Source organism: Phyllobates terribilis, unplaced genomic scaffold, assembly GCF_046119375.1.
Source record: "Phyllobates terribilis strain yellow unplaced genomic scaffold, ASM4611937v1 Scaffold_8__6_contigs__length_399053987, whole genome shotgun sequence".
Lineage (NCBI taxonomy): Eukaryota > Metazoa > Chordata > Amphibia > Anura > Dendrobatidae > Phyllobates > Phyllobates terribilis.
The window spans coordinates 168,836,241-168,908,329 of record NW_027362768.1 but is presented as its reverse complement, the minus strand read 5'-3'; positions in this window follow the sequence as shown (position 1 = coordinate 168,908,329).

Genomic DNA, 72,089 nt, shown 5'->3' with positions numbered 1-72,089 from the left:
TGGCTCAGTGATGGTCGGCGTTCAGGCAGGCAAGTTACTCACTGAAACGGCTCACCATTCTGCTTGCACCGCAGCCATCAACCCATGTAGTCAGATTCTGAAAGTCAGAGCCCCCCTTTCATCATTGCTGCTTCTCCAGTTTTCTGGAGTAATTTTGCTCCTTTTTAGTGGCTTTAGTGTTTGTGCTTTATTCTCTACACGTTTTGTGTTGCCTTTCTTTATTAAGTCTTTTTTATTTTCCTTTACAACTTTGCTTATCCGGACATTTCAGACAGATTCAAAAGAATGCAACTTTTAACAAATGTCACATTTTTTGTTGCACCTCACGCCAACTCCCTGCCTGGAGTAAGGTTTCTGGAGGAGTTTTCAATTTGGAAGGTTTTTGTGACTTTTTAAAGGATTCACAACTTTTGCTGCTAAAAAATTATACTGGATAGAAGCTAATGTGGAGCCATTATACAGTATAGGAGCTAATGTGGGGTCCATTACACAGTAAAGGAGCTAATGTGGGACCCATATACAGTATAGGAGCTAATGTGGGGCCCATATACAGTATAGGAGCTAATGTGGGGCCCATATACAGTATAGGAGCTAATGTGGGACCATTATACAGTTTGGACCTTACTTTGGGACCCATTGTACCGTTTGAGGGGATAATGTGGGTTCATCATACAGTTTGTGGACTATTGTGAGGCCAATATACAGTTTGGGGGCTAATGTGGGGAGCATTATACAGTTTTCCGGCCAATATGAAGCCAAAATGCAGTTTGGGGACTAATGTAGGGACCATTACACAGCGTGAAAGCTAATGTGAGGGCCATTATACCGTTTGGGGGCTAATGTGAGGGCCATTATACAGCATGGAAGCTAATGTGGGGGCATTTTACAGTGTGGGAGCTAATTCGGGGGCCATTATACAGTTTGAGAGCTAGTGTGGGGGCCATTATACAGTGTGGGGGCCATTATACGGTGTGGGGGGCATTATACAGTGTGGGTTCTATTGTGGGGGCCATTAAACAGTGTGAGCGCTTCTTTGGGGGTTATTATACTGTGTTTTGGGGGAACAATGGGGACATCATACTATGTATAGAGGAGCTGTGGGGGTATCATATTGTGTATAGAGGAGCTGTGGGCCAACCAAACTGTGTATAGAGGATTTGTACATTAGGTGACTCAGTGGACAAATGTTAAATGGGCACTTAAGTATTATTGTTATAGGGGCACTCAGAGTATTTTGTCCGTCAAAGGGGCAAAATGTGGACATTGTTTTCTAGGGAGCAATTTGACCATCTATAAGGCACAAAGGAGGCATTATTACTATGTAAGGGACACACTGGTGGGTATTATTATGTGGGGGTACAGTGGTGGGCATTATTATGTGGGGGTACAGTGGTGGGTATTAATATGTGGGGCAGTAAGAGCTGCCGTTATTGTACCACACAGCAGGTGCAGTAATAGGGACACGGCTGCAGCGGCTCAGTATTGGGGTATCAGCAGGATGAGGAGTTTGTGCAGGTTGGGAATAGATGTGGACGGGGCTGGAAATGTGAGAAGTCAGATGTGTCTGTGCTGTAATCTCTGAAACCGAGTCCTGCTGGAGAAGTTGTCATGTCGGTCTGGGCCAGATGGACAAGAGAGGAAAGTGAACGACTCCATCAGAAAAAACTATAAAAACACTGACTGTCACTTCCAAAACAGAAAACTGGTGTGTACAGGTGCTTACTTAGAGTAGCCATCTCCAGTTACACTCTGTATTATTATTATTATTATTTATTTACATAGCGCCATTGATTCCATGGCGCTGTACATAAGAAGGGGTTACATACCAAGTAAAAATATCACTTACAGTGAACAAACTAACAATGATAGACTGGTACGGAGGGAAGAGGACCCTGCCCTTGCGGGCTTACATTCTACAGGAGTGGGGAGGAGACAGTAGGTCGGGGGGTTGCAGTAGCTTCGGTGTTGTTGAGGAGGCAGCAGGGACATTGCAGGCTGTAAGCTTGTTTGAAGAGATGGGTTTTCAGGTTCCGTCTGAAGGATCCGGATGTGGTGGATGATCGGACGTGTTGAGGCACAGAATTCCATAGGACGGGGGATATTCGGGAGAAATCTTGGAGGCGATTGCGTGAGGAACGAATAAGTGTGGAGAAGAGAAGGAGGTCTTGGGAGGACCGGAGGTTACGTGAAGGAATATATCGGGAGATTAATTCAGAGATGTACGGAGGAGAGAGGTTATGGATGGCTTTGTAGGTCAGTGTTAGTAGTTTGAACTGGATACACTGGGGGAATGGGAGCAAGTGAAGCGTTTTGCAAAGGGGGGTAGCAGAGGAGTAGCGAGGAGAGAGATGAACAAGTCGTGCAGCAGAGTTGAGGATAGACTGGAGGGGTGCGAGAGTGTTAGCAGGTAGACCACAGAGGAGGATGTTGCAGTAGTCGAGGCGGGAGATGATGAGGGCATGCACAAGCAGTTTAGTAGAGTTAGGGTTGAGGAAAGGACGGATTCTGGAAATATTTTTGAGCTGGAGGCGACAGGAGGTGGTGAGAGCTTGGATGTGGGGTTTGAAGGACAGGGCGGAGTCAAGGGTTACTCCGAGGCAGAGGATTGTCGGTACAGCGGAAAGAGTGATGTCGTTTATTGTGATAGAATGATCAGGTGGGAAGGATATGCGAGATGGTGGAAAGATAATGAGTTCAGTTTTGTCCAAATTGAGCTTGAGGTAGCGGGAGGAGAAGAAGGAGGAAAGCCTATGGATTCACATTAGGCAGGTTCCCAGCAACGAGAGTCGCCTTACCGTGGCTACCAGGTACACATGAATTGGCCAATTTATGCTATAAGAATTCTCATTTATTTCTATTTTCTAGAGCAGCAATGCAATTCAAACTATATATATTTCATGTTTGCATACTATAGCGCTACAGAGTGCTACTTTATTTGTTGGTCCATCAGAAAGAACGTCAGCTGTGAGTTACTATATATAACTGTACTGTAATCACGTATACATTCTGCAGGACTGATATCTACTACTACATGATCACCATATGGTGGTAGTATCAGTGTGCCCCCATAGTTGTAATCAGGGTTACCAGTTAGGGGCCCTGTTAGATGCTAGCCCTAGCTACACCTCTGGCCGGAGGGATACAATGATGATGACACAATCTGTATGTTGTTGTTGTGCTGACAGTTTTTGTTTTGTGTCCCGCTGATAAGATTCGGGGGGTGATCATATTGTTATTACATTATATTTATAGCACAATGTCACAATATCTGCAAAGCATTTCCACATGTTAGCAGCATCCCCTCCCAGTGCACCCGCTCCAGCCTGGACCCGATGGGCGAAGCTGTTCACTATCTGAATTTCTACAGGTAAACAGTTTTGTCAGACAGAATTTCCTTCCTCCAGGGTGGGAACCTCATACGGATCACTGACGTCCACCCTTCCTGCTCCTGCCCCGACATTCCTGTCCTATATCAAGCAGGCATTAATAAGATGTGATGGGAAGGAGGTTAGGAGGACGAGCAAACTGCAGGCAAAGAAAATGCAAATCATAAGACTACAGTGACGCCTTGTAAAGACGATGAACAGAGGAAATTCTGGGTCACCGGGGCAGAGGGAAACTAAAGGGGAACTCCGGTGCAAGCTGGGGTTACCATATTGTAATTATTTATTAGGGTAATTGTCATCAACATGCACTGATTGCTACTGGGCTATGAGGATTTTTGGGAGTTGTAGTTGTGCAATAGACAGAGAGACCACTGTAGGGGACGCAATCTCCTATGTGTCACTATGATTGATACAAGCTAAAGGTCCATTGTGATGCCCATCTAGTCCAGTGCGAGGGAACGGACAGGTTTACAGGAGCAGCAATTATATTTCTGAAAATAAACTCATGAACTAGAAAGCTTAGGGTGAATAGAATTACAATTTCCTTCCAATATCAAGTGGCATTTGGACACTAGAAAACAAATCAGGAGAGAAGAAAATGCATAAATACAGTGATATTTCAATTCAGAACTAGACAATGAATGTCATTGTATCAGCACGAGACCCCTGCAGGAAAGAAGCTCTGACACCGAGACATAATACAAAAATGCACCGATGTCTACAAAGAACACAGAGCAAGCCAAAACACCGGCCAAACTATCCAGACAACACATGTGGAGTGTGCTACACACCAGACTGATCTAAACCAACACAAACCAAGCACAAAGTGTCTGCTGCTAGCAACTGAGGCAGTATTATATAAGTACACCACTTATATGTATTCTTGTACATAGGGGCATTATTATAGTAGTTATATTCTTGTACATAGGAGCAGTATTATAGTAGTTATATTCATGTACATAGGGGCAGTATTATAGTAGTTATATTCTTGTACATAGGGACAGTATTATAGTAGTTATATTCTTGTACATAGGGGCAGTATTATAGTAGTTATATTCTTGTACATAGGGAGCAGTATTATAGTAGTTATATTCTTGTACATAGGGAGCAGTATTATAGTAGTTATATTCTTGTACATAGGGACAGTATTATAGTAGTTATATTCTTGTACATAGGGGCAGTATTATAGTAGTTATATTCTTGTACATAGGGGCAGTATTATAGTAGTTATATTCTTGTACATAGGAGCAGCATTATAGTAGTTATATTCTTGTACATAGGAGCAGTATTATAGTAGTTATATTCTTGTACATAGGAGCAGTATTATAGTAGTTATATTCTTGTACATAGGGGCAGTATTATAGTAGTTATATTCTTGTACATAGGAGCAGTATTATAGTAGTTATATTCTTGTACATAGGGGCAGTATTATAGTAGTTATATTCTTGTACATAGGGAGCAGTATTATAGTAGTTATATTCTTATACATAGGGAGCAGTATTATAGTAGTTATATTCTTGTACATAGGGAGCAGTATTATAGTAGTTATATTCTTGTACATAGGGAGCAGTATTATAGTAGTTATATTCTTGTACATAGGGAGCAGTATTATAGTAGTTATATTCTTGTATATAGGGACAGTATTATAGTAGTTATATTCTTGTACATAGGAGCAGTATTATAGTAGTTATATTCTTGTACATAGGGGCAGTATTATAGTAGTTATATTCTTGTACATAGGGGGCAGTATTACAGTAGTTATATTCTTGTACATAGGGGTAGTATTATAGTAGTTATATTCTTGTACATAGGGGGCAGTATTATAGTAGTTATATTCATGTACATAGGGGCAGTATTATAGTAGTTATATTCTTGTACATAGGGAGCAGTATTATAGTAGTTATATTCTTGTACATAGGGAGCAGTATTACAGTAGTTATATTCTTGTACATAGGGGCAGTATTATAGTAGTTATATTCTTGTACATAGGAGCAGTATTATAGTAGTTATATTCTTGTACATAGGAGCAGTATTATAGTAGTGATATTCTTGTACATAGGAGCAGTATTATAGTAGTTATATTGTAGTATATATGAGCAGTATTATAGTAGTTATCTTCTTGTACATAGGGGCAGTATTATAGTAGTTATATTCTTGTATATAGGAGCAGTATTATAGTAGTTATATTCTTATACATAGGAGCAGTAATATAGTAGTTATATTCTTGTACATAGGGGGCAGTATTATAGTAGTTATATTCTTGTACATAGGAGCAGTACTATAGTAGTTATATTCTTGTACATAGGGGGCAGTATTATAGTAGTTATATTCTTGTACATAGGGGCAGTATTATAGTAGTTATATTCTTATACATAGGAGCAGTATTCTAGTAGTTATATTCTTGTACATAGGGGGCAGTATTATAGTAGTTATATTCTTGTGCATAGGAGCAGTATTATAGTAGTTATATTCTTGTACGTAGGGGGCAGTATTATAGTAGTTATATTCTTGTACATAGGGGGCAGTATTATAGTAGTTATATTCTTGTACATAGGAGCAGTATTATACTAGTTATATTCTTATACATAGGAGCAGTATTCTAGTAGTTATATTCTTGTACATAGGGGGCAGTATTATAGTAGTTATATTCTTGTGCATAGGAGCAGTATTATAGTAGTTATATTCTTGTACATAGGGGGCAGTATTATAGTAGTTATATTCTTGTACATAGGGGGCAGTATTATAGTAGTTATATTCTTGTACATAGGGGCAGTATTATAGTAGTTATATTCTTATACATAGGAGCAGTATTCTAGTAGTTATATTCTTGTACATAGGGGGCAGTATTATAGTAGTTATATTCTTATACATAGGAGCAGTATTCTAGTAGTTATATTCTTGTACATAGGGGGCAGTATTATAGCAGTTATATTCTTATACATAGGAGCAGTATTCTAGTAGTTATATTCTTGTACATAGGGGGCAGTATTATAGTAGTTATATTCTTGTGCATAGGATCAGTATTATAGTAGTTATATTCTTGTACGTAGGGGGCAGTATTATAGTAGTTATATTCTTGTACATAGGGGGCAGTATTATAGTAGTTATATTCTTGTACATAGTGGGCAGTATTATGGTAGTTATATTCTTGTACATAGGAGCAGTATTATAGTAATTATATTCTTGTACATAGGAGCAGTATTATAATAGTTATATTCTTGTACATAGGGGCAGTATTATAGTAGTTATATTCTTGTACATAGGAGCAGTATTATAATAGTTATATTCTTGTACATAGGGGCAGTATTACAGTAGTTATATTCTTGTACATAAGAGCAGTATTATAGTAGTTCTATTCTTGTACATAGGGGGCAGTATTATAGTATTTATATTCTTTTACATAGGGGGCAGTATTATAGTAGTTATATTCTTGTACATAGTGGGCAGCATTATGGTAGTTATATTCTTGTACATAGGGGCAGTATTATAGTAGTTATATTCTTGTACATAGGAGCAGTATTATAATAGTTATATTCTTGTACATAGGGGCAGTATTATAGTAGTTATATTCTTTTACATAGGGGGCAGTATTATAGTAGTTCTATTCTTGTACATAGGGGGCAGTATTATAGTATTTATATTCTTTTACATAGGGGCAGTATTATAGTAGTTATATTCTTGTACATAGGGGGCAGTATTATAGTAGTTATATACTTGTACATAGGGGCAGTATTATAGTAGTTATATACTTGTACATAGGGGGCAGTATTATAGTAGTTATATTCTTGTACATATGGGCAGTATTATAGTAGTTATATTCTTGTACATAGGGAGCAGTATTATAGTAGTTATATTCTTGTACATAGGGGCAATATTACAGTAGTTATATTCTTGTACATAGGTGCAGTATTATAGTAGTTATATTCTTGTACATAAGAGCAGTATTATAGTAGTTATATTCTTGTACATAGGTGCAGTATTATAGTAGTTATATTCTTGTACATAGGGGCAGTATTATAGTAGTTATATTCTTGTACATAGGGGCAGTATTATAGTAGTTATATTCTTGTACATAGGAGCAGTATTATAGTAGTTATATTCTTGTACATAAGAGCAGTATTATAGTAGTTATATTCTTGTACATAGGGAGCAGTATTATAGTAGTTATATTCTTGTACATAAGAGCAGTATTATAGTAGTTATATTCTTGTACATAGGTGCAGTATTATAGTAGTTATATTCTTGTACATAGGGGCAGTATTATAGTAGTTATATTCTTGTACATAGGAGCAGTATTATAGTAGTTATATTCTTGTACATAGGGGGCAGTATTATAGCAGTTATATTCTTGTACATAGGGAGCAGTATTATAGTAGTTATATTCTTGTACATAGGAGCAGTATTATAGTAGTTATATTCTTGTACATAGGGGCAGTATTATAGTAGTTATATTCTTGTACATAGGAGCAGTATTATAGTAGCTATATTCTAGTACATAGGGGCAATATTACAGTAGTTATATTCTTGTACATAAGAGCAGTATTATAGTAGTTATATTCTTGTACATAGGTGCAGTATTATAGTAGTTATATTCTTGTACATAGGGGCAGTATTATAGTAGTTATATTCTTGTACATAGGAGCAGTATTATAGTAGTTATATTCTTGTACATAGGTGCAGTATTATAGTAGTTATATTCTTGTACATAGGGGCAGTATTATAGTAGTTATATTCTTGTACATAGGAGCAGTATTATAGTAGTTATATTCTTGTACATAGGGGGCAGTATTATAGCAGTTATATTCTTGTACATAGGGAGCAGTATTATAGTAGTTATATTCTTGTACATAGGAGCAGTATTATAGTAGTTATATTCTTGTACATAGGGGCAGTATTATAGTAGTTATATTCTTGTACATAGGAGCAGTATTATAGTAGCTATATTCTAGTACATAGGGGCAATATTACAGTAGTTATATTCTTGTACATAAGAGCAGTATTATAGTAGTTATATTCTTGTACATAGGTGCAGTATTATAGTAGTTATATTCTTGTACATAGGGGCAGTATTATAGTAGTTATATTCTTGTACATAGGAGCAGTATTATAGTAGTTATATTCTTGTACATAGGGGGCAGTATTATAGCAGTTATATTCTTGTACATAGGGAGCAGTATTATAGTAGTTATATTCTTGTACATAGGAGCAGTATTATAGTAGTTATATTCTTGTACATAGGGGCAGTATTATAGTAGTTATATTCTTGTACATAGGGGCAGTATTATAGTAGTTATATTGTTGTATGTATGCACAGTATTGTAGTACTTATTTGTATACCTACTTTAAATGAAATCTGAAATTACCTTGATTCCTTTCTGTCATGAAATAGTCACAATGTATTTCAGACTTCAGAGATTGCAAGAAATAGATATTAGAAAGAATGCAGAATTTCCACATAATTCCATTTGTTTTTCTAATTAAACCATTAGATCCTATGTAAACATTCCATTTTCAAACCAGAAAATATTTTTTCTGGAAGACTCTGATGCTCATTTCTTACAGTTTTATTGCATTTCCAGCTCTGATGGAATTATTATAACCAATAATAGATCTGCATCCTGGTGGAGCACCTAAAACCAGACAATAGATCTGTGTGTAAAAGTTATGTGAACTCTGTGGGTTCAAAGTTTTATCAGTCATTGTTAGGGTAGGGCAAGAAAATAAAAAAGTTAGAAACATTTTGTATTTTATTTTAATTTTGCAGCACTAAATAAAGCTGTAGACAATATCAGAAGAATTCTTTGAAAGTGAACTTGAAAAGATACGCTATATACTGTACATGGAGTTATGGAGTTACATGATACAATTATTTTTGTTTGAAGCCACCAACGGGGGAGCTCACTGCATAATAAAGGTACAATCGCCGCCCCCTAGAGGTGGCAGTAATGAGACAGAAGTTTATTATTTAACCACTTTGTGACATCGCGTAAAATTACAGCACATGGTTACACAGCCAGCATCTGCCTGTAACATCAGTGCCCGGGGCTACCTCTGATTGCTGCTGTTTGACCGTTTAAATGCTGCTGTCAATCATTGATAGCCACAATTAAATGTCTAAGTTAGTGATGCACGCACGCAACAGTGCCCATTGTTGCCTCGCCATACTCCATGTAGTGTGATCCCAGGGTGCTGATGATTTATCATTGCAGCTGGGGGTTTGCTGAAGTCCCAATGACTGTCATGTTTTTCTTCCTATGAAGCTTAGTCTGTGACATTATTAGGCGAACTGCAATTAAAGTATACAAATATACTCTGCAATACTGTGGTATTGCAGTGTATAACATAAGCAATTAAGTGATTACAGGTTTAAGTCCCTTAGGCTATGTGCCCACGATGCAGAAATGAAGCAGAAAATTTCTGCAGCATTTCTGCATCTCCCTTGCCAGAAAAAACGCATGCAGATTGTACATGCGTTTTTCCTGCAGAATACATGCGGATTCACATGCGGATTCACATGCGTTTTCGCATGCAGATTGACAAGCGCTTTCCAGGCGATAGCATCACTTGGAAAGTGCTTGACAACTAGGTCACACTCTATAAATCCAATGCAAACAGCATGGATTTATACAGTGTGAACCGTAAAAATTAAAACAAATAAAGCTATACTCACCCCCGAGGCCCCGGCGTGGCTGCAGCGCTCGTTCCTGTCTGGTTCCCGGCTGCCGGCATATCGCGAGACACAGCGGTGAAGGGCCTGCGGTCACATGACTGTAACGTCACCGCAGGTCCTCAAGCGATGCCGGCATTCAGAGAGAAGCCGCCGGACAGGTGAATATAACTTTATTTGTTATTTTATTCTTTTTTTACAGGTAGAATGGTACCCAGGTCTGGAAGAGAGTCTCCTCTCCTCCAGAACTGGGTACCATCCGCACATAGAGACGCATAGAAGCCGCTTGTAGAAATGTACAGTCGCGGTTTCTATGCGTTTCAATGCAAGTCAATGGCGGGAGTTATGCTGCGCAACCGCAAAATTAAATGACATGCTGCGGATTTTTGTACGCAGCATAAATGCTGCGGAAAAATCTGCAGCATGTGCATAAAACATGCGGAATCCCCTTGGGGACCATGGGGTGCGGATTACCTAGCGTTTAACAAGCGTTTACGCTGCGGAAATTCCGCAGCATAAATGCTTGAAAAACGCTACGTGGGCACCCAGCCTTAAGAATACTAACAAAGTAAAAATTAAGAAAAAAAAAGTTTTGAAAAATATAAAAGTTTAAATCACCCTCTTTTCTATTTAAATAAAAAATATATATATATATTTATATATACAGTTAGGTCCATATATATTTGGACAGAGACAACATTTTTCTAATTTTGGTTCTAGACATTACCACAATGAATTTTAAACAAAACAATTCAGATGCAGTTGAAGTTCAGACTTTCAGCTTTCATTTGAGGGTATCCACATTAACATTGGATGAAGGGTTTAGGAGTTTCAGCTCCTTAACATGTGCCACCCTGTTTTTAAAGGGACCAAAAGTAATTGGACAATTGACTCCAAGGCTGTTTCGTGGACAGGTGTTATCCCTTCGTTATGTCATTCTCAATTAAGCAGATAAAAGGCCTGGAGTTGATTTGAGGTGTGGTGCTTGCATTTGGAAGGTTTTGCTGTGAAGTAAACATGCGGTCAAAGGAGCTCTCCATGCAGGTGAAACAAGCCATCCTTAAGCTGCAAAAACAGAAAAAACCCATCCGAGAATTTGCTACAATATTAGGAGTGGCAAAATCTACAGTTTGGTACATCCTGAGAAAGAAAGAAAGCACTGGTGAACTCATCAATGCAAAAAGACCTGGGCGCCCACGGAAGACAACAGTGGTGGATGATTGCAGAATAATCTCCATGGTGAAGAGAAACCCCGTCACAACAGCCAACCAAGTGAACGACACTCTCCAGGAGGTAGGCGTACCAATATCCAAATCTACCATAAAGAGAAGACTGCATGAAAGTAAATACAGAGGGTTCACTGCACGGTGCAAGCCACTCATAAGCATCAAGAATAAAAAGGCTAGACTGGACTTTGCTAAAAAACATCTAAAAAAGCCAGCACAGTTCTGGAAGAACATTCTTTGGACAGATGAAACCAAGATCAACCTCTACCAGAATGATGGAAAGAGAAAAGTATGGCGAAGGCGAGGTACAGCTCATGATCCAAAGCATACCGCATCATCTGTAAAACACGGCGGAGGCAGTGTGATGGCTTGGGCATGCATGGCTGCCAGTGGCACTGGGTCACTAGTGTTTATTGATGATGTGACACAGGACAGAAGCAGCCGAATGAATTCTGATGTATTCAGAGCCATACTGTGTGCTCAGATCCAGCCAAATGCAGCCAAACCGATTGGTCGTCGTTTCATACTACAGATGGACAATGACCCAAAACATAAAGCCAAAGCAACCCAGGAGTTTATTAAAGCAAAGAAGTGGAATATTCTTGAATGGCCAAGTCAGTCACCTTATCTCAACCCAATTGAGCATGCATTTCACTTGTTAAAGACTAAACTTCAGACAGAAAGGCCCACAAACAAACAGCAACTGAAAACCACCGCAGTGAAGGCCTGGCAGAGCATCAAAAAGGAGGAAACACAGCGTCTGGTGATGTCCATGAGTTCAAGACTTCAGGCAGTCATTGCCAACAAAGGGTTTTCAACCAAGTACTAAAAATGAACATTTTATTTACAATTATTTAATCTGTCCAATTACTTTTGGTCCCTTTAAAAACAGGGTGGCACATGTTAAGGAGCTGAAACTCTTAAACCCTTCATCCAATTTTAACGTGGATACCCTCAAATGAAAGCTGAAAGTCTGAACTTCAACTGCATCTGAATTGTTTTGTTTATAATTCATTGTGGTAATGTCTAGAACCAAAATTAGAAAAATGTTGTCTCTGTCCAAATATATATGGACCTAACTGTATATATATATATATATATATATATATATATATATATATATATATATATATATATTGGTATTTAAAATAGTCTGATCTTTCTAGATTTAAAAGTATTTTGACACAGACATTAAAAGCCAAAGAAGAAGGAGTCAAAATACAATATTTGCTTTTTTTGTGGGGGAGGGATGGGGGGGTTCAATGAATGATATAATAGAGCTGGAACAGTGATGAATGGTGTAACACAGCAGGAACAGCAATGATTGATGTATTAGAGCAAAAACAACAATGACTGATGTAACAGAGCAGGGACAGCGATGACTGATATTGCAGTGCTGGAACAGCGATGATTGATGTAACAGAGCTGGAACAGCGATGATTGATGTATTAGAGCAGAAACAGCGATAATTGATGTAACAGAGCAGGGACAGCAATGACTGATATTGCAGTGCTGGAATAGCGATGATTGATGTAACAGAGCTGGAGCAGCAATGACTGATATTGCAGTGCTGGAACAGCAATGATTGATGTAACAGAGCAGGAACAGCGATGACTGATATTGCAGTGCTTGAACAGCAATGACTGGTATTGCAGTGCTGGAACAGCAATGATTGATGTAACAGAGGAGGAACAGCGATGATTAATGTAACAGAGCTTGAACAGCAATGACTGATATAACAGAGCCAGAACAGCAATGACTGATATTGCAGTGCTGGAACAGCGATGATTGAGGTAACAGAGCTGGAACAGCGATGACTGATATTGCAGTGCTTGAACAGCAATGACTGGTATTGCAGTGCTGGAACAGCAATGATTGATATAACAGAGGAGGAACAGCGATGATTAATGTAACAGAGCTTGAACAGCAATGACTGATATAACAGAGCCAGAACAGCAATGACTGATATTGCAGTGCTGGAACAGCGATGATTGATGTAACAGAGCTGGAACAGCAATGACTGGAAAAGCAGAGTTGTTGCAACAGTGGCTGATAAAGCAGTGCTGTCACTATGCCCATTAAAGCATAGTAGTAGCAATGGAGAAGCAGTGCTGATTAATCAATCTAGCAGTGTTGAAGCAATGTCCTTAACACTGTGTAGTGTCTGTAGTGTCAGTATCTAGGGTCCTTATGCCTTAACTGGGTTAAATTATCCAGTGAGAGGACATCACTGGTGCACATCAGGCTACCAAAGCAACCTGATGCACAGAGGAGTAGGAAGTCGGGACAAGATGGAAGTTGGATGCAACACTCGGCGCAGAAGCCAGGACTGGTCGGTACTCTATCATTTTTTGATCCAAGGGATTGATTTTTGAGAACCCTACTGATAATTAAAATGAAGAGAAAACAGCAATGGTTTAGTGCTCTGTTCCCATCTATGTTTTTCCCCAAGGTGTGATCCCATCAAAGGGATTTGTAAAAAATTTGAAGGTTCTCAGTATCTGCAGAATTGATGGAAGTCTCAGAAGTCAGACTCTTACCATTAAAAAAAATCAGGGCATATCTTCGTCATCATTTTATAATAATTCCTTGAGTCCCTCTAGTGGCCTGATTCACATTCACTTCAGTAGGTTCACACTAAGAATCCTCACCCCCTGCTGGATCATCTGCTGCATGATTATGGAGTTAATGTTACCATGAAACAAACATTCTCTTTCAAGTTTCCTTTTCGATGTAATCTCAGATTTTCATGTCAGTAAAATTGACGAACTTTAGTCACAAGGGTTGAAACTTTTTTATCTTATATAATACTTTTTTTCTTGGATTTATTTATTTTTTATAATTGACGTTTCAACTTTTACATTTGACATGAAAAATTATATTTCCCAGTCATTTAGCAAAAAGGGTCTGTGGACGTTTCAACCAAAATGGAGCGTAACCTTGTTGGATACTAAGAGGTCAAACCACGAATAACTTTGACTCCCCCAGCCCAAAGCCATAAAGCTAAGCCTCGATTAAATCCGCCAACACAATCCACAATCTTCCGAGAAGCAAGAAGTTTGGACTGAAATCTACAAAACGTTTTTTAATATTACTCCAAAAATACTTGCAATCAAATGTATGGGAATTTTTCTACTCCGCTGCCTTCTTTCTTGACCTTGCCAGCATCTGTTCTACATTTCCTGAAATAAAATCAAAAAACAAAATGTAAAAAATGAAACAAAAATGACCGTAATTAATTTTTGTGAGATGAGCAAATGTTATAAAAGTAGAAGAAATGTTACACAGTTGACTAGAAGTCTAAACAACAAAGAAAAGAAAAACTATAAAAAGCCGAGATCTCGGGGGACACACACCTACAATACACACAAACATTTTCCAAGGTTTTGTTCCTAATTTTTAAAACAGCAAGATCCCTCGTGCGGAATGCTGGGACGGAGGGTTCCGTGGAATAAGAACGCGTTACACCGTTTGTAGTGAGATAGAAGGTAACAAACAATACAAGGAAGTGAAAGAAAATGACTGTAAAAGATGTGAAAACCTCAAATCTGGCACAAAAAGAAGCTCATCTAAAACTCTCATGAGGAGCCGGGATTGTAAAAACAAATGAGGATTCCTTGTGTTGTGTTTTTATTTTCTCTGATACTTAAAGGGACTCTGTCTGTAGGATCAACCGATCTAAGCCATCTGTATGGGCATGTGACTTGCCCCCTGGGCCGCGTGGGGGACCCGGAACCGGGCCTCTGGTGGGATGCTGGGGGTGGTAGTCTCAGTGTGGCTCAGGGTGGTCAAACCAGTGGCAGTCTTAGTGTAATAACAAATGTCCGACTACGCCACCCGTGGATTGCGGTCAGTGGGGACCGCCGCTGCGCTGCAGACCACTGAGGCTGATGTTGTTTTTGCAGCCAAGTATGGGATAACTCCCCACGGGAGGAGTATAGCCTCAGGGCAGCTAGTATGGATGATGGGAGTGATGGTGTGAGCGTCCCAGTACTGATGGTGCTGGTGCGGCGATGAAACACAGAGATGTGGGGTTGCAGTTTCCAATGCTTTACTCACAGTTGTTATTCGTGTCAATCTTGCAGGCGATGACCGCCCAAGCCGTGCTGCGTCCACCAGGCAGGGGACTCGACCAACTCCCAGGCAATTCCAGAGCGTGGCACAGGGCTCCCTTCTCTTCCCTACTCTGGCCGTCCTCACCAGTGACCCACCTTTGTCCAGCTTCCTCGGGCCTTCTATTGGCGAAACCTCTCTCCAGTTTCCCTGACCCTACGTGGTATGCTTTCCTGGTGGATGTAGTGAGGGGTCGCACCAAGATGTGGTCACAACCTCCGGTCTTTGGCTGAGGAATCTGCTGCCTCCACCAATTTGGGTCCCGGTACCCTGCTCTGCCAACCCTTCACCCGCAATCTCCTGGGCCTTTGGGGTTCCTTCTGCCTTCGTGTCTCTGGGCCTTTCTCTGTGTTCCAGTTCCTTGTTTCCTTTCTCACTTCCTTTGCTCTTCCTTCTCCTCTCTCTCTCAGGCCCCGGCCTCCTGACAAGGCCTGCCTGGGGAGCAGAGCCCATGCAGCAGCTCTGCTCCTTGTCACTTCTCCTCTCTGAACTCACCGAACTCAACCCTGTCCTAAGATGCTGCCCACCTTATATACCTCCCTCTAGCACCCGAGCCCAGGTGACTAGCAACCAATGGGCTCCTACCTATGCCCAGAGACCCACCCCTATCTGCTCCTACACCACTGGGTTTTCCTCCCCCTCCCCACTCCAGCCAGAGACAGAAGCTGTCGTGCCTGCACTTCTGTGGGAGCACAGTTGAGCTGTCCCTCGGAAATGGGGTGTGTGTGGAGCATGCAGCCTAACGAGCCCTAGTCCACACTCCATCCTTACCCGGGAGTGGAATATCACACCTCTGGTTTGAGGTGCAATACCCCTGTAGCAGCCGAGCCCTCGGGGTGCTACACATGTCGGTCATAGGACGCTGAATAAAATGACACCTTGATATCTGCGATCCAATGTCTTTCTCCAGAGTAAGCCACGTTTTTCTTAATATGTAAATGAGCTGTTAAGATCTATGGGCCGGACATAGATCTCACTGAGACTCCGCCTCCAGAGCTTATTGTAAATTAAAGGGGTGCTGCTGTGGTTCAACACCATACAGGTTTTTATGGATTTGTAGATTTGTTTCAATAAACTTTAAGTTTTTATGAATCTCCTCCCTTTGTTGGATTTTTTTCTTCTTTTTGTAGTATTATAGTAGTTATATTCTTTTACAACAGAGGAAGTAATATATAAGTTATTTTCTTATACATTATGGGAGTTTTATTATCAAGTTTACGGGGAAGATGATGTGACAAATGCAAAATAATCTCATTATATGTAAATCAGAGTATTTTGTCACTATCAAAATTAATTGGAATTATATAGAAAGAAATCATATAACACCCCTGTGAAAAAGTTAACGCGAAACGCGCGTCGGGGCGGTCCCCTTGGGAGTTTATCGTGCACGCTGCACTAAGCACTTTCTCTATGGATACGTTTTTTTTTACCACTAACATTATACAGTCGTGACCTTCTTTTGGGATATTTTCCCTATTTCCGAGATAATATAATGTTGGAAATGATAGGACATGAGTCTTTTGTATTGCACACACACTTTATATAGTTTTTTCTATGGTTGAACACAGTTCCTTCTAGACATGTCAATGAGACCATTAAAGCCTTTTGAAATCTTTGCAAATTCTCATGACCTATATGAAAGACATACTTAATTGTTATAGCCTAAAGCCAGAAATTCTCCCTTGGTGATTCTTGTTGTTCTCTTTCACATCACCTCTATTTGAATGTACTTACTTATGAAATATAGTTTTTGTTATCATATTTTCGAAGTCAGCACTCCATTGTTCTGGCTTAATGGTATCATAATAAGAGTTTTGGTACAGTAAATTCTTATCCATAGGGAAAGAAAGTTTTACCCTAACACAAATTAGAATTAACCATTTTGCATGATTATGTAAAGTAAAGGTCAATCATATCATTTCTGAATTATTTGCGTTTCTGTTTTTATTCCATCGCTTGGGACTGTTTGTTATCCTCCCTTACTGACCATACAGAATCAACGCTCCTCCTGAGCTCAGTTCTTGGCTCTATTACTTGGCATTATCTCAGCCTTCGAAGTCCAAGCAGAACAGATAGTAAAATAAGAAGCAGATGAAACTTAAATGCCTTAAAATGGACATTTGCCCTGATTCTTTGTTCTATATATGGATCTCTTCGCTTTGCAGCCTCTTATGTAGTTATTATAACGTGTTTATATTTTACACGATTCCTTGGCAGGAGGAATGTAGGTGAATGGAACAGAACTGAGTCTAAGGTGATTGGAACAATGTCTCCTGGCTCTGAGCTCTGCTATTGTTCACATTTCTGATTTTAGGAGAGATAAGTTCAACACAGAATTGATGAAAACCTCACTCTGAAAATGTCAACCAGAAGACAGAATATTCCAGATAGACAAGTATGGGAGAATGTATCAAAGCTTTTTGCAGCAATTTTCTTGTGTTAAAAAGTTGTAATGTGTGTAGCATGCTGTTTCTTCACAAAGAGTTGTAACTTTTTATAAGTTTACACTGGGCTTATTGGAAAGTGGTCATGGCTGAATTGCAACTTTTTAAAAGGTCATAGAAAAAGTCACAATTCTGACTGAAAAAGTGGAAGAACATTTCTAGACAAAAATCTTATATCTAAAGGTCTTGCAAAACTTTGATAAAATTGGTGCAAACAAATTTATCTGGTGACAAAAAGTTGCAAATTATGTCGCAATCCATTTTTGGGCAATAATGTGTGATTTTTTTATTTTTATTTTACACCACTATTGCCACTTTTGAAATATGAGTGGGATATCAGGCATTTTTAGGTATGTAAATAAGTCTAAGCCAGATTTATGTCTGATCTTCTTAAAAAGTTGCAGATCTCACTCCAGTAGAGGGTCGAGATTAAAAGCTAAAGAATCAGTTGTACTCAGAAGTGTTATATGTAGACATGGGCCAAATTTATCAAATATGTTAATTATCTCTTCACAGAGGAAGAGGACTTGAACTTTAGATCCCACCTATTGGAAGCAGCAATCCTAAAAGTCAATATTGACCCTTTAAAAGCATTGTAATATGACTTAGGATAAAAGCCAAATCAGAATTTGCAGACACTGTGTTTCAGGGTGTTACCCCTCATCAGTGCAAAGTATGAGATCTGATTTGGCTGGGTGAGAGGCTAAGACTGGGATCTAAGGGGTAACATTTCTCCTTGTGGAGAGTGACAAGCCAGGTCTGGCATATCAGAGTGAGGAGACTTGTATGCCATGCATGCTTATCTGGGAAGGCTCGTTTTTTTGATAAATTTACCCCATAAATTTATCAAAAAAAGAGAATAGCGAGTGCAGCTCTAGAGTATAATATACAATGTAACTCAGGATCAGTACAGGATCACTAATGTAATGTATGTACACAGTGACTACACCAGCAGAATAGTGAGTGCAGCTCTGGTGTATAATACAGGATGTAACTCAGGATCAGTACAGGATCAGTAATGTAATGTATGTACACAGTGCCTGCACCAGCAGAATAGTGAGTGCAGCTCTGGAGTATAATACAGGATGTAACTCAGGATCAGTACAGGATAAGTAATGTAATGTATGTACACAGTGACTGCATCAGCAGAATAGTGAGTGCAGCTCTGGAGTATAATACAGGATGTAACTCAGGATGAGTACAGGATAAGTAATGTAATGTATGTACACAGTGACTCTACCGGCAGAATAGTGAGTGCAGCTCTGGAGTATAATACAACACGACTGCGCCGGACCTGAAGGAAGAGGACACCGTGCGGCGCCAAGAGTGTAGGCAGGTAAGCAGAATCTTTTTTTTTTCCTTTCTTCTTCTGCGGATGCGGCATGATGCGGCCCAGAATAAGGGGAATATATATAGAGGGCCCATCCCAGGATAAGGGGAATATACTGTATATATGGGGCCCAGCCCAGGACAAGGGGAATATATATATGGGGCCCAGTCCAGGACAAGGGGAATATATATATGGGGCTCAGTCCAGGACAAGGGGAATATATATATGGGGCCCAGGACAAGGGGGATGTATATATGAGGCCCAGCCCAGGACAAGGGGAATATATATTTATATACATTGGGCCCAAGACAAGGGGAATATATACAGTATATATATATATATATATATATATATATATATATATATATATATATATATATACAGTGCCTACAAGTAGTATTCAACCCCCTGCAGATTTAGCTGGTTTGATAAGATGCAAATAAGTTAGAGCCTTCAAACTGCAAACGAGAGTAGGTTTTATGAACAGAAGCATAAATCTTACAAACCAAAAAGTTATGTTGCTCAGATGAATTCTATTAAATTTTAAACATAAAAGTGTGGGTCAATTATTATTCAACCCCTATGTTTAATATTTTGTGGAATAACCCTTGTTTGCAATTACAGCTAATAATCGTCTTTTATAAGACCTGATCAGGCCGGCACAGGTCTGTGGAGTTATCTTGGCCCACTCCTCCATGCAGATCTTCTCCAGGTTATCTAGGTTCTTTGGGTGTCTCATGTGGACTTTATTCTTGAGCTCCTTCCACAAGTTTTCAATTGGGTTAAGGTCAGGAGACTGACTAGGCCACTCCAACACCTTGACTTTTTCCCTCTTGAACCAGGCCTTGGTTTTCTTGGCTGTGTGCTTTGGGTCGTTGTCTTGTTGGAAGATGAAATTACGACCCATCTTAAGATCCTTGATGGAGGAGCGGAGGTTCTTGGCCAAAATCTCCAGGTAGGCCGTGCTATCCATCTTCCCATGGATGCGGACCAGATGGCCAGGCCCCTTGGCAGAGAAACAGCCCCACAGCATGATGCTGCCACCACCATGCTTGACTGTAGGGATGGTATTCTTGGGGTCGTATGCAGTGCCATCCAGTCTCCAAACGTCACGTGTGTGGTTGGCACCAAAGATCTCGATCTTGGTCTCATCAGACCATAGAACCTTGAACCAGTCTGTCTCAGAGTCCTCCAAGTGATCATGAGCAAACTGTAGACGAGCCTTGACATGACGCTTTGAAAGTAAAGGTACCTTACGGGCTCGTCTGGAACGGAGACCATTGCGGTGGAGTACGTTACTTATGGTATTGACTGAAACCAATGTCCCCACTGCCATGAGATCTTCCCGGAGCTCCTTCCTTGTTGTCCTTGGGTTAGCCTTGACTCTTCGGACAAGCCTGGCCTCGGCACGGGAGGACACTTTCAAAGGCTGTCCTGGCCGTGGAAGGCTAACAGTAGTTCCATAAGCCTTCCACTTACGGATGATGCTCCCAACAGTGGAGACAGGTAGGCCCAACTCCTTGGAAAGGGTTTTGTACCCCTTGCCAGCCTTGTGACCCTCCACGATCTTGTCTCTGATGGCCTTGGAATGCTCCTTTGTCTTTCCCATGTTGACCATGTCTGAGTGCTGTTCACAAGTTTGGGGAGGGTCTTAAATAGTCAGAAAAGGCTGGCAAAAGAGATCTTTAATCCACACATGTGAAGCTCATTATTCTTGGTGCCTGAACTACTTCTTAATACTTTTGGGGGAGTAAACAGAATTCTTGTGGTTTGAGGGGTTGAATAATAAATGACACTCTGAATTAACTTTTAATGTTTTAAAAAAAAAAAAAAAAAAAAAAAATTTGCTGCAGTGCATTTCCCACTTCCAGGCTGATCTACAGTACAAATGTCACAATGCCAAGTTAATTCCGCATGTGTCAACCAGCTAAATCTGCAGGGGGTTGAATACTACTTGTAGGCACTGTATATATATATATATATATATATATATATATATATATATATATATGGGGCCCAGGACAAAGGTACATAGAGGCCCAAGATGGGGGAACATTGGGTCACTAGATGGTGGACATAGTGGCCAGGATGGGGAACATAGGGCTCAAGATGGGGCAACATAGGGTCCCAGTATGGGGAACACTATTGATTAAAGGGGCCAGGTTGAGGGACTTTATTACTATATGGAGGCCAAAATGAGGAACATGCATTAGTTTATGGTGGCAAGTGGGGAACATCATTACTGCTGTAATATAATTTACTTTATAGAATACTATTTTCCATCGGGGTACAAAAGTGGTGTCCTGTTATTGTACAGGGTGGCACTATGTTGCTTTTTTTTCTTCATCTGGCATAGTGTATAAGTCAGGGAATGTGCTCTAGAAGTGATCAGCTATTGATAAATGTGTGTTATTTTTTTGCAGAGACGAGTCCCAGATGGTAGAAGTGATGACGGTCTGTACCAAATGAAGAAGAAAAGCGAAGATGAAGGACTTCAACTACAGACTTCACTGGTAAGTCAGTGTGTTACCTGAACACTGACACTATACACTACATGCTATATACAGAGCTCCTGTGTATAATGTCACTGGTGATCACTGTATTACCTGTACACTATATACTATATACAGAGATCCTGTGTATAATGTCAGTGGTGATGCCTGTACACTGACACTATATACAGAGCTCCTGTGTATAATGTCACTGCAGATCCCTTGTATTACCTGTACAATATACACTATATACAGAGCTCCTGTGTATAATGTCACTAGTGATCACTGTATTACCTGTACACTATACATTATATACAAAGCTCTTGGGTATAATTTCACTGTATTACCTATACACTATATATAGTATATACAGAGCGCCTGTGTATAATCTCACTGGTAATCACTGTGGTACCTGTACACTAACACTATATACAGAGCTCCTGTGTATAATGTAACCGGTGGTAGTAACAGTGTTGTTTGTATTGTCGTTTTTATTATTGATCAGTACTGTAATATTCAATCACTAGGTCGTAATATGTGGTCCAGTCATGGTGTGGCGTTTTTTATCCCTGTATGTGGTATTATTCTGTTCCTATGTGGTCTGGTCATGGTGTGACGGTATTTGTCCCGTGTATGTGGTATTATTCGGTCACTATGTGGTGGTAATATGTGGACTGTTCATGGTGTGTTGGTATTTCTCCCTTGCTCCCTTGTATGTGCTATTAGTCAGTCACTATGTGATCTGGTCATGGTGTGGTGGTATTTTTACCTTGTATGTGGAATAATTTGGTTGCTATTTGCTAGTAATATGTGGTCTGGTTATGGTATGGCAGTATTTATCCTTTATACAGTATGTAGTATTATTCTGTCACTATGCGGTGATAATATGTAGTCCAGTCATGGTGTGGCGGTATTTCTCCCTTGTATGTGGTATTATTCAGTCACTATGTGGTCTGGTCATGGTGTGGCGGTATTTCTCCCTTATACAGTATATGGTATTTTTCAATCACTATGTGGTCTGGTCACGGTGTGGTGGTATTTCTCCCTTGAACAGTATGTGGTATTATTCGGTCACTATGTGGTGGTAATATGTGGTCTGATCATGGGTGTTACTGTATTTCTCCCTTGTATGTGGTATTATTCGGTCACTATGTGGTGGTAATATGTGGACTGGTCATGGTGTGTTGGTATTTCTCCCTTGCTCCCTTGTATGTGGTATTAGTCAGTCACTATGTGATCTGGTCATGGTGTGGTGGTATTTTTACCTTGTATGTGGAATTATTTGGTCGCTATATGCTGGTAATATGTGGTCTGGTTATGGTATGGCGGTATTTATCCTTTATACAGTATATAGTATTATTCTGTCACTATGCTGTGATAATATGTAGTCCAGTCATGGTGTGGCAGTATTTCTCCCTTGTATGTGGCATTATTCAGTCGCTATGTGGTCTGGTCATGGTATGGCGGTATTTCTCTCTTATACAGTATATGGTATTTTTCAATCACTATGTGGTCTGGTCACGGTGTGGTGGTATTTCTCCCTTGAACAGTATGTGGTATTATTTGGTCACTATGTGTTGGTGATATGTGGTCTGGTCATGGTGTGGTGGTATTTCTCCCTTGTATGTGGTACTATTCAGTCACTATGTGGTGGTAACACGTGGTCTGGTCATGGTGTGGTGGTATTTCTCCCTTGTATGTAGTATTATTCGGTCACTATGTGGTGGTAATATGTGGTCTGGTCATGGTGTGGTTGTATTTCTCTCTTGTATGTGGTATTATTTGGTCACTATGTGGTGGTGATATGTGGTCTGGTCATGATGTGGTGGTATTTCTCCCTTGTATGTGGTATTATTTGGTCACTATGTGGTGGTAACATGTGGTCTGGTCATGGTGTGACCGTATTTCTCCCTTGTATGGGGTACTATTGGTGTTGGTATAGTGGATTGTGTTGTGTATGGCAGTCATTTGTTCTCTCTGATATTAATTAGGAGATGATTCTTTATTTCCATTAGTGATTAAATACTTGGAGCAAGATGCACTTACAGGGGTTCTTCGGTGAAAACAATAACCTCTCCACAGGATAAGTGATAAGTTATTGATTGGTGCAGATCTGACTGCTGGGACCCAATTGGTAGAATGTGGAGCTTTTATCTCCATTAGACTGGAACTCATGTGTGACTCGGCCACTGATCCATTCATTCCCTAAGTGGCTGCAAACTCTGCTCTTGTTTTTATCTTGAAGCCCCCAAGAGAGTGAATGAGCCTATGATCAGACATCCCACCTGCCACTGCATTTTAAAATGGGGATAAAAGTGACCTGTCAGGGATTAAACATCCCCATTATTTCGATCGGTGCGGTTTCCAATGGTCGGACCCAAACAATCAATAAGTTATCACTTATCCTGTAGAGCCCATGGATCGGTGTGTTTGAACCAAAGAAGCCCTTTAATGTAAACTACCGTAATTGTACATCCCAGTTATAGTATGTGCACAGTACATGTGCAGGAGCCGCCTGTGATTTACAGTCGTCACGCCACTATAAAGGGGATAACGGCTATCAGGTATTTGCATATAGCTGTAGGCTGGGCCCCGAGGGTCAATTCCTCCCAGACATCACCAGTCTGACACTGATTATATATACGCTCACATGATAACAATTGAGGATATTTTATTATTCATAATAATATTACGATATTTGAGGTTAAAGACCATACTCCTCCCACTGAGATCAGATTATCATGAAGTTGAAGAGAATGAGTAATTCTGTTTTCCGGAACATAATGCGGGGTATAAACATAATATGGAAGATTTACTTTTTTTGACCTTCACCCCAGTTGGTCTGGGATTATTGCTTGTTCTATGGTAATTAGGAACATTTCAGCTAGATTACCAGGAACCATATATGATAGAAAAGAGAAAACCCCACTGGGTATTTCAAAAGCAAAATTCATCGCTGAAACAAATTGTCTTTTCCCGATCCAAGCCTGATACATAGAGTCGCTGATAAGTCTGTTTGTGTTATGGGGTAATGTTATTTTGTACTTAAAACGAGTATCACAGAAGACAGATGAAGTCGAGGATGTAACCTGCCAATATCCAAATGTGTTAATCTTTTTATCAGTGTTATTCATCCCCGGGGTCAGGATGAGGGTAAAATGTCAATATCAACAATTGTAGATGTTAAATTCATCAAAATGACACAAAAGGATAAAAAGATCATATTGTCATATTGTGGAAAAACAAAGAATTGTCTGAAAAATTGTCTGTTATCTGTAGATAGATAGATAGGCTCTTCTCACTGTGATGTCACATCAGTGCTAAGATAGATAGGCTCTTCTCACTGTGATGTCACAGCGGTGCTAAGATAGATAGGCTCTTCTCACTGTGATGTCACAGCGGTGCTAAGATAGATAGGCTCTTCTTACTGTGATGTCATAGCGGTGCTAAGATAGATAGGCTCTTCTCACTGTGATGTCACATCAGTGCTAAGATAGATAGGCTCTTCTCACTGTGATGTCACAGCGGTGCTAAGATAGATAGGCTCTTCTCACTGTGATGACACAGCGGTGCTAAGATAGATAGGCTCTTCTCACTGTGATGTCACAGCAGTGCTAAGATAGGCTCTTCTCACTGTGATGTCATAGCGGTGCTAAGATAGATAGGCTCTTCTTACTGTGATGTCACAGCGGTGCTAAGATAGATAGGCTCTTCTCACTGTGATGGCACAGCGGTGCTAAGATAGGCTCTTCTCACTGTGATGTCATAGCGGTGCTAAGATAGATAGGCTCTTCTCACTGTGATGTCACAGCGGTGCTAAGATAGGCTCTTCTCACTGTGATGTCATAGCGGTGCTAAGATAGATAGGCTCTTCTTACTGTGATGTCACAGCGGTGCTAAGATAGATAGGCTCTTCTCACTGTGATGTCACAGTGGTGCTAAGATAGATAGGCTCTTCTCACTGTGATGTCACAGCGGTGCTAAGATAGGCTCTTCTCCCTGTGATGTCACAGCGGTGCTAGGATAGCTAGGCTCTTCTCACTGTGATGTCACAGCGGTGCTAAGATAGCTAGGCTCTTCTCACTGTGATGTCACAGCGGTGCTAAGATAGCTAGGCTCTTCTCACTGTGATGTCACAGCGGTGCTAAGATAGGCTCTTCTCACTGTGATGTCACAGCGGTGCTAAGATAGCTAGGCTCTTCTCACTGTGATGTCACAGCAGTGCTAAGATAGATAGGCTCGTCTTACTGTGATGTCACAGCGGTGCTAAGAAAGGCTCTTCTCACTGTGATGTCACAGCGGTGCTAGGATAGCTAGGCTCTTCTCACTGTGATGTCACAGCTGTGCTAGGATAGCTAGGCTCTTCTCACTGTGATGTCACAGCGGTGCTAAGATAGCTAGGCTCTTCTCACTGTGATGTCACAGCGGTGCTAAGATAGATAGGCTCTTCTCACTGTGATGTCACAGCGGTGCTAAGATAGATAGGCTCTTCTTACTGTGATGTCACAGCGGTGCTAAGATAGATAGGCTCTTCTTACTGTGATGTCACAGCGGTGCTATGTGCTCTGAGCCAATCAGATGTCTTCCCACTGCTACTCCCTCTTTCCACTCCCATTTTGCGGTGTAAAAGGGTAAACTGCAGCTGAAGCTTCCCCTTCCCCTCCTTCTACGCTCCCTTTGCTGTATTACTCTAGGTGAAGGTTCTAGAATCTTGGGAGTTTTGTGAAAGTTTATAAAGACCCTACCGGCAATGGAAGGTGAATTACATGTCCCTGTAAGGAAAGGAAGATGACACTTGTGCATAAACAAAGTTTTAAATATTTATCCATTTTCTTTTTCTTAATTATTTATCATCCAGTCTTTGAAAAATAAGTATGGAAGATGAATATATTGTACATCAAATTCCTGGCTCATGTTTTTCGACATGTGCGACTGTGATAGAAAAAGTGAGCACAGAGGCTTAAAGGGGTATTCCCCTAAGAAGAAGTTATCACCCATCCACCTATCTATCTAAATTAGTGGGGGTCCAACCATTGATTGTGCTATAATCCATTATATCTTCAGTCCCATAGAAAACAAAAAAGAAGAGGTCAATCTTGAGGCTCCAGTCAAACAGAGAACTGAAGTCCCCTGTTCCAGCAATGGGAGTTCGTTGGGATCTCAGCAGTCGGATCCACGCCAGTCTAGAACTCATCACCTATCCTTTGTACCCGAATATCTGTTTAGATGGAATCTGTTAGCATTATTTCACACCCAAAATATTTACAGTTGAAACCAGAAGTTTACATTCTCTATGTAAAAAGACACATATGCAGGTTTTTCTCAATATCTGACATGAAATCAGAATAAACCTTTCCCGTTTTAGGTCAATTAGGATTACCATAATTTTTAATATTTGCCTAATGGCAGAATAATGAGAGAGAGAGAATGTTTTAAGGCATTTTATTACTTACTGCAAAGTCAAAAGTTTACATGCACTACGATTACTATGCCTTTAAACAATTCTGGACTGCCCATATGATGATGTCATGTGTTTGGAAGCTTCTGATAATTTTTTTGGCATCTGAGTTAACTAAAGACACACCTGTGGATGTATTTTAATGCAGACCTGAAACACACTACTTCTTTGTGTAGCATCATGGGAAAATCTAAATGTGACATGCAGAAGTAGTGTTGTTGCTTCAAAAGCATCCAGCAAATAGAGGGGTTAACACAGTCACAGGAGACAGGGAGTGTTTCAGCAGAGCCTCAGGTGGATTGTGGGGAACTTGTTATTGTGATCTGGCTGAAGCCAAAGAGAAAGGAGGTGTGTTATCTGGATCTGACAGAAGGCAACAGAACAGGATTCTGATCAGGAGAGAAACTAAACACAGGTCAGATAAACTCCCTGAACTAACAGTGAAGAGTATTATTGGGCAGGAAGATAAGGACTGGAAGGAATTGTGTCACAGGGATCATCTCCCTCATCAAACCCTTCCCCCCTCCATCTCCATGCAGGATAAAGAATGATGTGTACTATTGTGTCCTTGTGAAGGAAAAGCCTGTGGTTGTGTATGCATAGAAGTGTTCTGCTAAGAGATCTAATCTTTGCTGAATTATGCTACTGAATACTATGCCTTGTGAAGAAACTACTATATTGTTACTGGAGCCGGTTGCTCGAGAAACGCAGACTGAACTGTAATGGAGATTGTTGCTGTAATATCCCTGAATTGCACTGGCCGTGCTTCAGATTAAATTCCACTGTTAAATTGTTGAAAAAGACTCTTGTCAGATGTGTCTGGTCAGCAATTGAATCTATCATGTGCCTGAGAGAATCTGCAGCCTATGGTCACCCTGAGTAACGGTTCCCCCAGGATTCCAAAGAATTCACGAAACCCGACTCGTCCTATCTGAACCTAGCGGCGTGCGTGTAACATAAAAAAATCAGCCAAGATATCAGGAAGAGGATTGTAGACTTGCATAAGTCTGGCCCATCCTTGGGTACAATTTCAAGATACCTGAAGGTGCCTCGTTCATCTGTACAAACAATTATACACAAGTACAAACAAGCTGGGAATGTCCAGCCATCATACCGCTCAGGAAGGAGACGGGTTCGGTGTCCCAGAGATGAACGTGCTTTGGTCCGACATGTGCATATCAACCCAAGGACAAAAGCAAAAGACCTTGTGAAGATGATGGCGGAAGCTGGTAAGATTGTGTCAATATCCACAGTGAAACGAGTACTGTATCAACATGGGCTGAAAGGCCACTCTGCCAGGAAGAAGCCATTACTCCAAAAGAAACATAAAAAAGCCTCCACAACCCAATGCTATCTTCTAGTGTTCTTCCATACTATTATCAGTAGGTAGAGTGACGTTTTTGTGTCTGTTTTGAGCAGAATTTATATATTGAAGCCATGAAGAAAGTGTCTTAGATCTAGGGGGTGCACATGGGTCACATACAGTGTGGAATGATGGAGCATAGCATTGCATGGGGGTCCTAGACTTTGTACGCTCTGACCCCTACTTCAGCTTACCTACCAACATCTTGGTTGGACATTTAGGTCCCATCCACAGAACTGCTGCAGAATTGCCAAAAAAAACAGAAGTTAACACCCTCTTTTGGACAGGGTTTATATTAATCCCACTTTTTTAGAATTTAATATGCCCAAGTTAGCAAGGATTTTTCCAATAATTCTGAACATCAATGGAAAATTCCAGAGAGTATGCAACCATGCTTCAGTATAATGTTAAATGATGACTAAAAGCCTACAACAGGTGGTAGGCACCCCCCCGCTATACTTGATTTCAGTGCAGACCAATAGGAGAAGGTCCAATATATCTACCAGAAATGGTATAATAGGGAAAATACCTTTAAATCCTTGAAATTAAGGGTAAATTCTCTATTTGAATATCTCCAGAGTCAATGGCTGTAATGATGTGATAATTCAGGCGGCTTTTCTCTGACTTTGTCCATGTACTAAGCCCCGAGCGTGCGCAGTCAGCCGTAATAACATATCATAATACAAAGTCATTTTTAGGCATTTGAAGCCCCCCTTTGTCACAGGGGATCCAAGTTTGTCATTCGTTTACATAGTGCAGAGCTCCTTACACCATGCCCCATAGTTTGCACAGAGGGGAAGAAAGAAAATGATGAAGTTATGCCAAAACCACAAGTTGATTTGAGGTTATGAGGAGGCTGCGTAGTTCGGAGCGAGGCAGGATTAGTCGGGGTAGAGTTCAAGAGTCGTAGATTTATGCCTCTTGACTCCGGACCACTTTGGATATTGAGCTATTAAAATAAAACTTAATTCTGCATGTCAGGAGAATGGATGGGATGGAAGATGCCAGTACAGTACATGGGGGACCGGTGTGACTACGCAGAGACGAGCGCACATTGTGGTGAAGACTCAGACTCAGAACTTTTTCTCTATGGTCAAATCAACGCTAAGGCTCCGATTTATTATTTACATATTTTTTAAGTCACTTTTCTTTTTCGACTTATGGTATTTGTTGCCGTCTTTTGCTCCAGATTCTTCCTTCCAAATTTTTAGAACTAAAAAAGTCGAGCATTTTGCAAAATGTCGTAGAAAAATAGGCAACAATTTTCTGGCGCACATAAAATCACTCCCTAGAAGAACTGGAGCATATTTGTGACAAAAAACTCCCATGGAGGAAAGTTGAGGGCCACACCCACTTGGATGATAAGGCTAGATTTACACACAGGGAAGAGGGGGCCATATTGTTGGCTTAGGAATAAAAGAAGAACAGGAGAACACCGGCACTTATACCAGACAAAAAAATTACATATTTTGGCAAGTGATGAGTCCTTTTTAAAGATCTCCAATAATAAATATGAAGCCAATTGGAATCCATGCAGGCAAAACTTTGTCATGTCTCATTTTGTAGCAAAGGCAAACTAGTAAAACTTGACCTTTATCTGACCTTGTTGGGCATTGAACATTGTAAATGAGTCAGTGCTGGCTTCTTTACAGTCATGTGGCATGTGGTCATAAAGGGACAGCGATGGGTCCCACGCTCGGCCCAGTGTATGAACATTGCTTAGGTCACACTTCCAGATCATTGACGGATTACAATGTATCATGTCTCATGATGTGACTCCCGGTGGATGGATTTCTCGCTTTCCCATATATAATTGGAACATGTTGGTACATACAAATGATCTACCGATCATCCAGACGTCAGAAAACACACATTTTCCGGGTAAGTTGAAGAGGACTCCAAGTTTCCATTTTAAGTAATAGGAATAAGCATAAAGATTAATATTTCACATTCAGAATGGAAGATTTTCAGATATTTTATGACGCATGAGTCATCAGTGTTATATGGTAAATAGACATCAGCAGATCGGTTCGCGCAACCCCAGTCCATGGTCCAGGTCAGTGGTCTATGGCTGTGGACAGGAGGTGTGCGGATTTTCTGAGCTTCCAGTTTTTCCGCCACGGTTTTTGATTTGCCAGCCTGATGTGACGTCATCTGTGTGGCATGCAGTGCACAGGTCACCTAATCCTAAACCAAGCCTGGGACCCCAGAGAGTAAGGAAATCCATGCAGCTCCTATCCACGGCCAGAAAGCACTGACCTGAACCATGGACGGGGGTTGTACAACTAGAGGGAGCTCAAACACATTCATATGGAGCAGTAAAATTCTGTATGTATTGAGCTCCCCCTAGGGGCAGGTGCAAGAAGGCATGATATTATCATGTGTAGAGGAAACAGAGGATTTGTAAATTTATAGGAATTATGGACCATTTTGTTATATTAAGGTAGATTTTCCTGGCTGCAACCTCCCCCTACCACCACTAACCCCAGTGCTATACTAAATAGAATAATGGTTAAATGTTACCTCTAAAGAACTACAGGCCTGCAAGAATATTAGATATTAACTCATAACCATCATAATTAATGTATACACCCCCTTAGGATAGGCCATCAATGTCTGACTGGTGGGGGTTCGACACCTGGCACTACCACTGATCAGCTGACGCTGGCTGGAACTGCTGAGTTACAGAGCTGCACAGTGCCGCCGACTGAATAGTGGCCATGGCCAGGTACTACACATTCGCCACCTATTGATTTGAATAAGAAGATGTGCAGTACTCTCGGCCGCAGACACTATACAGTCGGCACTGTGCATTTGCGTAAGTGAGCAGTTCCGGTCACCACCGACACCGGGAACAGCAGATCGGCGGGGGTGCCGGGTGTCGCATCCTCATCGATCAGAAATTGATGACCTATCCTAACTATAGGCCACTAAAGTTAAACCCCTTTCAGCACCAACAGGTGTACGAGTAGAATGTAAAAGTGTAATTTAGAAAGCTATCAGTGTCTTTAGAATTGAGGTTCTCGCCTGTCTCCGTTAAGGGCACCAACCAATGAACCTCCCCTTTAATAACTCTCCACTTGGGTATAGACACAAAACACTTAATAGATCACATAAATGAGTTGGATGCACTGATGCATAATGTTCCAATGGTTCTCAATTGTTGTCTGGTAAAAGAGAGAATCAGTCAATGGCACCAACATCAGTGCTCTCGTCATCAAAGTGCCCCCGTCATCAAAGTGTCCCCGTCATCAAAGTGCCCTCGTCATCAAAGTGTCCTCGTCATCAAAGTGCTCCATCATCAAAGTGCCCTCGTCATCAAAGTGCCCCATCATCAAAGTGCCCGCGTCATCAAATTGCCCGCGTCATCAAAATGCCCCCGTCATCAAAGTGTCCCCGTCATCAAAGTGCCCCGTCATCAAAGTGCCCTCGTCATCAAAGTGTCCTCGTCATCAAAGTGCCCTATCATCAAAGTGCCCTCGTCATCAAAGTGCCCCATCATCAAAGTGCCCTCGTCATCAAAGTGCCCCATCATCAAAGTGCCCGCGTCATCAAAGTGCCCCCGTCATCAAAGTGTCCCCGTCATCAAAGTGCCCTCGTCATCAAAGTGTCCCCGTCATCAAAGTGCCCCATCATCAAAGTGCCCTCGTCATCAAAGTGCCCCATCATCAAAGTGCCCGCATCATCAAAGTGCCCGCGTCATCAAAATGCGCCAGCGTAAGGTCTGACAATCGCTCTGAGGACATCATCCTGGGACCAGATAGTAGTCAGGGTGCCATGGGCTGTCACATAGAAGATGTCCTGATCTTCCCCCTATAAATATTAGTCTGTGGCTTCTAACAGGCGGCGCTCCACTCCACGCGCAGCCGGCGGAGCTGCTACATTTCACTACATACTTGCAGCTTTCAGAAAGATCATTTTTCATGCAGAAAATGGAATTAAGAGGCCGTGAGCCGCTGAGGATTGTCGGCAGGAGATGTTTATTTTATTTGTCACCCTCCCCCATTATTTTTTGTAAACCACAGCAGTAAGTGGAGGCAGGGGCCGCACTCGCAGGGTGTCAGCGGGGGTCTCTCTCGCTCAGACCGCCGTCCATGCGAGGGCTGGGAGCAGGTACCAGGGTCAACAGCTGTATTTTTTGGATGTAGACCAAGTATTTGCCTTGGTTGTCTGTGATCCCCGGTGCGAGGACGCGGCTGGAGAGCCTTAATCATGGCAGCTCTGTGTTTATACACATCGGGGGGGATGTGGCGGGGGTGTCCTCACATCTCGGGGTACCGCCGCGCTTTTCTGGAGCACTGACTCGACCACAGACTGAGAGAGAGAAGTTGTAATTCCTTTGTAAGTGAAAAGTTTACAAATGTTCTCAAACGCGTCGTCAGGACGTCGACTGGTGCCGGAGCAGTTATGATGGGGGATGTAGTACCACGAAGAAAGTATCACACGTGATAGACCTAGATACACCCATGCATCAGATGGCAGATAAGCTTAGATACAGAAGTCCTACAGATAGTACCACACATGATAGGCTTAGCTACAGCAGACACAATAGGGTTAGATACAATACTCATTATACAGTATCATGCAGGATAAACTTAGATACAGCAGCTCAGCAGGACTGTATCACACATTATAGGCTTAGATACAGCAGCTCATTGCACAGTATCACACATAGGATTAGATACATGACTCATTATACAGTATCACACAGGATAAAATTAGACACAGCAACTCAGCAGGACTGTATCAAATATTATAGGCTTAGATACAGCAGCTCAGAAAGACAGTATTACATATAAGATTAAATACACTACTCATTATACAGTATCACACAGGATATACTTAGATACAGCATCTCAGCAGGACTGTATCACATTATATGCGTAGATACAGCTGCTCGGAAATACAGTATCACATACAGCATTAGATGCATGGTTCATTATACAGTATCACATAGGATGTACTTAGATACAGCAGCTCAGCAGGACTGTATCACACATTATAGGCTTAGATACAGCAACTCAACAGACAGTATCACACAGGATTAAATTAGATACATGACTCATTATACAGTATCACATATGATAGGGTTAGATACACCAGGTCACAAGACAGTACGATTCATGATGAGCTTAGATACAGTGGCTACAAAGTGGACTGTAACTGGGAAAAGTTTTGCAAAACTATGCCCAGAAGTGAATACTTTTGGTGTGTTCTCAGGCAGGACATCAGGACATTGATATTGGAAATTTTGGTAAAATTGGATACATCTGGTTAACAGACAATAATAAGCATCAGAGGCTCACAGGCAGTATCACACATGAAAGGCTTAGATACACAGACTCAGCAGTGAGTATCACACATGATGGACCTAGATACACAGCTTGTAGAGAGTCTCACACATGATAAGCTTAGATACACTGATTAACTGAAATATGGTGCAAACAAGTTATTAAGTCTGGTTTCACACCACGTTTTTGTGATCTACATGACGTATCTACGGGTATTTCTATTATAAAAAAAAAATAATAATAATTTAAATTTATCCATTTGTATTTATATAGAGTTTGATCTTTTTTTTTAAGGAATGCAAAAAAAACATTAAAGGATATTAAAAAACGGATGAAAAAATGATCCTTTTTTAATAATATTGCAGTTTATGGAGGACGTGTTGTTATACATTTGAATGTTTTTTTTTCAGGTTTTATTTTTGTCCATAACACAAGTCATTTAGCTTACAGAATCTGCAATCGAGTCTGTGATACAGATGTGAACAAGTCCTTACCAACAGCTTCATCTCCAACCTACTGACAGAAGCTGATTTCTATTTTTTTTTTAGTTTTGTTTATTTCTCTTTGTCTAAATTATTTCTTTTGGAACTTTTCCTCCTTTTTTCAAAAATAAAATAAAAAAGAAAAAAATTCTTAATACCAAAGAAAGATTTCAGAGAGATTGTAACCCCCCAACATCCTCTTCGATGGCCGAGTAAATAAAGTTCTGCACTTGATTTAAGTGATAAAATCTCATTTGATGGAATTTTCTGAGACATAAAATAAATTTTGGAAAATTAAATTGACTTTGTATACGACACAGAGTTGTATATAAGGAAGGACCGTGCCGCCGAGCCACGGAGACCTTCCAAAAATAACAGTCCCTCCACCATAGAGCTGTAAATATCCGCACGAAAACGCCCTGGAAATAGAATCCACTTTGAAAACTTGTGATTTAAGTTCTACATCACTTTCTCAAATTGCGCCAATCATTAAAGCCGGGGTGATTATCTGCACCTGTGTTATAAGCAGACTCCATAATGTACGATCCGGCGGGAGATAAATGACAGGAGTAACTTAATACAACGTCCTCATGACAAACGGCCCGAAATAAATTACATACGACCCTCACCATGGAGGAAAAGGTTTAATGAAACAATGTTACAAAAATATACAATTCTGGAGCCGAAGGCGACAATTCAGATCCGAGGTGGTGGAAGGAGTGTTAGCGGTAAGTGCTGATAAGGAGGCGCTGATTGGTTCTGCTTCATTTTGTATGAAGACAAAGCAGCTCCATAATGAGTCATTAGGAATCTACTATTATTTATCATCAAGTAAAAAATAGGTAAAAAGCAAATCTGTGCCAATTAATTTCATAATTAATCATTGTGGGGAAAGTAGCTCCATTTTAATGATACAGTCCAAAATAACAGTGCAAGCAAAATATAAGATCTGTCAGCAGCCACCCCCAGTATTATAACAGTTGTATTCTTGTACATAGAAGCAATATTATAGTAGTTATATTCATGTACTTAGGGGCAGTATTATAGTAGTTATATTCTTGTACATAGGGAGCAGTATTATAGTAGTTATATTCTTGTACATAGTAGCAGTATTATAGTAGTTATATTCTTGTACATAGGGGTAGTATTATAGGAGTTATATTCTTGTACATAGGGGCAGTATTATAGTAGTTATATTCTTGTACATAGGGGCAGTATTATAGTAGTTATATTCTTGTACATAGGGAGCAGTATTATAGTAGTTATATTCTTGTACATAGTAGCAGTATTATAGTAGTTATATTCTTGTACATAGGGGTAGTATTATAGGAGTTATATTCTTGTACATAGGGGCAGTATTATAGTAGTTATATTCTTGTACATAGGGGCAGTATTATAGTAGTTATATTCTTGTACATAGGGAGCAGTATTATAGTAGTTATATTCTTGTACATAGTAGCAGTATTATAGTAGTTATATTCTTGTACATAGGGGTAGTATTATAGGAGTTATATTCTTGTACATAGGGGCAGTATTATAGTAGTTATATTCTTGTACATAGGGGCAGTATTATAGTAGTTATATTCTTGTACATAGGGGCAGTATTATAATAGTTATATTCTTGTACATAGGGGCAGTATTATAGTAGTTATATTCTTGTACATAGGGGCAGTATTATAGTAGTTATATTCTTGTACATAGTAGCAGTATTATAGTAGTTATATTCTTGTACATAGGGAGCAGTATTATAGTAGTTATATTCTTGTACATAGTAGCAGTATTATAGTAGTTATATTCTTGTACATAGGGGTAGTATTATAGGAGTTATATTCTTGTACATAGGGGCAGTATTATAGTAGTTATATTCTTGTACATAGGGGCAGTATTATAGTAGTTATATTCTTGTACATAGGGGCAGTATTATAGTAGTTATATTCTTGTACATAGTAGCAGTATTATAGTAGTTATATTCTTGTACATAGGGGTAGTATTATAGGAGTTATATTCTTGTACATAGGGGCAGTATTATAGTAGTTATATTCTTGTACATAGGGGCAGTATTATAGTAGTTATATTCTTGTACATAGGGGCAGTATTATAATAGTTATATTCTTGTACATAGGGGCAGTATTATAGTAGTTATATTCTTGTACATAGGGGCAGTATTATAGTAGTTATATTCTTGTACATAGGGGCAGTATTATAGTAGTTATATTCTTATACATAGGAGCAGTATTATAACAGTTATATTCTGGTACATAGAAGCAATATTATAGTAGTTATATTCATGTACATAAGTGCAGTATTATAGTAGTTATATTCTTGTACATAGGGGTAGTATTATAGTAGTTATATTCTTGTACATAGGGGCAGTATTATAGTAGTTATATTCTTGTACATAGGGGCAGTATTATAGTAGTTATATTCTTGTACATAGGGGTAGTATTATAGTAGTTATATTCTTGTACATAGGAGCAGTATTATAGTAGTCATATTCTTGTACATAGGGGTAGTATTATAGTAGTTATATTCTTGTACATAGGGGCAGTATTATAGTAGTTATATTCTTGTACATAGGGGCAGTATTATAGTAGTTATTTTCTTGTACATAGGGGTAGTATTATAGTAGTTATATTCTTGTACATAGGGGCAGTATTATAGTAGTTATATTCTTGTACATAGGGGGCAGTATTATAGTAATTATATTCTTGTACATAGGGGTAGTATTATAGGAGTTATATTCTTGTACATAGGGGCAGTATTATAGTAGTTATATTCTTGTACATAGGGGCAGTATTATAGTAGTTATATTCTTGTACATAGGGGTTGTACTATAGGAGTTATATTCTTGTACATAGGGGGCAGTATTATAGTAGTTATATTCTTGTACATAGGGGCAGTATTATAGTAGTTATATTCTTGTACATAGGGGCAGTATTATAATAGTTATATTCTTGTACATAGGGGCAGTATTATAGTAGTTATATCCTTGTACATAGGGGCAGTATTATAGTAGTTATATTCTTGTATATAGGGGCAGTTTTATAGTAGTTATATTCTTGTACATAGGAGCAGTATTATAGTAGTTATATTCTTGTACATAGGAGCAGTATTATAGTAGTTATATTCTTGTACATAGGGGCAGTATTATAGTAGTTATATTCTTGTACATAGGGGCAGTATTATAGTAGTTATATTCTTATACATAGGAGCAGTATTATAACAGTTATATTCTTGTACATAGAAGCAATATTATAGTAGTTATATTCATGTACATAGGGGCAGTATTATAGTAGTTATATTCTTGTACATAGGGGTAGTATTATATTAGTTATATTCTTGTACATAGGGGCAGTATTATAGTAGTTATATTCTTGTACATAAGGGCAGTATTATAGTAGTTATACTCTTGTACATAGAAGCAGTATTATAGTAGTTATATTCTTGTACATAGGGGTAGTATTATAGTAGTTATATTCTAGTACATAGGGGGCAGTATTATAGTAGTTATATTCTTGTACATAGGGGGCAGTATTATGGTAGTTATATTCTTGTACATAGGGGTAGTATTATAGTAGTTATATTCTTGTACATAGAAGCAGTATTATAGTAGTTATATTCTTGTACATAGGGGTAGTATTATAGTAGTTATATTCTTGTACATAGGGGCAGTACTATAGTAGTTATATTCTTGTACATAGGGGTAGTATTATAGTAGTTATATTCTTGTACATAGAAGCAGTATTATAGTAGTTATATTCTTGTACATAGGGGCAGTATTATAGTAGTTATATTCTTGTACATAGGGGGCAGCATTATAGTAGTTATAATCTTGTATATATGAACAGTATTATAGTAGTTATATTCTTCTACATAGGAGGAGTATTATAGTAGTTATATTCTTGTACATAGGAGCAGTATTATAGTAGTTATATTCTTGTACATAGGGGGCAGCATTATAGTAGTTATATTCTTGTATATAGGAACAGTATTATAGTAGTTATATTCTTGTACATAGGACCAGTATTATAGTAGTTATATTCTTGTACATAGGGGTAGTATTATAGTAGTTATATTCTTGTACATAGGGGCAGTATTATAGTAGTTATATTCTTGTACATAGGGGCAGTATTATAGTAGTTATATTCTTATACATAGGAGCAGTATTATAACAGTTATATTCTTGTACATAGAAGCAATATTATAGTAGTTATATTCCTGTACATAGGGGCAGTATTATAGTAGTTATATTCTTGTACATAGGGGTAGTATTATAGTAGCTATATTCTTGTACATAGGGGGCAGTATTATAGTAGTTATATTCTTGTACATAGGGGGCAGTATTATAGTAGTTATATTCTTGTACATAGGGGTAGTATTATAGTAGTTATATTCTTGTACATAGAAGCAGTATTATAGTAGTTATATTCTTGTACATAGGGGTAGTATTATAGTAGTTATATTCTTGTACATAGGGGCAGTACTATAGTAGTTATATTCTTGTACATAGGGGTAGTATTATAGTAGTTATATTCTTGTACATAGAAGCAGTTTTATAGTAGTTATATTCTTGTACATAGGGGCAGTATTATAGTAGTTATATTCTTGTACATAAGGGGCAGCATTATAGTAGTTATATTCTTGTATATATGAACAGTATTATAGTAGTTATATTCTTCTACATAGGAGCAGTATTATAGTAGTTATATTCTTGTACATAGGAGCAGTATTATAGTAGTTATATTCTTGTACATAGGGGGCAGCATTAGAGTAGTTATATTCTTGTATATAGGAACAGTATTATAGTAGTTATATTCTTGTACATAGGACCAGTATTATAGTAGTTATATTCTTGTACATAGGGGCAGTATTATAGTAGTTATATTCTTGTACATAGAAGCAATATTATAGTAGTTATATTCATGTACTTAGGGGCAGTATTATAGTAGTTATATTCATGTACATAGGGGCAGTATTATAGTAGTTATATTCTTGTACATAGGGGTAGTATTATAGTAGTTATATTCTTGTACATAGGGGGCAGTATTATAGTAGTTATATTCTTGTACATAGGGGTAGTATTATAGGAGTTATATTCTTGTACATAGGGGCAGTATTATAGTAGTTATATTCTTGTACATAGGGGCAGTATTATAGTAGTTATATTCTTGTACATAGGAGCAGTATTATAGTAGTTATATTCTTGTACATAGGGGCAGTATTATAGTAGTTATATTCTTGTACATAGGGGCAGTATTATAGTAGTTATATTCTTGTACATAGAGGCAGTATTATCGTAGTTATATTCTTGTATATAGGGGCAGTTTTATAGTAGTTATATTCTTGTACATTGGGGCAGTATTATAGTAGTTGTATTCTTGTACATAGTGAGCAGTATTATAGTAGTTATATTCTTGTACATAGGAGCAGTATTATAGTAGTTATATTCTTGTACATAGGGGTAGTATTATAGTAGTTATATTCTTGTACATTGGAGCAGTATTATAGTAGTTATATTCTTGTACATAGGAGCAGTATTATAGCAGTTATATTCTTGTACATAGGGGCAGTATTATAGTAGTTGTATTCTTGTACATAGTGAGCAGTATTATAGTAGTTATATTCTTGTACATAGGAGCAGTATTATAGTAGTTATATTCTTGTACATAGGGGTAGTATTATATTAGTTATATTCTTGTACATTGGAGCAGTATTATAGTAGTTATATTCTTGTACATAGGAGCAGTATTATAGCAGTTATATTCTTGTACATAGGGGCAGTATTATAGTAGTTGTATTCTTGTACATAGTAAGCAGTATTATAGTAGTTATATTGTTTTGAATAGGGCACTGGATTATATTGTTCTTTATTTTTAGGTGAAATATTGCCTCCTACTAGGTTATACAGCTAGTGATAGTAATATGCATTTGCAGATACACTTTACAAGTCTCAGCACTCAGTATTCTCCTAGTTACATACTCCTCGGTATTTTGCACTTTGCAGCTTAATAGTGAATTATGTGACAGAGATTTCTTTGTCAGTAAAGTTCACATCTGCTTTATGTTTAAGGTGAAATCTCTTCTTCTACTTCTGCCGAACCTGTTTTCTTTAGGGCTGAATATAAAATGTATGAATCTTTACAACTAAAATCAATACAAAAATATACAGAAGAAGAAAGCAGCGATGAAACTATTGATCTCGACAGTTAAACCATGAATGGTGAAGTTTCTTCCATCCACACATAGACACCATCACATTTCCCCCCTACACTGATGATCTGGGTCTCATTCCTGCAATCCCTTTAGGGTGTAAACTTTATCCAAGATAAACATACTGTAAAGTCGGTCAGGGTCCCAGCACACGCAATTTCTGACCCCGCACACCCTCCTTCTAGGGGAATTTAAAAAAAAATAAAAAAAATTGCCCTCCCAGCTGCTTACGTTTAGCCAAATCCATCAGGAAATAATTATGACAACAAGAATTGTATACAGGCTAATTAACGAGCTTTTCGCCATCATTCATTCATACAACACCACTGATTGAGATTCCTGATAAGATACAACAATCACAAACCCAAGAAGCCTGAAGTATTTAGCAATGGCGCTGGTCTCACAAGCTATAGTGGTACGGTGCCGCTCATTGCTCAGAGTCTGACACTCAGGGTTATAGACCGGAGAATGTGGTGGAAGTAAATGGTTTGTGGTCCAAGGTTCAAAGAGCAAATGTTTGCGCTGAAAGACGGATGAAAGTGGAGCAGCAAAGAGGCGGCCAAGAAAACGACTCCCAAAATCCAACTGCTCAAAGGAGGAGAAAGAGAAGTGCAAAGTGATTTCACTATGTGACAAAAAAGAGCGATAAAGTAGATTTATATATTGTTGATTCCAGACGTTCGTGCTGGAGGTAACGGAGGAAAACATTAGCAAGGAGTTCAGGGAAGCTGACGTTTACCGCTCGCTTTATTACACAAAGTATATTCAGATGAATTACAATTTTTAATATAGACACAAAAGGAGCTGGTTTTGTGCCAGACCCCCCGATAATAAGGAAGAAACATATTTTTGCTGATGGTATAGATCAAGGGTCAGGATTCAGGAAAGAAAGGGTTTATTTTCATTCCGATATTTCTGTCCCATTGACTTGCATTGGTTTCCGGTATCGGAATCGGCGATATCCGATACTTTTTGGGTATCGGCCCGATCCAATCCGATCCGATATTTCCCGATATCGGAAGGTATCGCTCAACACTAGTCAGGAACCTTTTTTCTGCCAGGTGTCATTTGGATATTGATACCATCCTTTGTACAAAATGATCAACTTGAAAATTACCCTGCTATATTTGATCAAACCATTCATTAACTCGCCCCTAATGTGACGGCTGGAAAAGCTTCTCATTGGCGCGACGCATGATGTTAGGTGATATTGATGATGTTGCCACTCACAAATGACTTTTCCATATTTTCGTTGGTCCTGGAGCTCAGTTAACTTTTTGTAAGCAAAGCAGTATGTTTTTCCAAACACAAATGTATATTACACTGCAAGTCTCCTCAAAATTGGAAATAATAATAATAATAATAATTTTTATTTTCATAGAGCCAACATATTCCGCAGCACTTTACAATTTTAGGGGGGACTTATACGGACAATACAGACATTACAGAATAAGCACAACTCAGATATTAATAGGAGTGATGGCCCTGCTCACAATCTTACAGTAAGATATAAGGAAATAGGGGGGACACAAAAGGTTAAATGTACATATATTGTATAATACAGCCATAATATGCTAAATAGGGCAAGTACATAACACTACATGAACTGGTCATCAGCCAGCAAGTGTCAGGGGTGGATTAAGAGTAGCAAGGGCCCCGGGCAGTTTAGAAGGCGCGGGACCCTCCCCCCCCCAACACACACACCTGATGTATCACATGTCACATGATCCCCTGTGATAGATCATGTGATAGTTCACGTGAAATTAATTTGGCACAATATTAATTATAATATTTTTTTTAGGCTGTGCTGTGTACATGCTGCAGAAATTTCCGCTGCGGATTATCATTGCGGAAAAATCCGCAGCACTACCAATTATTTTGCAGGACCGCTGCGTTTTCGCCGCCATTGACTTGCATTAGAACGCATGGATTACGCATCACTGCATCTGTAGATGCGGAATCCAAGCGTTTCAATGTGCGGATGGTACCCGGGTGTGGAGGACAGGAGACTCTCCTCCGGACCCGGGTACCATAGAACCTGTAAAAAGAGAATAAAATAAAAAATAAATATTATACTTACCTTCTGATGGCCCGCGGTGTCTTTATCCGATGCGTCCTGGCTTGCCGGCAGCTCGCGATGGTCTGAAAAGGACCTGCCGTGACGTCATTTAGTCATGTGACGGGTCACGCGACCGCTGACGTCGGCAGGCTATCAGAAGGTAATTATATTTTTCTTTTTTACCATTCTTTTACGGTCACACTATATAAATCCATGCCGGTTGCATGGATTTATATAGTGTGACCAAGTTGTCAAGCACTTTCCAAGTGATGCTAAAATCTCTTGGAAAGCGCTTGTCAACCCGCATGCAGAAATACATGTGAAGAACGCTTCACATCCGCATGTCCCTGGCAGGAAAAACGCATGTACAATCCGCATGTACAATCCACATGCGTTTTTTCTGCCAGGGAGATGCAGAAACGCTCAAAAAAAATCCGGAGCATTTCTGCATCGTGGGCACATAGCCTTACATTAATTGTATGACTCAATATTGAGCACACGTAGCCATCTATACACAGCAGGAGGCTGCACGTAGCCATCTATACACAGCAGGAGGCCGCATGTTGCCATCTATACACAGCAGGAGGCCGCATGTAGCCATCTATACACAACAGGAGGCCGCACGGCGCCATCTATACACAGCAGGGGGCCGCACGTAGCCATCTATACACAGCAGGAGGCCGCATGTTGCCATCTATACACAGCAGGAGGCCGCACGTAGCCATCTATACACAACAGGAGGCCGCACGGCGCCATCTATACACAGCAGGAGGCCGCACGTAGCCATCTATACACAACAGGAGGCCGCACGGCGCCATCTATACACAGCAGGGGGCCGCACGGAGCCATCTATACACAGCAGGAGGCCGCACGGCGCCATCTATACACAGTAGGAGGCCGCACGGCGCCATCTATACAGAGCAGGAGGCCGCACGGCGCCATCTATACACAGCGGGAGGCTGCACGGCGCCATCTATACACAGCAGGAGGCCGCACGGCGCCATCTATACACAGCAGGAGGCCGCACGGCGCCATCTATACACAGCAGGAGGCCGAACGGCGCCATCTATACACAGCAGGGGGCCGCTCGGCGCCATTTATGCACAGCAGGGGGCCGCACGGCGCCATCTATACAAAGCAGGGGGCCGCACGGCGCCATCTATACACAGCAGGGGGCCGCACGGCGCCATCTATACACAGCTGGGGGCCGCACGGCGCCTTCTATACACAGCAGGGGGCCGCACGGCGCCATCTATACACAGCAGGGGCCATACGGCGCCTTCTATACACAGCAGGGGGGCACACGGCGCCATCTATACACAGCAGGGGGCCGAACGGCGCCATCTATACACAGCAGGGGGCCGCACGGCGCCATCTATACACAGCAGGGGGCCGCACGGTGCCATCTACACACAGCAGGGGGCCACACGGCACCATCTATACACAGCAGGGGGCCGCACGGCGCCATCTATACACAGCGGGAGGCCGCATGGCGCCATCTATACATAGTGGGAGGCCGCATGGCGCCCCCCCCAGAGACAGCAAGAGGCCGCACGCAGTCACGCACACACACAAACATATACAGACATATACATACACGCATAAACACATTTGAAACACAAAAATACATATAAACAGACATCACACAATGATATCTGCCTGCACACACACACACACACACACATACATACATACATACACACATACATACACACATACACACACATACACATACACACACAGACTCACCATTCCCCGGCTCCATTCCTCCTGCCTGCTCTGACTTCCCCGTTGCAGCAGTGCAGGCCGGACGCGCACTGCATCACGTCACAGCTAGGAGACATGGCCGCGCACAGGGCCGTGTCTCCTAGCAGTGACGCGGCCGGGCCAGCACAGGGAAGTTAACTGCTGCAGTGCTGGCCCGGCCGATGAAGAAGTAGCGGCGGCCGTTGCTGGGGGAGCGGTCCGGGGCCCCCCTCCCGCCACTGCTACCGGTATGTGCCGCGGCGGCCCGCACATATAATGAGGGAAATCCGGCATTAGTCACCCCACCTGGAGCCGCGGGCCCCCTGCAGGCTCGGGGCCCCGGGCGGTAGCCCGGATTGCCCTCATTATAATCCGCCTATGCATACACATACATACACACACAGACACACACTCTCACCATCCCCTGGCTTGGCTCCAGTCTTCCTGCTCTTTTCCGGTGCAGCACTGCAGGCAGGATGCGCACTGCGTGACGTCACAGCTAGGAGACACGGCTGCGCACAGGGCCGTGTCTCCTAGCAGTGACGCGGCCGGGCCAGCACAGGGAAGTTAACTGCTGCAGTGCTGGCCCGGCCGAAGAAGCAGCGGCCGTGCGCTGCCGCTGGGGGAGCGGTCCGGGGCCCCCCCCCCCGCCACTGTCTGCCGGTATGTGCCGCGGCGCCGCACATATAATGAGGACAATCTGGCCATAGACGCCCCGGGCCCCCTGAAGGTTCGGGGCCCCGGTCGGTGGCCCAGATCGTCCTCATTATAATCCGCCTATGGTAAGTGTACAGTACAGACAGAGGCTAATCAGTGCATGGATGGTATGAACATGATTTTAAAGAAAATTTTAAACATGGGCCAAACTGGGACAGTTAGATAAGTGTGTTGAGGCGATAGGCCAGTCTAAAGAAATGGGTTTTTAGGGCACAATTAAAACTGTTGGTATTGGGAATTAGTTGAATTGTCCTGGGTGGTGCATTCCAAAGTATTGGCGCAGCACGTGAGAAGAGTGGGAGTGGGAGGTTCAGATTATGGAGGATTTTAGTTTTAAGTCATTGGCAGAACGGAGGGCACAGGTAGGGTGGTAGACTGAGACGAAGGAGGAGATGTAGGGGGGTACTGAACTGTGGAGAGCTTTGTGGGTAAGAGTGATAAGTTTATATTGAACTCTGTATTGGATGGGCAACCAGTGTAATGACTGGCACAGGGAAGAGGCATTGATGTAGCGGTTGGCGAGGAATATGATCCTGGCTGCTGCGTTCAGGATGGATTGGAGAGGGGAAAGTATAGAAAGTGGGAGACAGATTAGTAGAGAGTTACAATAATCCAGACGAGAATGAGTAAGTGCAACAGTAAGAGTTTTTACCAAGGCAAAGGTAAGAAAAGTTCTGATTCTAGAGATGTTTTTTAGGTGTAGATGACACGAGCGAGCGAGTGATTTGATGTGAGGAGTAAAGGGAAGATCTGAATCAAGTATGACCCCAAGACAGCGGGCTTGTTGCTGGGGAGTAATGGTAGAGCCACAAACGGAAATGGCAATATCAGGAAATTCATCACTGCTAATGTTACAACTCAAGCAGTGGGAGGTCTGCAGTATATACATCACACAGGAGAAACTGAGACTACTCTATATACATTACACAGGAGACACTGAGACTGCAGTATATACATCACACAGGAGACACAGAGACTGCTTTAAACATCATATAGGATACACCGAGACTGCTGTATACATCATATAGGGGACACAGAGACTTCTGTACACATCACATAGGAGACACCGAGACTGCTGTTTATACATCACATTGGAAACACCAAGACTGCTGTATATACATTACATTGGAAACACAGAGACACAGACACTGCTATATATACAGTACAGACCAAAAGTTTGGACACACACTTCATTTAAAGATTTTTCTGTATTTTCATGACTATGAAAATTGTACATTCACACTGAAGGCATCAAAACTATGAATTAACACATGTGGAATTATATACTTAGCAAAAAAGTGTGAAACAACTGAAAATATGTCTTATATTCTAGGTTCTTCAAAGTAGCCACCTTTTGCTTTGATGACTGCTTTGCACACTCTTGGCATTCTCTTGATGAGCTTCAAGAGGTAGTCACCGGAACTAGTATAATACTGCCCCTATGTACAAGAATATAACTACTATAATACTACCCCTATGTACAAGAATTTAACTACTATAATACTGCTCTTATGTACAAGAATATAACTACTATAATACTGCTCTTATGTACATGAATATAACTACTATAATACTGCCCCTATGTACAAGAATATAACTACTATAATACTGGCCATATGTACAAGAATATAACTACTATAATACTGCTCCTATGTACAAGAATATAACTACTATAATACTGCCCCTATGTACAAGAATATAACTACTATAATACTGCCCCTATGTACAAGAATACAACTGCTATAATACTGCTCTTATGTACATGAATATAACTACTATAATACTGCCCCTATGTACAAGAATATAACTACTATAATACTGCCCCTATGTACAAGAATATAACTACTATAACACTGCTCCTATGTACAAGAATATAACTAATATTATACTGCCCCTATGTTGTCATGCTGTCTCGGCGTTCAGGAGGTCAGGAGCCTATGCTGACCCTACACTGAGGCCCTGCCTAATCCCTCTACCTGGAGGTACTGTTGATGGTACAGAGGTCCAGGCCGCCAGCGTAAACCTACCTCCTGAGAATCCCTGAACCTCAGTAATCTAGTCCTGAGAAGGACCCCGATCACAACAATTGGGGACAGGACCGTATATGCCAAACACAGTACAAGACGAACGAGACAGTACAAGGGGCAAACCAAAAACCACCTTGCATACAAAAAACTTACACCACTACAACGGAGGGAATACCAACGGGTAAGGGGATAAAGAATAAAGCGAGGAAGGGAAAAAACCACACCGAGTACACTTCGCTCCTAACTCCACAATACCACGTATCACTCTGATAGTCTGCATAAAAAGCTTTCACCGACAACTACCCTATCAGAACGGCAGGTATTAGAAGGAGTCCCAATACTGCAGAATTAACTGCAGCTGGGCGAGGCTGGGCCTCGTCTAGCACAGAGAGAGAGAATTAACTCCCTCCCTGCCGAAAAACACCAAGCACCAAAAACTCAGCTGCGAGAAGTCAGGCTGTGTAATCGCGACGATCTTCGTGGCGACACACCCGTGACATATGTACAAGAATATAACTACTATAATACTGCCCCTTATGTACAAGAATATAACTACTATAATACTGCCCCTATGTACAAGAATATAACTACTATAATACTACCCCTATGTACAAGAATATAACTAATATAAAACTGCTCTTATATACAAGAATATAACTACTATAATACTGCCCCATGTACAAGAATATAACTACTATAATACTGCCCCTATGTACAAGAATATAACTACTATAATACTGCCCTTTATGTATAAGAATACACTGTAGCTGCTATAATATTGTCTTCTGTCTTGTGCACAGGGGCACAAGAAGTAAGGGGGGCCACTGTCATTTGGAAAGCAGGTGGGATTGTGCAATATTATGAGCTATTGGACTATAAAGGTCCCATATAATGTTCTTGCACAGGGGTCTCTTCTCTCTGTATCCGCTCCTGTATAACTGCTATGATAGTTCCCACTTTATAGAGGAAGGTAACTATGATATTACAAGTATAATATAAGTTACAGTGAAGAAAGGGCAGCGGCGGAAGTATTCTGCAGGTGGTGGGGTCACCTTCTTCTTCTCTGGATGAGACATCTCCATGGAGAAACAGGAGATCACAAGAACATAAAGATAATACTGCAGGCTCAGAGGGCGTATGAAAATGGAGACATGAATTTATTTTAGTTTCTGAGTTGAAATCTAGATGGCCAGTAAATATTCCTGAGAATATCCATTCCGCATCTGATGTTCAATAATCGTCAACTGTCAACAGACTCAACACCAAAGATCCCAGAAGAGAAAAGATGGAGAATCTGGAACAAAAAGTTACGGTACTTTATCAAATATTTGTAAATTTCTATAGATATTCATAAATGAGAGCGGACCCCAATAAAATACAGCAATACTGGTTTATGACGTTCACCCCTCCTCCATCAATTAATGGGAAGGTCTACCACTCCCTTAGACATAGTAATTTCCCTTCTCTTACAAAGAGAGTCTTGATTCACAGGCAATTGCTTTCTTGAGTATTATTTACCCCGGTATAGCTTACATGAGTTTTACTTACTTGGGTAATGTGTACTTGAGTATTGATTAATTGGGTATTGCTTACTTGAATATTGCTTACCTGGGTATTACTTGGGAATTTCTTACCTGGGTATTGCTAGTTTGAGTATTACTTACAAAGTTATTGCTTACCCATGTTTTGCTTCCTTGAATATTGCTTACTTGGATATTGTTTACTTGCTGCTTGTCTTATTTCCCCATAAGGAAAAAAAGTCTACCCCAGCATTTGTCAAAGTCTCAACAGCCAAAAAAACTGATTATAATGTTAAGTAACAAAATGAGGATATTAAGCTTGACATGGAAGAAGAATAACGGCAAAACCAAATAAATGAGCTGGACTATAAGATGGTGTAAGTGCAAAGTGTAAGAGCACTTTCACACTGTGGACATTTCACAGACAAAACCCAAGAAAACAGACTAAATGAGCATATATCCTTGTCAGAATTCCAGTTGTCCTTCTACAGTTTGACCACTAGTGGCTGCTATTATTCACCTTAGTAATTGTGCTGCAATCCCACTCCTTACCACTGGAGGCTGCTGTTGTGTTCTGCAGTTGTCCTTTACTAAGATGGCAGATTCTGAACCTATGGGATCCATCTTGTTTCCTGTTTGGGCCTACTTAAAGCCGAATGGATCTCTCGCTCATTGCTTGAGTATTGTGTCTAGCTGTTAGTCTAGTTTCCAATCTCCAAGCTCCTGAACATTATTCTCACCTATCTACGGATTGTTTCCTACAACTCCTTTTTCTAACTACAAGAATTTCTACTACCGCTTGCTGTTCCTGCTTGTACTCCTTTGGCCACAGGTTTCCAGCAGTACTATGCCAGTATCGTAACAATCCTACAGCAAATAAATACGTAAATAGTAATAGTACATGTAAATAACATAGGGTACTTAATTAACACTATTTTGATCACAAAAGCATGAAAGCCATCCCACCATAACAAGGTGTACCCATCGGGACGGCCCTAACCTGTCTCTTGTATTAAAACCTTACTATGTATCAAACAATGTCAATGGGAATAAGGGCAGAGCAGGAAAGGGGCCCGATTGAGACACCCATCCATCCATGGATGAAGAATAACGAAGATTTTCGACCACCTCAAAGCCAAAGCCCCGAATGATCAAGAATCAAGACCAGCATTGTTCACAACAGTCTTGATGAGGTGGTTGCTGGAGTCAGATGTGTAAGATTCCTTAAGAAGCGCGTACCTCTTAAAGAATCAGGTCTGTTCGAAAAGTGATCCTTAACATTTGCCAATGTCAACATTTTCCCCAGTAGAGACAACCCCAAGACAACGTCTTACATTCATCCCAACGATATAATGTTGACCTGTTCAGGATTGACTGTGGATGCATGTCCATGTCATATACTCCTGCTAATATCAAGGCTAAAATATACCGTATGTGCCCCTGCATTATACAGTGATTTGTTAGGGGTTAGGTGGAAGCATCATTATGGATATTATTGGAACCAGCTGTGTCAGCAACGTGACGGAGATATATGTGCAGATGAATGGTGGCATCCAGTCTTGACTCCGAAGCTGCCTCACCGGCGATGCTCTTCCATGGCCGTAAAGATGTTACATGAATCAAACTGTAACTATAAATGAGGTAAAAGCTTCAGAGATCCTCATCCATCATCCGGGCTGTGTGGAGGTTCCTCATTATTTACTATTCATGGTAAATTATTACCATTATTTACTATTCATCCTAAAGCCTAGAGCTCCACATCTCATGTCCACATCTGGTGGTTGACTTGTAGAAGCCATGTTTAATTCTATTATTATAATTGCATTGGAATTATGTTCAATAATAATCCATTATCTAAGCAGCAGCTTATGGTTTAGGTCATGGCTCTGTCGATCTAATGTTTGTAACGGGGTTCCCATCTTACTCAAAGGGTCTTCTGCCCATCAGATGATCATAAACCTCAGCGATCAGCCGTAATTTATGGGTAAACCTGGCAGTAAGTGTCCAATTTGCCTACAGCTCAACTGGTGGCAGGAGATACGTCTTGGATCCTGCGCATCTTGAGGTTCGTGTTTGGGTGGTCAAGTTCTGGGGTGTAACTATATTGGGTGCTGGGATTGTTGGTACACCCAGGCCCTGGAGTCCAGGGCAGCCCAAAAGGGTTTTTTTTGACCCAGATGAGAAGAACAATATCATTAAAGACCCTAAATAGTTGGTCGCCCAGTTGGAGATTTTACATTGTGACCTTGATCTTCTAAATACACTGCTGGCCAAAGTAACCTAGTTGAGCAAGACCATGGTTGTTAAGCCACTGTGAATTTAACACCCAAGGGTCACCATGGTCAACCTTGGTTAACGGAGAACCATTGGTGTCTTTTCTTTTCCAATGCACACAATGGGGCCGAAGGTAGTGGCATAGCTTGGAGGCCCACTGGGGCGGTTAGCCTGAGTGCCAAGGTCTATTGGGGAGCTAAATGTTACCCCCTAAACCACTGTCAAATTTGTGGTGCTGGCAAGCATCGCTTTTTCTTAAAGCACTCTGCATAGGCAGTGACTGAAATGACAAAGGTCATCATACTGCCTACGCAGAGCACAGCAGCTGATGACAAACACATCTCAACTGCTGAGCTCTGCATAAGCAGCCTCCAAGTTGACAGAAGCCAAGCAGCTAATGAATGAAGACAGTATTGAATAACATGCACTGCATATGATTCAATACTGACATCATTCATTACTAAGCGCTGCTTTTACATTGCAATAATTCAACCTTAACTAGAGTTACAACCAGAACTGGGCTTAGGGCTAGAGTTAGGTTTAAGGCTAGGGTTAGGGCTAAGCTTTGGGCTTTTTTTAGGGGTAGGTATAGCGATAGAAAGAAATTAGGAGTTAGGGTTATGGCTAGGGATAGGACAAAGGCTAAGGTTTATGGATAGGGTTAGGGCTAGATTTAGAGATTTAGATTTAGGGATAGGGCTAGGAAAATAAAATAGTTATATAAAAAGACAATAAAAATTATAAAGTGAAAAAATATAACAATGTATACCATCTTTTATTTTTCACATTTCATGTCTGAATTCAGCAAAAAGCTGAAAAAACTCGAGGGTAAAATGGCAAGCTATAATTTCATCAGTATTTTACTTAAAATCCAATACTCAGTGAGTGCTAACGGTTCACATGTTAGAGGGGCTCCTGGGTTTCAGGCTTGTGTCAGTCTGCTACCGCATAAGCTTGTGATAGAAGAAATATGAAAATTAGTATATTATCATAAAGGGTAAGAAGTTAGAACTGATCTTGACCTATAACAGCAGAACTCATGGAGAGGAGCTCTCCCGACCCGGGGCACATTGCCCCTTCTGACGTTGTTCTCCTCTTTGCCGTACACTCTGTTCCTCTGTGTCACATTTTTATGTAAAGCAGCTTGTTGAATTAGTCATATCTCAGTCGTTTGGAAATGTGAAGCCAATGCCCCCCGGAGTATTGTGCCTACGACACACCACAGATTATACAAGATCCCTGCGGCCCAACATATCAAAGGTTTTGTAGAGGGGACACGTTTATTGCATCGGAAACTCTGGCAAAGTTACGCAGGCAGTTCTGCAGCAGAGAACAAAACTAATGAAACTGTATAATCTCACCGAGCCCCAGCTGTAGCACAGGGGGAGACGTGCCCCCATAACTCCCGGGTCGCAGTTTAGAAAATTCTGCCAGCTGATACATTTTTTTACTTTTAGTAATGTATAACTTATACCAGCTGTACATATAGAATTATACTGTATAAACGAGATGCCAAGGTTATACCAGCTGTATATACTATATACAGAAGATACCCAGGTTATGCCAGCTGTACATATATAATTATAAAAAGGAGATTCCCAGGTTATGCCAGCAGTACATATATAATTCTATACAGAAGATACCCAGGTTATGCCAGCAGTACATATATAATTCTATACAGAAGATACCCAGGTTATACCAGCTGTACATATATAATTATATACAAAAGATACCCAGGTTATACCAGCTGTACGTATGCAGTATAATTATATACAGGAGATACCCAGATTATACCAGCTGTACATATATAATTATATACAGAAGATGCCCAGGTTATACCAGCTGTACATATATAATTATATACAGAAGATATCCAGGTTATACCAGCTGTACATATATAATTATATACAGGAGATACCCAGGTTATACCAGCTGTACATATATAATTATATACAAAAGATGCCCAGGTTATACCAGCTGTACATATATAATTATATATAGGAGATACCCAGGTTATACCAGCTGCACATATATAATTATATATAGAAGATGCCCAGGTTATACCAGCTGTACATATATAATTATATACAGAAGATAAGATACCTAGGTTATACCAGCTGTACATATATAATTATATACAGAAGATACCCAGGTTATACCAACTGTAGATATATAATTATATACAGGAGATGCCCAGGTTATACCAGCTGTACATAAACAGTATAATTATATACAGGAGATACCCAGATTATACCAGCTGTACATATATAATTATATACAAAAGATGCCCAGGTTATACCAGCTGTACATATATAATTATATATAGGAGATACCCAGGTTATACCAGCTGCACATATATAATTATATATAGAAGATGCCCAGGTTATACCAGCTGTACATATATAATTATATACAGAAGATAAGATACCTAGGTTATACCAGCTGTACATATATAATTATATACAGAAGATACCCAGGTTATACCAACTGTAGATATATAATTATATACAGGAGATGCCCAGGTTATACCAGCTGTACATAAACAGTATAATTATATACAGGAGATACCCAGATTATACCAGCTGTACATATATAATTATATACAAAAGATGCCCAGGTTATACCAGCTGTACATATATAATTATATACAGGAAATACCCAGATTATACCAGCTGTACATAAATAATTATATACAAAAGATGCCCTGGTTATACCAGCTGTACATATAGAATTATATATAGGAGATACCCAGGTTATACCAGCTGTACATATATAATTCTATACAAAAGGTAAGATACCTAGGTTATACCAGCTGTACATATATAATTATATACAGAAGATACCCAGGCTATACCAGCTGTACATATGCAGTATAATTATATACAGGAGATACCCAGATTATACCAGCTGTACATATATAATTATATACAAAAGATTCCCAGGTTATACCAGCTGTACATATATAATTATATATAGGAGTTACCCAGGTTATACCAGCTGTACATATATAATTATATATAGAAGATAAGATACCTAGGTTATACCAGCTGTACATATATAATTATATACAGAAGATACCCAGGTTATACCAGCTGTAGATATATAATTATATACAGGAGATGCCCAGGTTATACCAGCTGTACATAAACAGTATAATTATATACAGGAGATACCCAGATTATACCAGCTGTACATATATAATTATATACAAAAGATGCCCAGGTTATACCAGCTGTACATATGTAATTATATACAGGAAATACCCAGATTATACCAGCTGTACATATATAATTATATACAAAAGATGCCCAGGTTATACCAGCTGTACATACATAATTATATACAGAAGATACCCAGGCTATACCAGCTGTACATATATAATTATATACAGAAGTTACCCAGGCTATACCAGCTGTACATATATAATTATATACAAAAGATTCCCAGGTTATACCAGCTGTACATATATAATTATATACAGAAGATACCCAGGTTATACCAGCTGTACATATATATTTATATACAGGAGATGCCCAGGTTATACCAGCTCTACATACATAATTATATACAGAAGATACCCAGGTTATACCAGCTGTACATATATAATTATATACAGGAGATGCCCAGGTTATACCAGCTGTACATACATAATTATATATAGGAGATTCCCAGGTTATAGCAGCTGTACATGTATAATTATATACAGGAGATACCCAGGTTATACCAGCTGTACATACATAATTATATACAGAAGATACCCAGGTTATATTAGGTGTACGAATATAATTATATACAGAAGATACCCAGGTTATACCAGCTGTACATATATAATTATATACAGAAGATACCCAGGCTATACCAGCTGTACATATATAATTATATTTAGAAGATGCCCAGATTATACCAGCTGTACATATATAATTATATACATGAGATACCCAGGTTATACCAGCTGCACATGTATAATTATTACTGTATATACAGGAGATACCCAGGTTATACCAGCTGTACATATATAACTATATACAGGAGATTCCCAGGTTATACCAGCTGTACATATTTAATTATATACAGGAGATGCCCAGGTTATACCAGCTGTACATACATAATTATATATAGGAGATTCCCAGGTTATAGCAGCTGTACATGTATAATTATATACAGGAGATACCCAGGTTATACCAGCTGTACATACATAATTATATACAGAAGATACCCAGGTTATATTAGGTGTACGAATATAATTATATACAGAAGATACCCAGGTTATACCAGCTGTACATATATAATTATATACAGAAGTTATCCAGGCTATACCAGCTGTACATGTATAATTATATAGGAGATGCCGAGATTATACCTGGTGTGCATACAGTCATGGCTAAAAGTGTTGACACCCTTGAAATTGTTCTAAAAAATGAAGTATTTTTCCCAGAAAATTATTGCCATTACACATCTTTTGTTATACACATGTTTATTTCCTTTGTGTGTATTGGAACAACACAAAAAAAAACAAAGAAAAATGCAAATTGGACATCATTTCACACAAAACTCTAAAATGGGCCCGACAAAATTGTTGACACCTTTCCAAAATTGTGGGTAAACAACGTTGTTTCAAGCATGTGATCCTCGTTCAAATTCACTTGTGGCAAGTAACAGGTGTGGGCAATATGAAAATCACACCTGAAACCAGATAAAAAGGGGAGACATTGACTCAATCTTTGCATTGAGTGTCTGTGTGTGCCACACTAAGCATGGAGAACAGAAAAAGGAGAAGAGAACTGTCTGAGGACTTGACAACCAAAATTGTTGAACAATATCAACAACCTCAAGGTTACAAGTCCATCTCCAGAGATCTTGATTTTCCTCTGACTGTATTAAATTACATACAGAAGATACCTAGGTTATGCCAGCTGTACATGTATAATGAAATCAGATTTTAGGGAATTTTTACCCCTGGACAATTTTTTTTTATGAATCTGACAATAACTGGTTTTAATGAAGGGGTCACTTGCAAAACTTTGTAGCCTGGAGCCGGGATCTGATTGGCTGCTGTGGGCGAGTGCTTCACTTCTCATCTGCCCTGGTTTCTACCCCTCTGTCTCTCTCTTTTGCTCGTGTCATTAATGATTTTCTTGGCTTCATCTTGGAGAAAATTCAAACTTCTTAATCGAGTAATGCGAGTTGGCGACGAGTATCCCCAGCAATTAGGACTCCTTATTTTACTAGTAAAGCTCATGGCTTAATGCATATTCCCCGCAGCAATGATCCAAGAGCCATTGATTCCATCATCCCTCATGGTCACCTTGCCTAAAACAACACAGCATCGCCCCGATTACCCGGATCATAAGAAACTAAATGGGAAATGTATGCAATTTCCATTACTACCGTGCATTTCAATGAGAGTGATCTCACACAAGCGGTCTCTCTGTATGGGGCTAAATGGCCCATTATTGGGGAGGGTGGTGATGCAAGACGTCATTGCCCCCACGTCCCTAATGAATAATATTGAATTCTCACATTAATTGAATTCCTAATTATTCTTACAATTATTTCAATCCAAAAAATACTTATATTTTAAGACCCGTCTGCACAAATATTAACCTTCTCCCAGCTGAGGGTTTGCTACACTGTATCAGTGTCATTGCGGAGTCTAAGAATCGAGAGAGAAACATTTTAACCCAGTTAAAACATTTCCAAAATGCATTGTCTCCTCGCTGCATTTACTGCCTTCGGTGTGGAGCTTGTCACTTTATGGCGCTGTAAAGCTGCACACACCGCTCGCGACAGCCTCCGCGAGTTGTATTTAGCTCGGTGAAAGGACTGGCATAGAGGGAAACCGTTTCTATCCTGGGTGTCATTTCTCCCAGGAAGTCCTGTAATGCACCTTGTTGCAGAAGCAATGGCAGCCCGTCCAACATCAACTCGCCCTTGTTGGTGTTGCTTTGGCACACAAGCATCTTTCTTTGCCCATTTAATTTCATGAATACAGAGTTGGACAATTGCCTCATCTGAAATGCGGTTTAAGAAATAACATGCATAAGCATGTCCGATCCACATTAAAAAAGCAGCCATAGAGTGTCCGGGAGCCTTCCCCCACACTTTTCTTAGCCAGGGCTGGTTCTCGGCAGGGTTTGACGGGCCCACCAGAGAACCGGAGACTCCTCCGGCTGGCCCTGGCTTCTCCTTCAGGAGAGTTCATAGTGCCGAGGTGAGGCCATGATGATGATAGATTTCTGTTACTTGGAATGCAAGCGCAAGTATGCAGCCAGCCACCCACCCACAGGCCACAATACTAAACTGCCAGATTTCTGGGCAGCTGCTTGCACTTGAAATATGTCCTTTTAGGCTCATGGAGGCGGAAGCTGTCCACAATCTTATGGCGGCGGCGACCGGGTATCCATACTCGGTCCCCAACCGCCATTATTTTTCCCAGTATCGTCTCCGCCTTCCACAAGCTCGAGTCCCACAACATTACCCGTGCCCTCCCCAGTGCACTTACTGGGAAGGACCGCCTGCCCACAAACACGTGGACAGGGACGGTACGGAGCCAGTCCACAGTTTTTTTTGCTGAGAGTTGTATTTAGCTTGGTGAAAGGACTGGCATAGAGGCAAACCGTATCTACTCCGGCTGTCATTTCTCCGTCACCAGGTTTCGCCCATTGTCACACACGACCATGCCTGGCTGTATGTTCAGCGGTGAGAGCCACAGATCAGGCTGCTGTGTTACAGCTTTCAACAACTCTGCAGCGCTGGGCGGTTTGTCAATTAAGCATTAAGCATGTTATCTTCAGCACAGCCTGTTGCCGCTTGGCCAAGGCAGTGCTGCAGTGCTGTCAGCTTGTGACTGATGTGGTAATTTCGGAGATGGAGGAGGAGGTGCAGGAGCTGAACAATGTGATTACATTGAGGTTAAATTGGTGACGCTGTTTTTTATACTAAAGAAAGATCCTATTGTTTTGTTTTTTTATGTCATTTTTTAAGACAAATGCATTCACCGGGAAATGTAATTTTAACATTTTACAACCTTATCTGGCAATGTGGTGTGTGACACATCATCAGACACATCCTGTTTTAATTATGATGGAGGGACTCTGAAAGTCATAAAGCTTATTTTTATAGGGACATCAGACGGCCCTTACTATTCTTAAAAGGCCAGCAGTTGGCCCTCGCTATTGTTAGAGAGCCATCAGCCGGCTATGCTTTGTTGTTCCCATTATTAAAAAGTGGGTCTCCTATACTGTTATTGCGTATCAAGTGACTGCAAGGGCTGCCAAAAATTTGGACGCAACCCAATACCCCTTTGAAGAGACATAGAGGAGGGTCTCAGTAAAAAAAATGTTCCCATTATAAAGGAGCAGGTCTCCTATAGTGGTAATGCCCATGCTGTGACTGCAAGGGCTGCCAAAATTTGGGAAAAACCCCACTAAGAATTTAAAGACAAATAGAGCAGGACCACAGTAACAAGGTGCGACATGTTCCCATTAGAAACGAGAGAGTCTGCTATACAGTTATAGGGTATGCAGTGAGTCCAACGGCTGACCAAATTTACGAAAAACCCCACTAAGAAATCAAAGACACACAGAGCAGGGCCACAGTAATGACAAATTCCATTTAGAAAGGAGAGAGTCTGCAGTACAGTTATAGGGTATGCAGTGAGTCCAACGGCTGACCAATTTTAGAAAAAACCCCACTAAGAATTTAAAGACACACAGAGCAGGATCACAGTAACAAGTACGACATGTTCCCGTTAGAAAGGAGAGAGTCTGCTATACAGTTATAGGGTATGCAGTGAGTCCAACGGCTGACCAAATTTACGAAAAACCCCACTAAGAAATTAAAGACACACAGAGCAGGGCCACAGTAACAACAAATTTCCATTAGAAAGGAGAGAGTGTCCCATAGTGTTTGCCTATGCAGTGAATGCAAGGGCTGCCAAAAATTTGGAGGCACTTCAATGCCCCTTGGAAGAGACGTGGAGGAGGGCCTCATAAAAAAATTCCCATTAGAAGGGAGTGGGCCTCCTATACTTGTAATGCCCATGCACTAAGTGTATGGACTGACAAACATTTACCCCTGGGGGGTATACATGAACTTACTGTATACATTTTTTTTACAGCCATCATAAACACCCTTTAAAAAAATTATGTGGGTGTTGCATCACGGACTACGGTCACCCTGGTGATATGGTGGTGGAGGATGAGGAGAAGGAGGAGGACAAGAGCAAATAGCCAAAATCAGGAAGAGTATACTCATGTGTGGGTGTGAAAAGGTGCGTGGGAATACACCTCCCAAGAAAAGACACTGGATTTGAGTTTATGTTACGCAGCTATCATTCGGTGGTGTTGAGAAGTCTGGCCCAATCCAGCCGATGTTCATTTTTATAAAAGTCAGCCCGTCAGCATTTTCAGTTGACAGGCGGATGCGCTTATCAGTTATAATTCCACCAGCGGCACTAAAAACCCGCTTTGATAAAACGTTGGCAGCAGGGCAGGCCAGGACCTCCAAGGCGTAGAGAGCCAGTTCATTCCACGTATCCACCTTGGATACCCAATAATTATAAGGCACAGCGGAATCACGGAGGACGTTGGTACGGTCGGCAAGGTACTCCCTCAGCATCTTCCCAAACTTTGCACTCCTTGTGAGAGTACCCCACGCCTCAGGGCCTGTGCGATGGGAGGGTCTGAGAAAATTCTCCCAGAACTTTGACAGAGTTGCCCTGCCTCTGCTGGATTAGAGTTGTGTCTCTCTCGCCTGTACTCCTTGGTTGTCCAACGAAGTGTGCCCTCTGCCGCCAGCGTTTTCAGATGGGAGTTTCTTTAATAGTTCCGCAACAAGGGCCTTCTGGTACAGCCCCATTTTTGCAGACCAGTCTGCATCGGGAATAAGAGATATTAAGTTCTCCTTATAGCGTGGGTCTAGAAGTGTCACCAACCAGTAATGACTGTCACCCAAAATTTTGAGAATGCAAGGGTCATGGGAAAGGCAGCGTAACATAAACTCAGCCATGCGTGCCAGACTACTAACAGGCAAGACTTCCGTGTCCTCACCAAGAGGATGACTAACCATGCTCTCCTCCTCCTCTTCCTCCTCTCTGTCCTCTGGCCATCCACGCTGAACAGACGGTATGACAGCTGTGCAGGTAGTACCGTCTATAGTGCATGAAACTAGCTCCTGTCCTTCCTCCTCTTCCTCATTGTCATCCAATCCACGTTGGGATGAGATGAGGCTTGGCTGTGTGTAATCACCCTGTATGGTTCCTAGCTCCATCTCATCGTGCTCCGCCTGCAATGCATCCTCTTTGATTGTGAGCAGAGAGCATTTCAGAAGACAGAGAATCGGGATGGTGACGCTAATTATGGCGTCATCGCCGCTCACCATCTTGGTGGAGTCCTCAAAGTTTTGGAGGATGGTACATATGTCTGACATCCATGTCCACTCCTGAGGTCTTATGTGTGGAGTCTGAACTGAATACCGACTGCCTTGTTGATGCTGGTACTCAACAACTGCCCTCTTCTGCTCACAAATCCTTCCCAACATCTGCAGTATAGAGTTGCAATGCGTGGGGACATCACATACCAGTTTATGAGCCGGAAGCTGCAAACGCTGCTGAAACACGGCAAGGGCGGCGGAAGCTGTAGCTGACTTTAACAAGCAGATCCGGCAGCTCCGGGTAGGATTTGAGAAACCGCTGAATCACGAGGTTAAGCACATGGGCCAGGCATGGTACATGTGTGAGCTCGCCTCGCCTCAGAGCTGCCACCAGGTTCCGGCCATTGTCACACATGACCATGCCTGGCTGTAGGTTCAGCGGTGTGAGCCACAGATCTGCCTTCTCTTTCACAGCTGTCCACAACTCTTCAGCATTGTGCGGTTTGTCGCATGAGCATATTAGCTTCAGCACAGCCTGTTGCCGCTTGACTGAGGCAGTGCTGCAGTGCTTCCAGCTTGTGACTAATGTGGTCAGTTCGGAGATGGAGGCTGAAGAGGAGGAGGAGGCTGAGGAGGATGAGGTGCAGGAGCTGTAGACCGCGGGGGCAACCCTGATTGACCTAGGGCCTGAAATCCTTGGCGTCGGGAGGACATGTTCTGTCCCAAGGTCCGACTGGGTCCCGGCTTGCACTATGTTAACCCAGTGTGAATTCAGCGAGATGTACCGTCCCTGCCCACAAGCACTTGTCCACATGTCCGTGGTTAGGTGGACTTTCCCAGTAACTGCGTTTTTGAGGGCACGGCTAATGTTTTGGGACACGTGCTTGTGTAATCCAGGGACGGCACACCGGGAGAAATAGTGGCGGCTGGGGACCCAGTACCGAGGGATGGCCGCCGCCATCAGGTTGCGGAATGCTTCTGTCTCCACGAGCCTAAAAGCGCAAGCAGTCGTGAAATGTGAGAATTTTGTAGTGTGGCCTGTGGGGCGTTGGCTGCATATTTGCGCTTGCATTCCAAGGACTGGGGTATGGACAACTGAACGCTGTGCTGGGACAAGGACATGGACGTGCTTCCTGATGCTGCTACTTGAGAGTGTGCAACGACAGGTGCAGGGCAGGAGGCATCTTTGCATGCACCATGGACAGGGGATTGGCTTGCATGCACAACAGCAGAAGAAGCAATGGTGCCTCCCGCAGACAGTGTTCCTGGACCCTGGGGTTCGGCCCACAAAGTCGGGTGCTTTGCTGCCATGTGCCTGATCATGCTGGTGGTGGTCAGGATGGTCTTTTTGCCACCCCTGCTGATGCTGGCCTGGCAGGTGGTGCAAATGGCCTTTTTGGGGTTATCGGCAGAGTCTTTAAAAAACTACCAGACTCGGGAAGACCTAATAGTTGTACTGGCAACTTCCTTCGTGTTGGTGCTACGGGGAGCGATTGCCTTCATTCTGTCTGCGGCCACCACACTGCTTCTTCCTGCCTGTTGGGGTGCTCTGCCTCCCTCCCCCTGTGAGCTGCTGTCTTTGCTCTGTATGTCCTCCTGCCAGGTTGGGTCAGTCACTATAACATCCACCACCTTGTCTTCCACTTCCGCACCCTGGTCCTCCTCCTGACTTTCTGGCAATTGTGTCTCATCATCGTCCACCTCTTGTGACACTTTCCCACCGTCGCCTTCGTGTGACCGTGGCTGCTCAAATTTTTGGGCATCGCTACATGCCATCTCCTCTTGCCCCACTTCAAGTGGACCGGGCGAGAGGCCCGAATCTATAAATGGAAAAGTGAACAGCTCTTCAGAGTGTCCAAGTGTGGGATCATTTGTCTCCAGGCGCTCGGCATGGTGGGAGGAAAGAGGATCAGGGTGAGGAATATGCGGTCCAGACTCACAGCTACTGAGACTTGACCGTGTGGAAGACAAGGTGGTGGTGGTGGTGACTAAGTGACTGGAAGCATTATCAGCTATCCAACCAACAACCTTTTGACACTGCTCTGTGTTCAATAGTGGTGTGCTGCGGTCCCCTAGAAATTGGGACAGGAAGGTCAGGCGAGAAGATGTGGGTGTTTGTTGTGGCACAATTTCGACTTGCCCACGGCCTTGTCCTCGCCTCTGCATGCACCATTACCATCACGTCCAGTTCCCCGTCCCTTGCCACGTGCCTTGCCCATTTTAAATGGAGGACAGTATCTTCCACACTCACTACAAATGACTGAGTTTGGAGCGAACTTATATGTGATCCGTGTGACGGAGAAAACAGAGTTTTAAATACCTGGCCTGTAGGTAAGTAGTTTGAACAGCAAACTGCGGTGAATTCCTTCACTGACACACTAAAGGAAATTTTTAATGGAGGCCAGAAATGGCAGTATTTTCTGACAACGTATATGTGATCCGTGTGACGGAGAAAGCATAGTTTTAAATAACTGGATTTCTAGCGCTGTAATATGGAAAGGACCTGGCTGTATTCTGCAGTGCCAACAAGCAAATGGCGCAGAAAAACTGTGTTCTCTGGATTGTTTTTTAAGCAAATAATGAGGATTAAGATCCAAAAAAAATTATTCCTGGCCCCTGAGACCTGGGTCTTTGTATAGAAATATCTAACAGCAGCAGAAGGCAGAACTGGAATGGAGCCTCTTGTGCTATATGCACTGCAGTCTGCTATATACACTGCTAATAGTTTAACCCTTCTGTAGCTATATTGACGTGTGTGGGAGAAGGTGCTTTCCACAGACGCCAAAAGATGCCAACTCATATTGCGCATACTTAATGAGAATAAGGAGTTGTAGCGGCATTAAAAAATTTATATTTTATTACAACATTGTTAAATATAAAAATATGCAGACAGTAATAAAGGTAAAGTGCATATGGATAGCAGCAATAACCACTGGTGTTGAGGCCAATAGTCCTGTGTATAGATAGAGCTCATATATCATACTGAAATAAGTAGAAAGAAGTATAACTTAGCCACATTGCGGAGCAAACAGTTAGGTCAGTCTTAGAATAAATATATTAGTAAATAACTGAAATTGAAATAAGTAGTTTCAGACTGAGCCTGATATATTGCCCGTATGCTATAAAGATAGTAGTACATGCCACGGAAGAGATATCTATCACAAAGTACATCATCAGTATTCTTACCATGTAAGGGGTCGGGTGGAAGCCAGTGGTTATGGAAGCGCAATGGCGAGTGTTCTTTTGTGTGTTTGTTTTTCATGATTCCATAATTTTTTCCTCAGAATTGAGTGATTTCATAATTTTTTCCCTCTGCTTGGTCTGAAAAAATTACCCTTACTGAGTGCCACATTTTTAATCTTTCTTTTAGTGTTTCTTAAAGCCCTAAAGTTGCCATTTGAAATGACTTTAGCTTTGTGCCATGTCTGTGATCTGCTTTTTTTCAACAACATTAAACAACTGAATGAACATCCTCCGAGCCCGGTGATTCCATAATTTTTACCAGGGGTTGTAGTGCTCCATACTGTATATATGGCCCCACATAGTGCTCCGTGCTGTATATATGGCCTTACATAGTGCTCCATGCTGTATATATGGCCCAACATATTCCTCCGTACTGTATATATGGCCCCACATGGTGCTCCAAACTGTATATATGGCCTCGCATAGTGCTCCGCACTGTATAATGGCCTAATATTAAAAAAATAAATAAATACTCACCTCTGCCATTCCAACGATGATCCCTACTTACCTGCGGGCCCACGAGCCATCCCTATTTCACTAGCGTCATGGCCCCCAGCCACTCTCCTCTGCGCGCGCCCTCCCAGCAGGCCGCATGCTCTCCCAGCAGACCGCGCTCTCTCCCAGCAGGCCGTGCGCCCTCCCAGCAGGAGGCGCGCCTTGATGGGAGGGAGTGTGCAGAGGAGAGTGGCCGCGGCAGTATTGCCGTCAGGTGGCACAGTTTGGACCGCCTGGCTGAGGTGATGGCTGACGGCCGGGCGGCCCAAAACTGCAGCTGGAGGACCGGCCTGGGGGGGCAATTGCCCCTCTGCCACCCGGCCCAGCCCACCCCTGGATACTATATACAGATTTATACTGCTATCAATAGGGAAAGCTCTCATCATAAAGATATACACATCATCCACCAATAGGGGGAGCTCACTACATACAAATTTATACAGCCACCACTAGAGGGATCTTACTACATATAGATTTATACAGCCACCACTAGGAGGAGCTCACTACATACAGATTTATACAGCCACCTCTATAGGGAGCTCACTTCCAACTGATTTATACAGTCACCACTAGGGGGAGCTCACTACATACAGATTTATACAGCCACAACTAGAGGGAGCTCACTACATACAGATTTATACAGTCACCACTAGGGAGAGTTCACTACATAGAGATTTATACAGTCACCACTTGAGGGAGCTTACAGCATACCGATTTAGACAACCCCCACTAGGGGGAGCTCACTACAAACAGATTTATACAGTTATCTCTAGGGAAGGCCCCTAGATTTATGCAGCCACCACTAGAGGGATCTCACTACATACAGTTTTATACAGCCATTACTAGGGGGAGCTTACTACATACAGAGCACAGCCACCACCAGAGGGAGCTCACTGCATTCAGATGTATGCAGACACCACTAAGGGCCGCTCACTGCATGCAGATTTTTTTGCCACCAATAGGGGAAGCTCACTACATACAGATTTACACAGCCACCACTGGGGGGCACTTACTACATTCAGATTTAAACAGACACCACTAGGAGGCGCTCCCCACATAAAGATTTATACAGACACCACTAGGGGGAGCTCACTACATACAGATTTATACAGCCACCACAAGGGTGAACTCACTACATACAGATTTATACAGCCACCACTAGAGGGAGCTCACTACATACAGATTTATACAGCCACCACAAGGGTGAGCTTACTACATACAGATTTATTGAGCAACTATTAAACTAAATGTCTGTTTTATTGATCTGTATGCAGTGAGTTTCCCCTAGTGGTGGCTGAAGTTAGCTACAATGACAGCATCTCAAGACAGTAGTCATTTCTCAAAACTATTCAATCGTTGTCCTAGCATAAGCTCACTCATTTATCCTATTTAATTTTACCTTTCGCTTTAATATGTTGTTATGACTTGATAGTGAACATCATGATATCTTCAGATCTGAAAAACTGTTTATTATTTACAATATTCACTGGTATATAAACTGTAGTCTTTCACTATATTGAATCAAGGTGAGTGCTGTCTCCATCTTGTGTTCACTTATGAATATTGCACATGGTGCACTGCTTCTACAGTAAATACAGCTCGATTCTTAATCTGTAGTAATACTCCAGAATGCTACAGAAATTCTTATAACTAAATTCTTATGAATAATTCTTATGATTTATTTCCTCTTTGAACAATATCTCCTTTTTACCAGGGTTTCATGACATTAACCTGATCACAAAATTTCTCTCTGCTAAAACTCCCAGTGATCAGCAGTAATTTGTAGGAAAATCTTATAAGAAGGGCCCCATTCATCACTCGTAGGTGTTTTTTTTTAAGCCGCTTTTCTATTTTTTTGTCTTATGGTATTCGCTGTAGTTTTTGTATCAAATTCTTCACAATGGCACAGACCATTTCAAAATAACAAAAAATGCTCTTTATTTTTGTCCTGAACTTTTTTTTTGGGGGGGGGGGATTTTTATTAGTGCAAAAGGTCAAATGTTTTCCTAAAATGTTGAAAAATTTGCCCAAAAAATTCAGATGTAGCTAAAATTACAGTCAACAGAAGAATAAGGCGCAAATGAAAAACAGACAAAAAATAAAGAGAAAAATAGACAAAGAAGGCGCAAATGCAATAATTACTAAGTTTTTAGTTCCCCAGAAGATTCTCCACAGGGTAAATGAAGAATTACACAGTGTCCGGTCATATGATTCGCTTATCTGTGTACTGTAGGTCAGGACAAATCCTCCAGAGCCAGAGATACTCTGAATAACCTCTGACGCTTCCGTCTAATAACTCAGAATTCCCTAATACAACGTATGAAAGTGCATTTTGTAAACCTGATGACCTTTTTCTAATCTTCCTGATTTTTATGCTTTAGTCATAAATGAAAACCTTCTACCGTTTTGTGTATACAGCTCCTATGCAGATCTATAAGTCTCAATGCTGCAGGCGAGCAACAAACTCTTGAGTATGCTGATCCTTTTTCTGGATAACCTACGGAGTACAAGATGGGTCAGAAGAAGCAAAGTAACACGTGTCTGCAGGCTCAGGTACACATGGAATCTCATTGGTCTGCAGAGGAGCTGCATACACAAAATGGAAGTCGATTTTTTTTTTCCTGCAGATTATTTGCAAAGAGGCTAAATGTTTTATTTTCAATGTATAGGACAAAAAAAAATCAAGGTGCCGGCTGGGACTTTTTTTGGTGTCTTCTATTGTGGCACAGGGGTTTTTGGAAATAAAAGGGACTGTATGCAACTGTTATCTTTGCATTTTCTGTGAATTTCTTCCAATTGTAGCAAAGCCTCAGCTGTGAGAAGTATTAGACTAAGACTGGTTTAAAACAAAAAATGTTCCTATTCACTGCCAGCAAGTCGAGTTCTTTAACATCGCGATGAATTAACTAAAAGTCTAGTAGAAAGTTGCAGAACTTTTCCTTCTGCTGTGATTGAACTTTGTTTGGATAACCCCTCTACCACTAATTTTTGGCTTCTACGAGCAAATCGGATTCCTGTCAACATACACAACACGTAAACAAACACGTTCATGGCCGGAGGGGTGCCAAGCCGCAGCGATGCCCGGTGATGCCTCCGAGCCGCCGAGAGACGCTGATGAGGTCACTATTAGGGTAACGTGTAAACACGGTGCGGGGTCAACATCGCCCCCTCGGCCATTCTCCATGTTCTTCCAATTTGTGTTTACTGGTGGAAAGAGCCTGAAATGTAAATGATATTTCAGCGATGCTCTGCAGAGGTCGGAACTCTTGGAAAGTCTTCAGACACTTTGTGAAAACTTTTCTGGGGATTTACCCCCAGCGGCTGCAGTCAGTCCATTAATCTCTATTAGATTGGATGTATTTACTGATCTCTCCATGTAGAATTACAATATACAAGGGATGGTTCCAATTATAAGTCCTCCGAGTGATTATCAGGAGGAGGGGGTATTACTTAATAGGGGGGCACCCCTCAGCTCCGCTGCTTCGCACAATATGGAAATGTATCCTTTCCACTAAGACAGGTAATCACAACTTAGAGACCTAAGGTACAATACATGAAGCCACTTAAAGGGGTTGTCCACCTATAGGGACAATTTTTTTTTTAAGTTAAAGGGAATCAGTCAACTTGGAAAATGATATTTGCCTGAAGATATAGGGTTAATCTGGAGATAAATAATGTTACGATGCTGCGTGGACGCAGCTACCGGGAGAAAGCACAACCTGACACTTTGATTGACAGCCATCTGTGCAGAGCGCCCCCATGACTGACAGCCAACGGCTCCCTGGAGGAGCCAAATTAAGTTTCTCCCGGTAGCCGCACTTTCAATAATCATTTATCTGCAGGTTCCCGGTGATTGGTTTACCAGGTGACTGCTTCCCTTTAAGTCTATGTACTTTAGGCTAAAAATTATTTTTGCACTTAGATTTCATTACAAATGTTGCACCGTTTGCCTTTTATAGCCTCAGTGTTGCGCAGCTTATTGCTGGCTGCAGAAAGAGTTAACTTGAGGATCCATCAGTGAGCTTGTTCTGACAGCCTGATAGGAAGTTTGTAACGCTTCTGTCTGCTTTTTTCTGAGCTCTTTTCAATTGATTTCTGACCACATTAAAGTTGAATGTGCCGGAGAATAAAGAGCTTGTAAGAGTCTAAGAGTCAAAGTGCAACATCTTTAATGAAACCCAATTGCAAAAATGATTTTCTTGGTCTCATGTACATCATTTAATTAAAAAGAAATCTACTGTACCCAAAAGGTGTAAAACCCCTTTAAACCAGTCTGGATGGGGGTCCTCACATTGGAATACCAAATGTCTGAGCTGGAAGTTAAAAATAAAGGAATGTGCATTGACAAAAGAAATAAGTGAAGCTTCAAATCCTCCTGACGAAGGAACATCAAAGACCCCAGTGTTTTCCCACCAGACCGCAGCACTGATAACTCTGCTCTTGATACTTTGTAGCTTTTTCTAACACAGTTTCCTTCTCTACCTTCTCCCCTTCCCCATGATTCCTCTGAATATTGATTTTGCAGCCAATGAAAACATGGATCCCTGTGGGGCATCTCAGGTTAGCAGTGCGCTCGTCTCTTGGGTGACCCCACCGTTGGAGGAAGGGTCCGGAGGTCATCGGAGGGTGCACCTGTAGAAACAGCCCTGCAGGCCGAGCCGCCACCTTCTGCCTGAACAGGAAGCTTCTATTTCTCCACCATATGTAAATGGCTGCCCTATAGAAGATCCACGCTCTGGGTGACAGCGGGGCTCCTATTAACCCCTTACTGGACCTTTGATCGTTTAATCCTTTGCCTTTGATTTTACATTTATTACCATTATGTTCTTTGTTTCCTCTCATCTGGACAGACGCGACCACCTGGTTCACTTGTTTTTCTCTAGAATATTATATTAGAATAGGGCAATTGCATATTAGTAGGAAAGAAGAGTGATTCCCTCTTTCCCAATCCAAAATTCTGTGCTGATTTATTTTTATACCTGTGTTTAGGATCGGATCTCCAAATCCTCTGCTTCCTTTACAACTCCATAGAATTCCATGATAAAGTTCTGGCTGCCTGCAGCCACCACTAGGGGGAGCTCACTGAATACAGAATTATTACTGATGTTATTAGCAAGTGTATACATCTGTATAAAAGCAGCTCCCCCTAGTGGATGAAGGCAATTATTTAACTATATCTTGGGGAGGGATTTGGAGCTCTGTGTCAGAGAAACGATGCTCTAAGCAAAACAAAAACATATAAAGACCTCCTTTTGATCAAAGTGGTGCAAAATAAATTTTGACTGCCTGTAGCCACCACTAGGGGGAGCTCAGTGCAGACAGATTTATTACTGAGTATAATAGGTGATGTAATAACCTGTATAAAAGGAGCTCCCCTTAGTGGTGTAAGTTAATTATTTAACTGTATCTGGAGCAGGGATTTAGAGCGCTGTATCAGAGAAAAGGCGCTCTGAACAATATAAAGACACTTAAGGGTCACCTTTAGATCAAAGTGGTGCAGATGATAAATTGACTGCCTGCAGACACCACTAGGGGGAGCTCATTGCAGACAGATGTATTGCTGAGTTTAATGAGAGATGTATGGTTCGGTATAAAATGAGCTCCCCCTAGTGATGGAAGTCAATTATCTGGAACAGGGATTTGGAGCACTGTATCAGAGAAAAGAGGTGGCCTGAAAAATATAAAGACATATAAAGACCCCCTTTTGATCAAACTGGTGTAGATGAAATTTTATTCTCTTGCAGCCACCACTAGAGGGAGCTCAATGCAGACAGATTTATTACTGAGCTTAATTAGAAGTGTATACATCTGTATAAAGGGAGCTCCACCTAGTGGTGAAAGACAATTATTTAACTATATCTGGAGCAGGGAGCTCTGGAGCACTGTATCAGAAAATAGTCTGAAAAATGTAAACACATATAAAGACCCCCTTTTGAGTAAACTGTTGTAGATTAAATTTTAATCACATTAAGCCATGACTAGGGGGAGGGGGGTTCACTGCCGGCAGATTTATTACTGAGTTTAATGGGAAATGTATATTTCTGTATAAAGGGAGCTCCCCCTAGTGGTGGAAGTCAATGATTTATTTTGGAGAGAGATTTAAAGCTTTGCATCAGATAAACAGTTCTCTAAGAAATATAAAGGTGTATAAAGACTCCATGGAAAAAAACAACAATGAATATAAATAAATAAAGAGATAATCACTATCAAAACATAGGTGCTCTGGTATCAGTTCATCAGGTTCGTGGAAACATGGAAAACAATAGTTTTACGTGACGGCCTTAAAGCAGGTAAATAAGTTTGCCAAAATGAGACTTAAAAAATGTAGTTCTCTCTTCTGGCTCATATAACAGCCCCCCACACACACCTATCAGGCATAGACTGGGTAGTGCTTGTTGCACCATCCCTTTAAGAGAGCCTACCCCTTCACAATATAGAATATGCATGCACCAATGCAAAATATTAGATACACATAATAATATTAACAGAACCCCTGGCCAAGCTATTATAAATTTCCATAGACTGACTACAAAGGTGATATGATATAAAGGCGCACTGTCACTTTAAACGTAATTTTTTTTTTTGTGTTTTCTATTCAGATGAAATAAATACATAAATAAACACTTGTGCACGGCACCGATACATTGTGGGAGCGTTTCACACACGTGCAGATCTGTTCCTGTCCGGGGTTCACTCTGTAATATTAGATCAAAGTTGTGCAGGAACCAGATGGATGATACAGGAAATTGGAGTTTGGGGAACAATGCAAAGTTTTCATTTACTATTAGTAATAAATATTCCCCAGGACACAAAGTAGAAGGAAAGTCACAAACTGTGACTGCGAATGTACAGAAAGGAAAACCTCCTGGAGAGGATGATAGGAGGGATGATCCAAGACTTGTGATTATGGCAGAAGTTACTGTACGGTTATATCAGTCTGTATCACGCTACATGATAGAGTGAAACGATAACTCAAGAGACAAAATAAACAATTGATAATTACCTCTCATATCTGGATTACCATCTCATAGATCTGGTTTATTATTATACAGATCTGATTTATTATCTCACAGATCGGGATTATTATCTCATATATCTGATATATTATCTCCCGGATCTGGATTATTATGTCACTTCCTTTTTCCCTCCTTCCTTTCTTCCTCTATCTCTTCCTTCCAGTCTCCTTTTCTCGCTTATATATACCTTCTTTTCTCTTTTTTTCCCCCAAGTTCTCCATTTTTTCATCTTTCTTTTGTCACATTCTTTCTTTTCAACTTTTTCACTTTGTAATTCATTGTTCCCACTCTTACTTATCCCTTTCTTCCCATACCCCTCCTTTCACTTGGTTATGCCATACTTCCTCAATACCATTCTCCTTACTTACCTCCGCTGTCCCTTCCACCATCTTCACTTCCTCATATATACTTAACAAAAAAGTGTGAAACAACTGAAAATATGTCTTATATTCTAGGTTCTTCAAAGTAGCCACCTTTTGCTTTGATGACTGCTTTGCACACTCTTGGCATTCTCTTGATGAGCTTCAAGAGGTAGTCACCGGAAAAGGTCTTCCAACAATCTTGAAGGAGTTCCCAGAGATGCTTAGCACTTGTTGGCCCTTTTGCCTTCACTCTGCGGTCCAGCTCACCCCAAACCATCTCGATTGGGTTCAGGTCTGGTGACTGTGGAGGCCAGGTCATCTGGCGTAGCACCCCATCACTCTCCTTCTTGGTCAAATAGCCTTTACACAGCCTGGTGGTGTGTTTGGGGTCATTGTCCTGTTGAAAAATAAATGATGGTCCAACTAAACGCAAACCGGATGGAATAGCATGCCGCTGCAAGATGCTGTGGTAGCCATGCTGGTTCAGTATGACTTCAATTTTGAATAAATCCCCAACAGTGTCACCAGCAAAGCACCCCCACACCATCACACCTCCTCCTCCATGCTTCACGGTGGGAACCAGGCATGTAGAGTCCATCCGTTCACCTTTTCTGCGTCACACAAATACACGGTGGTTGGAACCAAAGATCTCAAATTTGGACTCATCAGACCAAAGCACACATTTCCACTGGTCTAATGTCCATTCCTTGTGTTCTTTAGCCAAAACAAGTCTCTTCAGCTTGTTGCCTGTCCTTAGCAGTGGTTTCCTAGCAGCTATTTTACCATGAAGGCCTGC